The 71,469-nt window shown below is 54.1% G+C and overlaps 2 protein-coding genes across 4 annotated transcripts in view; both read left to right on the top strand.

Annotated features, from left to right (window-relative positions):
• The window catches only part of xrcc1 (X-ray repair complementing 1), a 79,323-nt gene extending 78,696 nt beyond the window's left edge, over positions 1-627 (top strand). For all 3 annotated transcript variants that reach the window (XM_086004018.1, XM_086004017.1, XM_086004016.1), the window contains exon 17: positions 1-627. This exon is cut by the window's left edge and continues 273 nt beyond it. The gene's annotated coding sequence lies outside the window, so the exon portion shown is untranslated.
• Positions 628-29,437: 28,810 nt separating this feature from the next.
• On the top strand, positions 29,438-63,307 carry LOC147110020 (D(2) dopamine receptor A-like). Its single transcript, XM_086004239.1, has 7 exons — positions 29,438-29,726; positions 33,314-33,423; positions 46,458-46,597; positions 52,714-52,904; positions 55,225-55,375; positions 57,020-57,322; positions 62,774-63,307. The coding sequence occupies exons 1-7, from the start codon at positions 29,463-29,465 to the stop codon at positions 62,968-62,970; spliced, it is 1,356 nt and encodes a 451-aa protein (XP_085860365.1). The 5' UTR covers positions 29,438-29,462; the 3' UTR covers positions 62,971-63,307.
• Positions 63,308-71,469: the final 8,162 nt, after the last annotated feature.

Genomic DNA, 71,469 nt, shown 5'->3' with positions numbered 1-71,469 from the left:
TGTGTGTTTTATAAATGAAACATTTTTCTGCTTTTTAAAAAAAGAACTCTCGAACTCTGCTCCGACACTTTCTCAATAAAGGCACTTCTCTCCTTCAGCGCCCTGAATAATCCTCCTGTACTCTCACTTCATCCCTGTCCGAGGCTGTGCCAGCATCACTCTGCCCGCGCGCGGACGGTGTGTCTTTCTCCTGTGTCTGATTTTATTAAACGCGAGGGGGCGGCAGGGAGGTTTCGCTGCGCCGAGTATCGGCGTCTGACCGCTCGTTCCCAATAAGGGATGCTCACTGTGCCGTCCGAGGCCCGTGTCGTTCGATCGCACGCCCGCCTGGACTTCTCGATCTTCATTCACACCCGCCACGCCGCTGCGCGCCAGACTGGCAGCTGTGAGCGTGTGTGCGACGAGGGGAGAAAGATAAACCCAACGCGCTTGAAGTACTTGCTGAGTGTAAAAATAGAGCGGGCGTACACCTGTGAAGGGGGTGTTCTGACCCTCGGCTGTAAAATACCACCCCCCCGCATTGCTCCCGATCTTGATTGAGGTCGTCTGCATCTGTACTTGTTAAGCTCTTTTTTTCATTTTTGTTGATTTCTATTTTGATGTAAATAAAAAGTTTTAAAAACTGGAGGGAAATTGTTGTGCCTTTCCACTCTGCCTCTCATTGTTCACCCTGCCTGTTCAGCATCACTGGGATTGTCGTTTTCAGGCGCGCCCCTCCGCGCTACGGCGAAGACCGCCCGTTCCCGCCTCCGTGACGGCGCCGCACTCGTCTCGTCCACTGCTGAATCCCTCATCCGTTACCTCCAGACCCGATTGTTCCAACGCGCTCCTGGCTGGCTGGCCTTCCCACCCTCTGTAAACTTGAGCTCCTCCAAAGCTCTGCTGCCCTCCCCGTGTCCTAAAGTCCCGTTCGCCTGTTACTCCTACATTGGCTCCCGGTCCAGCAACGTCACAATTTTAAAAATTCTCATCCTTGTTTTCAAATCCCTCCGCGGCCTCCTCTCTCCTCCCTATCTCTGTAACCTCCTCCAGCCCCCACAACCCTCCCTATCTCTGTAACCTCCTGCAGCCCCTACAACCCTCCCTATCTCTGTAACCTCCTGCAGCCCCTACAACCCTCCCTATCTCTGTAACCTCCTCCAACCCTCCCAGATCTCTGCGCTCCTCCAATTCTGGCCTCTTGTCCACCCCCCCTGATTTCCATCGCTCCACCATTGGCGGCCGTGCCTTCAACCGCCTGGGCCCCGAGCTCTGGAATTCCCTCCCTAAACCTCTCCGCCTCTCTCTCCTCCTTTTAAGACCCTCCTTAAAACCGACCTCTTTGACCGAGCTTTTGGTCGCCCGTCCTAATATCTCCTGATGTGGCTTGCTGTCAAATTTTATTTGATAATCGCTCCCGTGAAGCGCCCTGGGACGTTTTACTACGTTAAAGGCGCTATATAAATACAAGTTGTTGTGGATTCATGGAATGACGCAGTACAGAAGGAGGCCATTCGGCCCATCGTGCGTGTGCCGGCTCTTTGGTAGAGCTGTCCAATTAGACGCACTCTTCCCTCCCATCGCCCTGCAAATGTTTTCCCTTCATGACTGTACTTAACCGATTCTCTCGAATGTGTGATGAAATGAGGAATTAACTCGAAGACGGCCGCAAGAATCTCCGAGTTTCGAAAGCGCAGGTAACTGGAGGAGACCCATCAGTCCGGCCTCGGTCGAGGTTACATCACTTGGGTCCCTGATGAGCTCTCGAGTAAAGTTGCAGTTTATATTCGATGGTTTGCCTTTTCTGCCATTGTTGGATGGAGGGCAGGTTGTGGCAGATCCCTGTCTACTGCATTTGGAAAATATTGGAGAATTTACCGCACAGAAACTGGCCATTCAGCCCATCGACTCCGTGCCAGTGTTTGTGCTCCACACGAGCCTTCTCCCACCCCTCTTCATCTCACCCCGTCAACACCAGCCTCCTCCCACCCCTCTTCATCTCACCGCATCCACACCAGCCTCCTCCCACCCCTCTTCATCCCACCCCTCTTCATCTCACCCCGTCAACACCAGCCTCCTCCCACCCCTCTTCATCTCACCGCATCCACACCAGCCTCCTCCCACCCCTCTTCATCTCACCCCGTCAACACCAGCCTCCTCCCACCCCTCTTCATCTCACCCCGTCAACACCAGCCTCCTCCCACCCCTCTTCATCTCACCCCGCCAACACCAGCCTCCTCCCACCCTTCTTCATCTCATCCCGTCAACACCAGCCTCCTCCCACCCCTCTTCATCTCACCCCCATCAACACCAGCCTCCTCCCACCCCTCTTCATCTCATCCCGTCAACACCAGCCTCCTCCCACCCCTCTTCATCTCACCCCATCATCACCAGCCTCCTTCCACCCCTCTTCATCTCACCCCGTCAACACCAGCCTCCTCCCACCCCTCTTCATCTCACCCCCGTCAACACCAGCCTCCTCCCACCCCTCTTCATCTCACCCCGTCAACACCAGCCTCCTCCCACCCCCTCTTCATCTCACCCCCGTCAACACCAGCCTCCTCCCACCCCTCTTCATTTCACCCCATCAACACCAGCCTCCTCCCACCCCTCTTCATCTCACCCCGTCATCACCAGCCTCCTCCCACCCCTCTTCATCTCACCCCGTCAACACCAGCCTCCTCCCACCCCTCTTCATCTCACCCCCATCAACACCAGGCCTCCTCCCACCCCTCTTCATCTCACCCCGTCAACACCAGCCTCCTCCCACCCCTCTTCATCTCACCCCCATCAACACCAGGCTCCTCCCACCCCTCTTCATCTCACCCCGTCAACACCAGCCTCCTCCCACCCCTCTTCATCTCACCCCATCATCACCAGCCTCCTCCCACCCCTCTTCATCTCACCCCATCACCATATCCTTCTATTCCTTTCTCCCTCGTGTGTTTATCCAGCCTCCCCTTAAATGCATCTCTGCTCTTCGCCTCGACCACTCCCTGTGGTAGCCAGATCCACAAATACCGCTGTGCACGAATTGGCCAAACCTCGACCTGAGCAGCATCCCTCTTGACTCCAGATGTACGATGTCCACACGTTGGATCTCGATGTCACCACGGGGAGCTCGGCAGTGAGTACAGCAATCTGGGCAAGAGCTGACTGTCGTGAAGGACAAGATGTTCCCACACAAGGCAGAGAATGGACCCGACGCTTCAGCTAATTTCAAACTTGCATTTCTAGCGCACCTTTCACAATCTCGGAACATCCAAAGGTGCTTTACAGCCAATAAAGTAGTTTTGTGAAGTGTAGTCACTTGTCGGAAATGTGACCGCCAATTGTGCATAGTACTGCCCCTTCGACAGTGCGGCGCTCCCTCGGTACTGCCCCTCCGACAGTGCGGCGCTCCCTCGGTACTGCCCCTCCGACAGTGCGGCGCTCCCTCGGTACTGCCCCTCCGACAGTGCGGCGCTCCCTCAGTACTGCCCCTCCGACAGTGCGGCGCTCCCTCAGTACTGCCCCTCCGACAGTGCGGCGCTCCCTCAGTACCGCCCCTCCGACAGTGCGGTGCTCCCTCAGTACCGCCCCTCCGACAGTGCGGCGCTCCCTCAGTACTGCCCCTCCGACAGTGCGGCGCTCCCTCAGTACTGCCCCTCCGACAGTGCGGCGCTCCCTCAGTACTGCCCCTCCGACAGTGCGGCGCTCCCTCAGTACTCCCCCTCCGACAGTGCCGCGCTCCCTCAGTACCGCTCCTCGGACAGTGCGGCGCTCCCTCAGTACTGCCCCTCCGACAGTGCGGCGCTCCCTCAGTACTGCCCCTCCGACAGTGCGGCGCTCCCTCAGTACTGCCCCTCCGACAGTGTGGCGCTCCCTCAGTACTGCCCCTCTGACAGTGCGGTGCTCCCTCAGTACTGCCCCTCCGACAGTGCCGCGCTCCCTCAGTACCGCTCCCCCGACAGTGCGGCGCTCCCTCAGCACTGCCCCTCCGACAGTGCCGCGCTCCCTCAGTACCGCTCCTCCGACAGTGCCGCGCTCCCTCAGTACTGCCACTCCGACAGTGCCGCGCTCCCTCAGTACCGCTCCTCCGACAGTGCCGCGCTCCCTCAGTACCGTCCCCCCGACAGTGCGGCGCCCCCTCAGTACCAGATAAGACAGCAGCAAGAATCTCCACGCTCTTCCCCTCCCCCAGTCTTCCCCGAACGCGCGAAACCAATTTCAACGTGTGACCTTGTAATCGTGAAAACAATGATCGCTTCCCGTCTGGTGATAAATCCTAATCTTTGCAAACGGAGACAACTATCGAAAGAATGATTCCCAATTACCCGCTTATCTTTTAAATTGAGCATTTTACTTGTGTATAATCTTGTCAAGCGCTCGGTTATAATGTCGATACATGCTCCCGCACCGTGCCAGCTGCTAATGTTGCTTATTCATTTGGAGTTTAATTTCCCTGGCATATTACCTTTCTCTTTAATGCAGATGAGTGATGCAAGTTAATGCTCTGTGAAATGTTCCACCGTTTTTGAATCGCAATTTGATCATGCTGCAGTAACTGATGCGATTGAGCCCTGTCACTGCCTTGGCCCTGTACCAGGAGCGTGTGCCATGCGCAACTTAGGCAGGCTGGCCTTTTAAAAAAAAATCAACTTTCGCTCTTCGCAAGAAAGTGTTAGCGTCGCACTCAAGATAGCATCACAGAGAGTGGGGAGGGAGTCCAGTGCCGCTAAGGAGCGTCACCGGGGAACTCGCACCCAAAATGTGCTTGAAATTGTGCTAAAGTTAGGCTTCAAGCACCTGAATCAGGAAAAAATTGTAGGGATATGGGGGAAAGAGTAGAGGAGTGGGACTAAAGGTCAATCATCACAGCCCCAGCACATCGCTGCAGGAGTTCCTCAGGGTAGTGTCCTAGGCCCAACCATCTTCAGCTGCTTCATCAATGACCTTCCCCCCCCCCCAACATAAGGTCAGAAATGGGGATGTTTGCTGATGACTGCACAGTGTTCAACGCCATTCACAACTCCTCAGATAATTTAACAGTCCATGCACCCGTGCACCAAGACCTGGACGACATTCAGGCTTGAGCTGATAAGTGGCAGGTAACATTCGCGCCACAGAAACGCCAGGAAATGATTATCTCCAACAAGCGAGCGTCTAACCACAGCCCCTTGACATTACCATCGCCAAATCCCCCAACATCAACATCCCGGGGGTCACCATTGACCAGAAACTTAACTGGACCAGCCACATAAATACTGTGGCAACAAGAGCAGGTCAGAGGCTGGGTATTCTGCGGCGAGTGTCTCACCTGACTCCCCAAAGCCTTTCCACCATCTACAAGGCACAAGTCAGGAGTGTGATGGAATACTCTCCACTTGCCTGGATGAGTGCAGCTCCAACAACACTCAAGAAGCTCGACACCATCCAGGACAAAGCAGCCCGCTTGATTGGCACCCCATCCACCACCTTAAACATTCACTCCCTCCACCACCGGCGCACCGTGGCTGCAGTGTGTACCATCTACAAGATGCACTGCAGCAACTCGCCAAGGCTTCTTCGGCGGCACTTCCCAAACCCGCCACCTCTACCACCTAGAAGGACAAGGGCAGCAGGCGCATGGGAACACCACCACCTCCAAGTCACACACCATCCTGACTTGGAAATATATCGGCCGTTCCTTCATCGTCACTGGGTCAAAATCCTGGAACTCCCTCCCTAACAGCACTGTGGGAGCACCTTCACCACACGGACTGCAGCGGTTCAAGAAGGCGGCTCACCACCACCTTCTCAAGGGGCAATTAGGGATGGCCAATAAATGCTGGCCTTGCCAGCGACGCCCACGTCCCATAAAAAACTGGATCACTCTTCAAAAAAGCTGGCGCAGACTCGATGGGCCGAATGGCCTCCTCTGTGCTGTACTGCTCTGTGATTCTATGGCGCTATTGTATGAACAGCAGGGGGGAGTTCTCCCCAGTGTCCTGGGGCCAATATTTATCCCTCAACCAACATCACTAAAAACAGACGATCTCGGTCATTATCACATTGCTGTTTGTGGGAGCTTGCTGTGCGCAAATTGGCTGCCGCGTTTCCCACATTACAACAGTGACCACACTTCAAAAAAAGTACTTAATTGTCTGTGAAGCACTTTGAGACGTCCGGTGGTCATGAAAGGTGCTGGAGAAATGCAAGTCTTTCTCATTCTTCCACCAAAATGAATCACTTATATCATTAATTACTTATATCGGTGATGTTTGTGTGTGATCAATGGAATTGAAGGTGTTTCCCCTTGCAGGCGATACATCAGTGGAGAAGCTTTTATTAAACACGACCCTTAAATCATCCTATTCTTCTGTGTTCTTGCTCTGATAACTCACGTCGTAATTCTTCTCGGTGACACCTTTGTAACAAAACGTCAGACTGAAATATTTGATTGAGGTGAGAGCTGGAGACAGACTCTCGCTCGCTCCTGAATGCGATCGTTTGTACCCGTCAGAATGAGGAGCAGGAGTCGGCCATTCGGCCCCTCGAGCCTGCTCCGCCAATCAATGAGATCATGGCTGATCTTCGACCTCAACTCCCCATATCCCTTGATTCCCGGAGACAACGAAAATCTATCGATCTCTGTCTTGAATATACTCAACGACTGAGCCTCCACAGCCCTCTGGGGTAGAAAATTCCAAAGATTCACCACCCTCTGAGTGAAGAAATTCCTCCTCATCTCAGTCCTAAATGGCAGAGGCCTTATCCTGAGACTGTGACCCCTGGTTCTAGACTCTCCAGCCAGGGCAACACAGAAAAATAGGAGTAGGAGTCGGCCATTCAGCCCCTCGAGCCTGCTCCGCCATTCAATATGATCATGGCTGATCCTCTATCTCAATACCATATTCCCGCTCTCTCCCCATATCCCTTGATGCCTTTTGTGTCTAGAAATCTATCGATCTCCTTCTTAAATATATTGTGACTTGGCCTCCACAACCTTCTGTGGTAGATAATTCCACAGGTTCACCACCCTCTGAGTGAAGAAATTTCTCCTCATCTCAGTCCTAAATGTCCTACCCCGTATCCTGAGACTGTGACCCCTGGTTCTAGACCCCTCAGCCAGGGGAAACGACCTCCCTGCATCCAGTCTGTCTAGCCCAGTCAGAATTTTATATGTTTCAATGAGATCCTCTCTCATTCTTCTAAACTCTAGTGAATACAGGCCTAGTCGACCCAATCTCTCCTCATACGACAGTCCTGCCATCCCAGGAATCAGTCTGGTGAACCTTTACTGCACTCCCTCTATGGCAAGTATATCCTTTCTTAGGTAAGGAGACCAAAACTGCACACAGTACTCCAGGTGTGGTCTCACCAAGGCCCTGTACAACTATAGTAAGACATCCTTGTTCCTGTACTCAAATCCTCTTGCAATGAAGGCCAACATACCATTTGCTTTCCTAACTGCTTGCTGCACCTGCATGTTTGTTTTCAGTGACTGGTGTACAAGGACACCCAGGTCCCTCTGTACATCAACATTTCCCAATCTATCACCATTTAAATAATACTCTGCCTTTCTGTTTTTCCTACCGAAGTGGATAACTTCACATTTATCCACGTTATACTGCATCTCAGCATCTACCCTGTCAAGAATTTTATACGTTTCAAAGAGATCACCTCTCATTCTTCTAAACTCAAATGGAATATAGGCCCAATCTACTCAGCCGGGAGTTCTTTGTGAGCAGAACGATGTTTGTATGGTCCATGATCCCAAATGCATTGGCTGCCTTGACCTGTTCCATCAATTACAAGAGGCCCTGACATGAATCAGTCATTCATGAAAGACTGACTTATGAAATAATACTGAGCGGCCTGCGGGTGGCACTGTCCAGGGAGAGTATAAATACTCGGGCACGGGCCCAGCTTGTGCAGGATATTCTTAACAGGAACTAGTGAAGGACACAACTAGACCTCCATGATGTGAAATAGTTGATTAAAGCTTTGTTTAACGCTGAGACCAAGTGCCTAGTAGTTTTCTAACGTCAGGTACCATGGCCCAGACTTTGCTGAAACTGTAACCACATGGGAATGACGCTTGGCATTGCTAATACACAAATCGGCCGGCATCCTGCGCCGCAGTAGCGGTGCCCCGTGAGCAGCGGCTCGCCACCAGTTGCTGCCCGATTCGCGCGGCTCCGCCCTCAGCCTCGCCAAAACGGCCCCTTGCTCTCGAACTCCCCGTGAGTGGATAACTCCCACGTGCTTCTTAGAAATACTGCCATGGGTTCTTTTACATCCTCCTGAGAGAGCAGACGGGTTCTCGGATTAACGTCTCATCCGAAAGACGGCATCTCCGACAGTGCAGCGCTCTCTCAGTACTGATTCTCTGACAGTGCGGCGCTCTCTCAGTACCGCCCCTCCGACAGTGCGGCGCTCCCTCAGTACCGCCCCTCCGACAGTGCGGCGCTCCCTCAATACCGACCCTCCGACAGTGCGGCACTCCCTCGGTACTGCCCCTCCGACAGTGCGGCGCTCTCTTAGTACTGCCCCTCCGACAGTGCGGCGCTCCCTCAGTACTGCCCCTCCGACAGTGCGGCACTCCCTCAGTAACGCCCCTCTGACAGTGCGGCGCTCCCTCAGTACTGACCCTCCGACAGTGCGGCACTCCCTCAGTACTGCCCCTCCGACAGTGCGGCGCTCTCTTAGTACTGCCCCTCTGACAGTGCGGTGCTCCCTCAGTACTGCCCCTCTGACAGTGCAGCGCTCCCTCAGTACTGACCCTCCGACAGTGCGGCACTCCCTCAGTACTGCCCCTCCGACAGTGCGGCGCTCCCTCCGTACTGTCCCTCCGACAGTGCGGCGCTCTCTCAGTACTGCCCCTCCGACAGTGCGGCGCTCTCTCAGTACTGTCCCTCCGACAGTGCGGCGCTCCCTCAGTACTGCCCCTCCGACAGTGCGGCGCTCTCTCAGTACTGTCCCTCCGACAGTGCGGCGCTCTCTCAGTACTGTCCCTCCGACAGTGCGGCGCTCCCTCAGTACTGCCCCTGCGACAGTGCGGCGCTCCCTCAGTACTGCCCCTCCGACAGTGCGGCACTCCCTCAGTACTGCCCCTCCGACAGTGTGGCGCTCTCTCAGTACTGTCCCTCCGACAGTGCGGCGCTCCCTCAGTACTGCCCCTCCGACAGTGCGGCACTCCCTCAGTACTGCCCCTCCGACAGTGCGGCACTCCCTCAGCACTGCCCCTCCGACAGTGTGGCACTCTCTCAGTACTGTCCCTCCGACAGTGCGGCGCTCCCTCAGTACTGCCCCTCCGACAGTGCGGCACTCCCTCAGTACTGCCCCTCCGACAGTGCGGCGCTCCCTCAGTACCGACCCTCCGACAGTGCGGCACACCCTCAGTACTGTCCCTCCGACAGTGCGGCGCTCCCTCAGTACTGACCCTCCGACAGTGCGGCACTCCCTCAGTACTGCCCCTCCGACAGTGCGGCGCTCTCTAAGTGGGAGTGTCAGCCTGGATTTGGTGCTCAAGTATCTGAATGGGGACTCGGACCGCCAACTATGTGACTCAGAAACGAGAGTGCAACCCACTAAGCCACGGGGACACAGGAGGCCAACGAGCCCATTTTGCCAGCTCTTTGCTAGATCAATTTAAAACTACTGACACTGCCTCTGTCTCTCCCCGCTACCCAGTATCTTCCCTGAAAGAATGCGACTCCTCTGCCTCATCCACGCCAGCTCAGCCTTTAATTACTTCTGAGTGCTATCCAGCGCTATGTGTGCTTGCAGGGATATGGCGGTAGGATCAGGCTGCGCTCCCCAAGGTCGCATAGCATAGGTCACTCGAGGCTGAGACTTTTGTTTCTCCGTGTCTGTCGCCTTCCCGAGCTCTCCCTCGCTTTTAATCAGATTTAAGATCATTTGTGTTCAGAGTGACCTGGGTGTCCTTGTGCACGAATCACTGAAAGTTAACATGCAGGTACAGCAAGCAATTAGGAAAGCAAATGGTATATTGGCCTTTATTACAAGAGGATTTGAGTATATTCAAGAACGAGTTCGATAGATTTTTGGACTCCAGGCATATGGGGGTTGGGCAGGAAAGTCAAAGAGTCATAACGGCACAGAAGGAGGCCATTCTCCCATCCAGTCCGTGCCGGCTCTCTGTAGAGCAATCCAGTCAGACCCATTCCCCCCGCTCTATCCCCGTAGCCCTGCAAGTTTATTTCCCTCCAGTGCCTATCCAGCCTCCCCTTGAAAACACCAAGTGTCTCCGCTTCCACCACTTCCGTCGGCAGCGAGTTCCAGGTCCTCATCACTCGCTGCGTAAAAAAGTTTTCCCTCACATCCCCCCTGTATCTCTTGCCCAAAACCTTAAATCTGTGTCCCCTAGTCCTTGTACCATCAACTAGTGGGAACAGCCTTTCCCCGTCTAGCCAATCCAAACCCGTCATAATCTTGTACACCTCTATCAAATCACCCCTCAACCTCCTTTGCTCTAATGAAAACAAATCCAGCTTCTCCAACCTGTCCTTGTAGCTAAGATTCCCCATCCCCAGAACCATTCTGGTAAATCTCCTCTGCACCCTCTCAAGGGCCTTCACATCCTTCCTAAAGTGTGGTGACCAGAACTGGACGCAATACTCCAGTTGTGGCCTAACCAGCGCTTTATAAAGGTTCAGCATAACTTCTCTACTTTTGTACTCAATACCTCTATTTAAGAAGCCCAAGATCCCATATGCTTTGTTAATGATCAGCCGTGATCTCATTGAATGGCGGGGCAGGCTCGAGGGGCCGTATGGCCGACTCCTGCTCCTATTTCTTATGTTCTTAAAAGAACCAGAGGGGGAGATGAGGAGAATGTTTCTGCACAGCGAGTTGTTGTGATCTGGAACGCGCTGCCTGAAAGGGCGGTGGAAGCAGATTCAACAGTAACTTTCAAAAGGGGAATTGGATCAACACTTGTAAAGGAAAAATTGTGCAGGGCTCTGGGGAAAGAGCAGGGGGGAGTGGGGTAATTGGAGAGCACTAAGGAGAACAACCCCAGCTTCTCCAGTCTCTCCACATCACTGAAGTCCCTCATCCCTGGAACCATTCTGGCCAATCTCCCCTTAACCTTCTCTGCTCTAAGGAGAACAACCCCCAGCTTCTCCAGTCTCTCCACATCACTGAAGTCCCTCATCCCTGGAATCATTCTGGTCAATCTCCCCTTAACCTTCTCTGCTCTAAGGAGAACAACCCCAGCTTCTCCAGTCTCTCCACATCACTGAAGTCCCTCATTGCTGGAACCATTCCAGTAAACATCTTTTGTACCCTCGACAAAGCCTTCACTTCCTTCATAAAGTGTGCAGCGCCCAGAATTGAACCCATTGCTCCAGCTCGGGCCGAACCAGTGTTTTATAAAAAAGGTTTAGTCTAACTTCCTGACTTCTCTATTCTGTGCCTCTCTTTATAAAGCCCAGGATGCCCTATTGTTTATTAACTGCTGTCCTGCCGCCTTCAAAGATTTGTGCACAATCATCCCCAGGTGTCTCTGTTCATGCACCGCCCCACTCCCTTTAACCTCGTACTGCTTTTTTCTTATCTGTGTCTGATTCCATTCCTGCCAAGCGTCACGGAGCATTTTTACATTAAAGTCGCTACATAAACGCAAGTTGTAAAATCCCACAGAGACCGTTATGAAGCCTCCGCTCCCTCAGCCGTCAAGGGGTCTGAAATGACACACTTCCTTGGCGTAATGTGTAAAATATGTTAATGTCTCTAATGAGGCAGCCAGCTTCCCGAAAGACATATGTTTCAACAGTCAGATTAATTGAAAAAGCGGTCCTATTAACATCATTTCTCTCGCCAACTCTGACACTTGCAATTCTGGGTTCGAAGATTCCAATTACACCAACGATTAATTCTCCCAGAGGGTTTGTAGGTAGTTCTGGTCGGGAAAACCGAAGCCATTGTTTTCGGTCCCTGCCACGAACTCCGTTCCCTTGCTGCAGACTCCATCCCTCTCCCGAACATCTGTCCGAGGCTGAACCACATTGTTCACAACCTTGGTGTCATATTTGAGCCTGAAATGAGCTTCCGACCACATATCCGCAGCATAACTAAGACCGCCTACTTCCACCTCCGTAGCATCGCCCGTCTCCACCCCTGCCTCAGCTCATCCGCTGCTGAAACCCTCATCCATGCCTTTGTTACCTCCAGACTTGACTATTCCAACGCACTCCTGGCCGGCCTCCCACATTCCACCCTCCGTAAACTCGAGGTCATCCAAAACTCTGCTGCCCCGTGTCCTAACTCGCACCAAGTCCCGTTCACCCATCACCCCCTGTGCTCGCTGACCTACAACCTGGCAACGCCTCGATTTCAAAATTCTCATCCTTGTTTTCAAATCCCTCCATGGCCTCCTTGCCCCTCCCTATCTCTGTAACCTCCTCCAGCCCCTACAACCCTTCCTATCTCTGTAACCTCCTCCAGCCCCTACAACCCTCCCTTTCTCTGTAAACTCCTCCAGCCCCTACAACCCTCCCTATCTCTGTAACCTCCTCCAGCCCGCTACAACCCTCCCTATCTCTGTAACCTCCTCCAGCCCCTACAACACTCCCTAGCTCTGTAACCTCCTCCAGCCCCTACAACCCTCCCTATCTCTGTAACCTCCTCCAGCCCCCTACAACCCTCCCTATCTCTGTAACCTCCTCCAGCCCCCTACAACCCTCCCTATCTCTGTATCCTCCTCCAGCCCCCGACAACCCTCCCTATCTCTGTAACCTCCTCCAGCCCCAACAACCCTCCTTATCTCTGTAACCTCCTCCAGCCCCTACAACCTTCCCTATCTCTGTAACCTCAACCAGCCCCCTACAACCCTCCCTATCTCTGTAACCTCCTCCAGCCCCTACAACGCTCCCTATCTCTGTAACCTCCTCCAGCCCCTACAACACTCCCTATCTCTGTAACCTCCTCCAGCCCCTACGACCCTCCCTATCTCTGTCACCTCCTCCAGCCCCTACAACACTCCCTATCTCTTTAACCTCCTCCAGCCCCTACAACCCTCCCTATCTCTGTAACCTCCTCCAGCCCCTACAACCCTCCCTATCTCTGTAACCTCCTCCAGCCCCTACAACCCTCCCTATCTCTGTAACCTCCTCCAGCCCCTACAACCCTCCCTATCTCTGTAACCTCCTCCAGCCCCTACAACCCTCCCTATCTCTATAACCTCCTCCAGCCCTACAACCCTCCCTATCTCTGCAACCTCCTCCAGCCCCTACAACCCTCCCTATCTCTATAACCTCCTCCAGCCCTACAACCCTCCCTATCTCTGCAACCTCCTCCAGCCCCTACAACCCTCCCTATCACTGTAACCTCCTCCAGCCCCTACAACACTCCCTAGCTCTGTAACCTCCTCCAGCCCCTACAACCCTCCCTATCTCTGTAACCTCCTCCAGCCCCCTACAACCCTCCCTATCTCTGTATCCTCCTCCAGCCCCCTACAACCCTCCCTATCTCTGTAACCTCCTCCAGCCCCTACAACCCTCCTTATCTCTGTAACCTCCTCCAGCCCCTACAACCCTCCCTATCTCTGTAACCTCAACCAGCCGCCTACAACCCTCCCTATCTCTGTAACCTCCTCCAGCCCCTACAACGCTCCCTATCTCTGTAACCTCCTCCAGCCCCTACAACACTCCCTATCTCTGTAACCTCCTCCAGCCCCCTACAACCCTCCCTAACTCTGTAACCTCCTCCAGCCCCTACAACCCTCCCTATCTCTGTAACCTCCTCCAGCCCCTACAACCCTCCCTATCACTGTAACCTCCTCCAGCCCCTATAACCCTCCCTATCTCTGTAACCTCCTCCAGCCCCTACAACCCTCCCTATCACTGTAACCTCCTCCAGCCCCTACAACCCTCCCTATCTCTGTAACCTCCTCCAGCCTCTACAACCCTCCCTATCTCTGTAACCTCCTCCAGCCCCGACAACCCTCCCTATCTATATAACCTCCTCCAGCCCCGACAACCCTCCCTATCTCTGTAACCTCCTCCAACCCCCTACAACCCTCCTTATCTCTGTAACCTCCTCCAGCCCCTACAACCCTCCCTATCTCTGTAACCTCAACCAGCCGCCTACAACCCTCCCTATCTCTGTAACCTCCTCCAGCCCCTACAACGCTCCCTATCTCTGTAACCTCCTCCAGCCCCTACAACACTCCCTATCTCTGTAACCTCCTCCAGCCCCCTACAACCCTCCCTAACTCTGTAACCTCCTCCAGCCCCTACAACCCTCCCTATCTCTGTAACCTCCTCCAGCCCCTACAACCCTCCCTATCACTGTAACCTCCTCCAGCCCCTATAACCCTCCCTATCTCTGTAACCTCCTCCAGCCCCTACAACCCTCCCTATCACTGTAACCTCCTCCAGCCCCTACAACCCTCCCTATCTCTGTAACCTCCTCCAGCCTCTACAACCCTCCCTATCTCTGTAACCTCCTCCAGCCCCGACAACCCTCCCTATCTATATAACCTCCTCCAGCCCCGACAACCCTCCCTATCTCTGTAACCTCCTCCAACCCCCTACAACCCTCCCTATCTCTGTCACCTCCTCCAGCCCCTACAACACTCCCTATCTCTGTAACCTCCTCCAGCCCCTACAACCCTCCCTATCTCTGTAACCTCCTGCAGCCCCTACAACCCTCCCTATCTCTGTAACCTCCTTCAACCCCTACAACCCTCCCTATCTCTATAACCTCCTCCAGCCCCTACAACCCTCCCTATCTCTGTAACCTCCTCCAGCCCCTACGACCCTCCCTATCTCTGTCACCTCCTCCAGCCCCTACAACACTCCCTATCTCTTTAACCTCCTCCAGCCCCTACAACCCCCCATCTCTGTAACCTCCTCCAGCCCCTACAACCCTCCCTATCTCTGTAACCTCCTCCAGCCCCTACAACCCTCCCTATCTCTGTAACCTCCTCCAGCCCCTACAACCCTCCCTATCTCTGTAACCTCCTCCAGCCCCTACAACCCTCCCTATCTCTGTAACCTCCTCCAGCCCCTACAACCCTCCCTATCTCTATAACCTCCTCCAGCCCTACAACCCTCCCTATCTCTGCAACCTCCTCCAGCCCCTACAACCCTCCCTATCACTGTAACCTCCTCCAGCCCCTACAACCCTCCCTATCTCTGTAACCTCCTCCAGCCCCTACAACCCTCCCTATCTCTGTAACCTCCTCCAGCCCCTACAACCCTCCCTATCTCTGTAACCCTCTCCAGCCTCTGCAACTCTCCCTATCTCTGTAACCTCCTCCAGCCGCTACAACCCTCCCTATCTCTATAACCTCCTCCAGCCCTACAACCCCCCCTATCTCTGTAACCTCCTCCAGCCCCTACAACCCTCCCTATCTCTGTAACCTCCTCCAGCCCCTACAACCCTCCCTATCTCTGTAACCTCCTCCAGCCCCTACAACCCTCCCTATCTCTATAACCTCCTCCAGCCCTACAACCCTCCCTATCTCTGCAACCTCCTCCAGCCCCTACAATGCTCCCTATCACTGTAACCTCCTACAGCCCCTACAACCCTCCCTATCTCTGTAACCTCCTCCAGCCCCTACAACCCTCCCTATCTCTGTAACCTCCTCCAGCCCCTACAACCCTCCCTATCTCTGTAAACTCCTCCAGCCCCTACAACCCTCCCTATCTCTGTAACCTCCTCTAGCCCCTACAACCCTCCCTATCTCTGTAACCTCCTCGAGCCCCACAACCCTCCCAGATCTCTGCACTCCTCCAATTCTGGCCTCTTGCCCATCCCCCGATTTCCATCGCTCCACCATTGGCGGCCGTGCCTTCAGCCGCGTGGGCCCCGAGCTCTGGAATTCCCTCCCTAAACCTCTCCGCCTCTCTCTCCTCCTTTAAGACACTCCTTAAAACTAACCTCTTCAACCCAGCTTTTGGTCGCCTGTTCTAATATCTCCTGATGTGGCTCCGTGTCAAATTTTTTGTCTTAAGATACTCCTGTGAAGCGCCCTGGGACGTTTTACTACGTTAAAGGCGCTATATAAATACAAGTCGTCGTGTGAGAGGAGATTTCTCTTGTAGAACACAATATTTGGATAGCAGAGGAACCGCGAGGGGATCTCCTCGATAACTGGGCAGCCGCTGACTTGCTATTATTTTATTTGTTCGTTCTCGGGACGCGGGCGAGGCCAACGTTTATTGCCCACTCCCTCGCCACCCCTCGAGAAGGTAGTGTCGGGCCGCTGCCGCCTTCTTGAACCGCCGCCGTCCCCGTTCGGCAAAGGCGGTCCCCCGGCGCCGTTAGCGAGGGAGCTCCTGGGGATTTCGACCCAGCGACGGTGAAGGAACGGCCAAGTCTGAAGGACGGAGGATCAGAGGGACCTTGGAGTGCATGTCCACAGATCCCTGAAGGCAGCAGGACCGGTAGATAAGGTGGTTAAAAAGGCATATGGACAAGAAGGTAAGAGCCCATGGGATCCAGGGCAATTTGGCACATTGGATCCAAAATTGGATTAGTGGCAGGAGGCAGAGGGTGATGGTCGAAGGTTGTTTTTGTGACTGGAAGCCTGTGTCCACTGGTGTCCCACAGGGATCGGTGCTGGGTCCTTTGCTGTTTGTAGTGTACATTAATGATTTAGATATGAATGTAGGAGGTATGATCAGTAAGTTCGCAGATGACACAAAAATTGGTGGGGTGGTAAATAGCGAGGTGGGAAGCCTTTGGCTACAGGACGATTATAGATGGGTTGGTCAGATGGGCAGAACAGTGGCAAATGGAATTTAACCCTGAAAAGTGTGAGGTAATGCATTTTGGGAGGACTAACAAGGCAAGGGAATACACAATGAATGGTAGGATCCTAGGAAGGACAGAGGATCAGAGGGACCTTGGTGTGCATGTACATAGATCCCTGAAGGCAGCAGGACAGGTAGATAAGGTGGTTAAAAAGGCATATGGGATACTTGCCTTCATTAGCCGAGGCATAGAATATAAGAGCAGGGAGGTTATGATGGAGCTGTACAAAACGCTGGTTAGGCCACAGCTGGAGTACTGTGTCTTCTTCTTAGGCAGTCCCTCGGAACCGAGGATGACTTGCTTCCACATTAAAAATGAGATCTCAGGTGACTGATGAGTCCAATGCGGGACCTACAGTCTCGTGTCACAGGTGGGGCAGACGGTGGTTGAAGGGGCGGGTGGATGAGATGCTTGGGTTGACGTGTGCTGCTTGCGCTTGGCTTCCGCTTGCTCCCGGCGAAGAGACTCGAGGTGTTCGGCGCCTTCCCGGATGCTTCTCCTCCACTTTGTGCGGTCTTGGGGCCAGGGATTCCCAGGTGTCGGTGGGGATGTTGCACTTTTTCAAGGAGGCTTTGAGGGTGTCCTTGAAGCGTTTCCTCTGTCCACCTGGGGCTCTCTTGCCGTGTCGGAGCTCCGAGTAGAGCGCTTGTTTTGGGAGTCTCGTATCGGGCATGTGGACGATGTGACCTGTCCCATCGGAGCTGATCAAGCGTGGTCAAAGCTTCGACGCTGGGGATGTTGGCCTGAGCGAGAACACTGACGTTGGTGTGCCTATCCTGCCAATGGATAGACAATACTGTGTGCAGTTCTGGTCGCCACACTATAGGAAGGATGTGATTGCATTGGAGAGGGTGCAGAGGAGATTCACCAGGATGTTACCTGGGCTGGAGCGCTTCAGCTATGAAGAGAGACTGGACAGGCTGGGGTTGTTTTCCTTAGAGCAGAGAAGGCTGAGGGAGGATCTGATTGAGGTGTACAAAATTATGAGGGCATAGATAGGGTAGATGCAAAGGAACTTTTCCCCTTAGTAGAGGGGTCAATAACAAGGGGGCATAGATTCAAGGTAAGGGGCAGGAGGTTTAGAGGGGATTTGAGGAAAAACTTTTTCACCCAGAGGGTGGTTGGAATCTGGAACTCACTGCCTGAAAGGGTGGTAGAGGCAGGAACCCTCACAACATTCAAGAAGCATTTAGATGAGCACTTGAAATGCCATAGCATACAAGGCTACGGACCAAGTGCTGGAAAATGGGATTAGAATAGACAGGGCTTGATGGCCGGCGTGGACATGATGGGCCGAAGGGCCTCTTTCTGTGCTGTATAACTCTATGGGGGAGAAATTCAGTAACGCCCTATTTGGGGCGCAATTATCACCTTGACTCTGTATCAATTAATCGATTAGCGCCTGGCCCTAATTATTGCCTCCAACTGCAAACTTGGCTTCTATCGCCCCTGGAGGTGATTGGAGCGCTAAATCAGGCGCTACACACCTCTCTTAAGGCGCTAACGCCGAGGAGCGAGGCGCTACCTCAGAGCGCTGGCGAAGCTCATGTGATGTCAGTTAGCAATGGAACACAGACACACTGGGGCCGGCCAGTTCTTAAAGGGGAGGGTCGATCTTGCTCTCCATCCACACCCTGCTCATTGCAGCCTTGAATCTCGGCCTGGAGAGACCTGTACATCAATTCTACTGGAAAGAACAATGGAGAGGTCCAGGGAAAGAGCTCAGAGTGCAGCCCCGATAGTCTCTTCTAAATCGATACAAGGAAGGTCAAATCAAACTGAACCTGCAAAGTGCTGCTCAGTACCCAAAACTCCTTCACACAGCGTTGAATCTCTCCAGAAGTCTCTCTCTCTCTCTCTCTCTCTCTCAGAATGCGTGGTGCAAAAATGTCACCAACAAAAAGAGGCAGGAAGCGGTCACCTTTAAATAGCGCTCCCCCAGTCCCTTCCTGACGGCAAAACGTGCCCCTCAACCTGTCGTTGCTAGCGGCAGGCGGTAAGGCTGGGGGCGCCACTCAATATCCGGTCCGGGGCGCTCCCGGGGCGTTGCGCACTCGACTGATGTCACGATCTGCCGGCGCAGGAGATCGTGGCGGTCGTGTTTAGCGCCGCTGCAAAATGTCTGGTTAATTTCGCGAGCGGCGCAAACATCGCCGCGCCCGGGCGCTAGTCGCTTTGCTCCCCATTAGCGCCCTCTTAAGGCGCTAACGGGAGGCGCAAACAACGGAATTTTTCCCCCTATGACTCGGGACGGTGCGCGGCTTGAAGCGGGGAACTCGGAGGCGGTGGTGCTCCCTGTTCGGCAGTCAACCTCCTTTATCCTCTGGTCCACAGCATCACGTTTCGAGACACTTTGTAGTGGAACGGAGTTAATTGATACAGAGTCAAGGTGATCGGTCTTAACTGTGTACAGAGACTGGATTTTTGGTTTCTGTATCTTTCGAGCCCTCTGAGATACTGTTGAAAACCCTGTTCCTTTATCTTTATACACCATATTTTGACTGCCAACAAGGGTAAATGTCATGGATAAGACGGACTGACTTACCTATTCCCAAATCCTTTGAAGACAGTTGCAGTTGTTTATTCAAAAATTGCTTCCCTTCGGCAAGACTTCTTGACCGAACTGCCCCTAAACCCTTTTAAGAAAAAGCTTTACCAACTGTTATCTGCAGCTAATGGATTTGCTAGCCTTGTTTTATTACCATAAAACTAAAGTTACATTTTATTACTGACGTAATAAAGACTCACTACACACTTGGTTGTACATAAAGCAAAGCTTTAATCGACTTGTAACAAAACATGGAGGTCTAGTTAGTAGTCACTAGCTTCCTGTTTCCAGATTGTCTCTGGCCAAGGTGGGCCCACGCCCGAGTATTTATACTCCTTGGATGGCGCCCTCAGCTGGCCGTTCAGTAGTACTTCCTGAGTTACTTCTTGTAGAAGTTGCGATTTATGACAATTACCTTAAAACTAAAACCTCAACCATTCACGGCAAACTTCGTCACCAACACTTATTCCCTTACACAAGCACTTTACATCTCAGGAAACAAGCTTTTCTACGACACCTCAAAACCATCAGGAATGACGTATGAGGAGAGATTGGGTCGATTGGGCTTATATTCGCTGGAGTTTAGAAGAATGAGAGGGGATCTCATTGAAACTTATACAATTCTAACAGGACTAGACAGACTAGATGCTGGAAGGATGTTCCCGATGGTCGGGGAGTCCAGAACCAGGGGTCACAGTCTAAGGATAAGGGGTAAGCCATTTAGGACAGAGATGAGGAGGAATTTCTTCACCCAGAGAGTGGTGAACCTGTGGAATTCTCTACCACACAAGGCAGTGGAGGCCAATTCATTAAATATATTCAAGAAGGAGTTGGATATATTTCTTAAGGCTAAAGGGATCAAGGGATATGGGGAGAAAGCAGGGACAGGGTACTGAATTTGGATGATCAGCCATGATCTCATTGAATGGCAGAGCAGGCTCGAGGGGCCGAATGGCCTACTCCTGCTCCTATCTTCTATGTTTCTATCCTGTTCATATTGGAGAGCCTGTTAATCCAAGGTACAAAGAAGTTCGAAACGTTTAACTCTCACGATGTCCAACGTTCCCACGGGCCTGCTCGATCCAGTTCCACTCTCTCAACCAATCTGACAAGTAAGACCAAAGGGAAATTAGGGAGCGGAGCCTGCCCTGTTAGACTTCTTCCTGCAACTTTGGTTTTAACATTTTTTTACCCGTTTTTTTGTTGGCGGTGCGAGCTGGTGACGGCACAGCGAGGGCAAACAGGGCATCTGGTGATCAACAGGACAGTGTTTCTCCTTAATGAGACTAAAGGATTGAGAAATAAACAGAGGAGGGACTGAGAAGCAGGGTGAAGTGGAAAGAAAGAATGAAAGAAAGTCTCGCATTTCTCCAGCGCCTTTCACCACCTCAGGACGTCTCTAAACGCTTCACAGCCAATGAAGTATTTTTTGAAGTGTGGTCACTGTTGTAATGTAGGGAACGCGGCAGCCAATTTACGCACAGCAAGATCCCACAAACAGCAATGTGATAATGACCGGATAATCTGTTTTTAGTGATGTTGGTTGAGGGATAAATATTGGCCCAGACACCGGGGAGAACTCCCCCCTGCTCTTCTTCCAAATAGTGACCGTGGGATCTTTTACGTCCGCCTGAGAGGGCAGACGGGGCCTCGGTTTAACGTCTCATCTGAAAGACGGAGTGGGCGAATTAAAGTCAAATCAGGTACAGAAAGAGAATTAAAGAGAAGGAAAGATTGGATTAAGAGTGAGAGAGAATAAAGAGACAGAAAGGAAAAGTAAGAATTTGTTTTTTAAATTTGATATTTGTAAAATCTTCGACAATTCACGACCTGAAGAAATGAGACACCAGACTTTTAAATTGTGTGTCAGCTGTGGTTCAGTGGGTAGCACCCCTCGCCTCTGAGTCAGAAGGTTGTGGATTCAACTTCCACTCCAGGGACAGCTAGGCTGACACTCCCAGTGCAGTACTGGGGGAGCACCACACTGTCGGAGGGGCAGTACTGAGGGAGCACCACACCATCGGAGGGGCAGTACTGAGGGAGCACCACACCATCGGAGGGGCAGTACTGAGGGAGCACCGCACTGTCGGAGGTTCAGTACTGAGGGAGCACCGCACTGTCGGAGGGGCAGTACTGAGGGAGCACCGCACTGTCGGAGGGGCAGTACTGAGGGAGCACCGCACCGTCGGAGGGGCAGTACTGAGGGAGCACCGCACCATCGGAGGGACAGTACTGAGGGAGCACCGCACTGTCGGAGGGGCAGTACTGAGGGAGCACCGCACCATCGGAGGGACAGTACTGAGGGAGCGCCGCACTGTCGGAGGGGCAGTACTGAGGGAGCACCACACCATCGGAGGGGCAGTACTGAGGGAGCACCGCACCGTCGGAGGGGCAGTACTGAGGGAGCACCGCACCATCGGAGGGACAGTACTGAGGGAGCACCGCACTGTCGGAGGGGCAGTACTGAGGGAGCACCGCACCATCGGAGGGACAGTACTGAGGGAGCGCCGCACTGTCGGAGGGGCAGTACTGAGGGAGCACCGCACTGTCGGAGGGGCAGTACTGAGGGTGCACCGCACCATCGGAGGGGCAGTACTGAGGGAGCACCGCACCATCGGAGGGACAGTACCGAGGGTGCACCGCACCATCGGAGGGGCAGTACTGAGGGAGCGCCGCACTGTCGGAGGGTCAGTACTGAGGGAGTGCGGCACTGTCGGAGGGGCAGTACTGAGGGAGCGCCGCACTGTCGGAGGGTCAGTACTGAGGGAGTGCGGCACTGTCGGAGGGGCAGTACTGAGGGAGTGCCGCACTGTCGGAGGGTCATTACTAAGGGAGCGCCGCACTGTCGGAGGGGCAGTACTGAGGGAGTGCTGCACTGTTGGAGGGGCAGCACTGAGGGAGCGCTGCACTGTCGGATGTGCGGTCTTTCGGATGAGACGTTAAACCGAGGCCCTGTCTGCCCTCTCAGGTGGATGTAAAATATCTCATGGCCACTATTGGAAGAAGAGCAGGGGGGAGTTCTCCCTGGTGTCCTGGGGCCAATATTTATCCCTCAACCAACATCGCTAAAAAACAGACGATCTGGGTCATTATCACATTGCTGTTTGTGGGAGCTTGCTGTGCGCAAATTGGCCGCTGCGTTTCCTACATTACAACAGTGACCGCACTTCAAAAGAAGTACTTCATTGGCAGTGAGGCGCTTTGGGACGTCCTGAGGTGGTGAAAGGCACTGGAGAAATGGGAGTCCCTCTGTCGTTGTAGGAGCGGGAGGGGCTGGCTGAGTGTCCTTGGCTTTGCCCAGGGCCACAGTGACTGAGTGTTGAGCCCCTGGCTGATATTAACTGTGTTAGCACACACTGGGGAAACATGCTATATATAAATCCTTGAAGGGAAAACATTCGCAGGGCTACGGGGGAAAGAGCAGGGGGCTGGGGGGGCGTGGGGGAGAGCGGGGCTAATTGGAGAGCTCTTTCAAAAGAGGCACGGCGGGCCGAATGGCCTCCCCCTGTGCCGTATCGTTCGCTATTTCCAATAGAAAGCCGTGACGTTACAGGAAAACTTACGGATGAAACAAAAATAAATGGAAGGTGAAACCCACTCCCGTCCAGTTCTGGTCGAGAGACTTTTAATGGATTTAAAATTAGCTCTTCTTTGTTCGATTCTCCTTGTACATGTTTTTATAATAAATTCCTACTTGTTGCTAAGAGGCGATGGACGGAGATGCAAAAAACCAGAGGTGGGCTCCCTCACACTAACCCCCCCCCCGCCACACCTCTCCTCCAAGGATTACAGCAAATAGCTGGTTGAATTAATTCTCGGTCTTATATTTTTTTTCTCCTATTCGGTAGCTGATTTGGCATAAGCGAATACTGGGCTGGCAGAGAGAGGGGATGGTGTTGGGGAGAGGGAGTGCCTGCGTGTGTCTGAGAGAGAGAGAGAGAGAGAGAGAGAGAGTGCGGCTTTGATCAGACTTCAGTGCAGGCAGCAGAGACAGGTTGCAGCTTCGAGCGAGCAGCAAGCATCTCCCTGCTTGAGTGAGACGCTGAGCTGCGTGCCATCGGATATCGCGGCGGAGCAAGAGAGGAGACAGAACCCCCCCCCCCCCGCGAAGGCATGGACCCGATCTCAACAGGGAGCGGAGGTTAGTGAATCAATCGCGCGCGCCACAATGTTCAATGTCACACTGCCAGGTTGGGGCCAACAGGAGCGGTACACAGATCGCTAAAAGTAGCGACGCGGGTGAACGAGGCCATTACAAAAAGCAAACCAAGCACTAGAGGGGTAGAATTCAAAGGCAGATAAGTTGTGTTAAAATCGTATCGAACCTTGGTTAGACCACACTTGGAGCACTGTGCACAGTTCTGGTCTCCATATACCTTGGTTAGACCGCACTTGGAGCACCGTGCACAGTTCTGGTCTCCGTATACCTTGGTTAGACCACACTTGGAGCACTGTGCACAGTTCTGGTCTCCATATACCTTGGTTAGACCACACTTGGAGCACTGTGCACAGTTCTGGTCTCCGTATACCTTGGTTAGACCACACTTGGAGCACTCTGCACAGTTCTGGTCTCCCTATACCTTGGTTAGACCGCACTTGGAGCACCGTGCACAGTTCTGGTCTCCGTATACCTTGGTTAGACCACACTTGGAGCACTGTGCACAGTTCTGGTCTCCGTATACCTTGGTTAGACCACACTTGGAGCACTGTGCACAGTTCTGGTCTTCGTATACCTTGGTTAAACCACACTTGGAGCACTCTTAACAGTTCTGGTCTCCATATACCTTGGTTAGACCACACTTGGAGCACTGTGCACAGTTCTGGTTGCCGTATACCTTGGTTAGACCACACTTGGAGCACTGTGCACAGTTCTGGTCTCCATATACCTCGGTGAGACCACACTTGGAGCACTGTGCACAGTTCTGGTCTCCGTAAACCTTGGTCAGACCACACTTGAAGCACTGTGCACAGTTCTGGTCTCCGTATACCTTGGTTAGACCACACTTGGAGCACTGTGCACAGTTCTGGTCTCCATATACCTTGGTTGGACCACACTTGGAGCACTGTGCACAGTTCTGGTCTCCGTATACGTTGGTTAGACCACACTTGGAGCACTGTGCACAGTTCTGGTTTCCATATACCTCGGTTAGACCACACTTGGAGCACTGTGCACAGTTCTGGTCTCCATATACCTTGGTTAGACCACACTTGGAGCACTGTGCACAGTTCTGGTCTCTATATACCTTGGTTAGACCACACTTGGAGCACTGTGCACAGTTCTGGTCTCCATATACCTTGGTTAGACCGCACTTGGAGCACTGTGCACAGTTCTGGTCTCCATATACCTTGGTTAGACCGCACTTGGAGCACTGTGCACAGTTCTGGTCTCCATATACCTTGGTTAGACCACACTTGGAGCACTGTGCACAGTTCTGGTCTCTGTATACCTTGGTTAGACCACACTTGGAGCACTGTGCACAGTTCTGGTCTCCGTATACCTTGGTTAGACCACACTTGGAGCACTGTGCACAGTTCTGGTCTCTATATACCTTGGTTAGACCACACTTGGAGCACTGTGCACAGTTCTGGTCTCCATATACCTTGGTTAGACCGCACTTGGAGCACTGTGCACAGTTCTGGTCTCCATATACCTTGGTTAGACCACACTTGGAGCACTGTGCACAGTTCTGGTCTCTATATACCTTGGTTAGACCACACTTGGAGCACTGTGCACAGTTCTGGTCTCCATATACCTTGGTTAGACCGCACTTGGAGCAGTGTGCACAGTTCTGGTCTCCATATACCTTGGTTAGACCACACTTGGAACACTGTGCACAGTTCTGGTCTCTGTAAACCTTGGTCAGACCACACTTGAAGCACTGTGTACAGTTCTGGTCTCCATATACCACACTTGGAGCACTGTGCATAGTTCCGGTCTTCGTATACCTTGGTTAGACCACACTTGGAGCACTGTGCACAGTTCTGGTCTCTGTATACCTTGGTTAGACCGCACTTGGAGCACTGTGCACAGTTCTGGTCTCTGTATACCTTCGTCAGACCACACTTGGAGCACTGTGCACAGTTCCGGTCTTCGTATACCTTGGTTAGACCACACTTGGAGCACTGTGCACAGTTCTGGTCTCTGTATACCTTGGTCAGACCACACTTGGAGCACTGTGCACAGTTCTGGTCTCCATATACCACACTTGGAGCACTGTGCATAGTTCCGGTCTTCGTATACCTTGGTTAGACCACAGTTGGAGCACTGTGCACAGTTCTGGTCTCTGTATACCTTCGTCAGACCACACTTGGAGCACTGTGTACAGTTCTGGTCTCCATATACCTTGGTTAGACCACACTTGGAGCACTGTGCACAGTTCTGGTCTCCATATACGTTGGTTAGACCGCACTTGGAGCACCGTGCACAGTTCTGGTCTCCATATACGTTGGTTAGACCACTCTTGGAGCACTGTGCACTGTTCTGGTCTCCATATACGTTGGTTAGACCACACTTGGAGCACTGTGCACAGTTCTGGTCTCCATATACCTTGGTTAGACCACACTTGGAGCACTGTGCACAGTTCTGGTCTCCATATACCTTGGTTAGACCACACTTGGAGCACTGTGCACAGCTCTGGTCTCCATGTACCTTGGTTAGACCACACTTGGAGCACTGTGCACAGTTCTGGTCTCCATATACCTTGGTTAGACCACACTTGGAGCACTGTGCCCAGTTCTGGTCTCCATATTATAAAAAGAATATTGAGACACTGGAGAAGATGCAAAAAATATTTACTAGAATGTTACCAGAACTGAGAGGTTATAACTATCAGGAAAGATTGAACAGGCTGGGGCTCTTTTCTCTAGAAAAGAGAAGGCTGAGGGGTGACCTGATAGAGGTCTTTAAGATTATGAAGGGGTTCGATAGGGTAAACGTAGAGAGGATGTTTCCACCTGTGGGGGAGGCCAGAACTAGGGGCCATCACTATAAGACAGTCACTGATAAATCCAAATGGGAATTCAGGAGAAACTTCTTTACCCAGAGAGTGGTAAGAATGTGGAACTCGCTACCACAGGGAGTGGTTGAGGCGAAGAGCAGAGATACATTTAAGGGGAAGCTGGATAAACACACGAGGGAGAAAGGAATAGAAGGATATGGTGATGGGGTGAGATGAAGAGGGGTGGGAGGAGGCTGGTGTTGATGGGGTGAGATGAAGAGGGGTGGGAGGAGGCTGGTGTTGTTGGGGTGAGATGAAGAGGGGTGGGAGGAGGCTGGTTTTGATGGGGTGAGATAAAGAGGGGTGGGAGGAGGCTGGCGTTGATGGGGTGAGATGAAGAGGGGTGCGAGGAGGCTGGTGTTGAAGGGGTGAGATGAAGCGGGGTGGGAGGAGGCTGGTGTTGAAGGGGTGAGATGAAGTGGGGTGGGAGGAGGCTGGTGTTGACGGGGTGAGATGAAGAGGGGTGGGAGGAGGCTGGTGTTGACGGGGTGAGATAAAGAGGGGTGGGAGGAGGCTGGTGTTGATGGGGTGAGATGAAGAGGGGTGGGAGGAGGCTGGTGTTGATGGGGTGAGATGAAGAGGGGTGGGAGGAGGCTGGTGTTGATGGGGTGAGATGAAGAGGGGTGGGAGGAGGCTGGTGTTGATGGGGTGTGATGAAGAGGGGTGGGAGGAGGCTGGTGTGGATGGGGTGAGATGAAGAGGGGTGGGAGGAGGCTGGTGTTGATGGGGTGAGATGAAGAGGGGTGGGAGGAGGCTGGTGTTGATGGGGTGAGATGAAGAGGGGTGGGAGGAGGCTGGTGTTGGTGGGGTGAGATGAAGAGGGGTGGGAGGAGGCTGGTGTTGATGGGGTGAGATGAAGAGGGGTGCGAGGAGGCTGGTGTTGATGGGGTGAGATGAAGAGGGGTGGGAGGAGGCTGGTGTTGACGGGGTGAGATGAAGAGGGGTGGGAGGAGGCTGGTGTTGATGGGGTGAGATGAAGAGGGGTGGGAGGAGACTGGTGTTGATGGGGTGTGATGAAGAGGGGTGGGAGGATGCTGGTGTGGATGGGGTGAGATGAAGAGGGGTGGGAGGAGGCTGGTGTTGATGGGGTGAGATGAAGAGGGGTGGGAGGAGGCTGGTGTTGATAGGGTGAGATGAAGAGGGGTGTGAGGAGGCTGGTGTTGATGGGGTGAGATGAAGAGGGGTGGGAGGAGGCTGGTGTGGAGCAGAAACACCGGCACGGACCAGATGGGCCGAATAGCCTGTTTCTCTGTTGCACACTCGATGTAATTGTATGTAACAGGATCATTGGAGTTTGTCATGTTGTTATTTGCCTTGTCTCGGAAGTACTTTAACTTTTATCTCTTTACCCTTTTCTGATACTTCATTGTAATGTGAAATCAGACAATAAAATCCAGTGACAACCAGCCTTACTAACTTACTTCAAACCCAGGGATGAGGGACTTCAGTTATCTGGAGAGGCTGGGGTTGTTCTCCTTAGTGCAGAGAAATTTGAGAGGAGATTGACCAGAATGATCCCAGGGATGAGGGACTTCAGTGATGTGAAGAGACTGGAGAAGCTGGGGTTGTTCTCCTTAGAGCAGAGAAGGTTGAGAGGAGATTGACCAGAATCGTCCCAGGGATGAGGGACTTCAGTGTTGTGGAGAGACTGGAGAAGCTGGGGTTGTTCTCCTTAGAGCAGAGAAGGTTGAGAGGAGATTGACCAGAATGGTACCAGGGATGAGGGACTTCAGTAATGTGGAGAGACTGGAGAAGCTGGGGTTGTTCTCCTTAGAGCAGAGAAGGTTGAGAGGAGATTGACCAGAATGGTCCCAGGGATGAGGGACTTAAGTGATGTGGCGAGACTGGAGAAGCTGGGGTTATTCTCCTTAGAGCAGAGAAGGTTAAGGGGAGATTGACCAGAATGGTACCAGGGATGAGGGACTTCAGTAATGTGGAGAGACTGGAGAAGCTGGGGTTATTCTCCTTGGAGCAGAGAAGGTTAAGGGGAGATTGACCAGAATGGTCCCAGGGATGAGGGACTTCAGTGATGTGGAGAGACTGGAGAAGCTGGGGTTGTTCTCCTTAGAGCAGAGAAGGTTAAGGGGAGATTGACCAGAATGGTACCAGGGATGAGGGACTTCAGTGATGTGGAGAGACTGGAGAAGCTGGGATTGTTCTCCTTAGAGCAGAGAAGGTTAAGGGGAGATTGACCAGAATGGTCCCAGGGATGAGAGATTTCAGTGATGTGGAGAGACTGGAGAAGCTGGGGTTGTTCTCCTTAGAGCAGAGAAGGTTGAGAGGAGATTTGATCGAGGTGTTCAAAATCATGAGGGGTCTGGACAGAGTAGATAGAGAGAAACTGTTCCCATTGGCGGGAGGGTCGAGAACCAGAGGACACAGAATGGCCTCCTTCCGTGCTGTAACCATTCTATGATTCTATGAATAAGACCATGGCTGATCATCGACCTCAACTCCACTTTCCCGCCCGATCCCCATATCCCTCGATTCCCCTCGAGTCCAAAAATCTATCGATCTCAGCCTTGAATATACTCAACGACTGAGCCCCCACAGCCCTCTGGGGCAGAGAATTCTTTACTCTTCTTCCTTCCAAAATGTAACACCTCACACTTATCTGTGTTGAACATCATTTGCCAATTATATGCCCATTAATGTCCTCCTGTAACTTGTTGCAGTCCTCCTCAGTATTGACTATCTCCCCCAATATGGTGTCATCCGCAAATTTAGTAATTGTGTTTTTGATTCCAAAGTCTGGATCGTTAATGTAAATTCCATCAGTCGTCGCTCGATTGTCATCGACATCGGGAAGCCTGGGCTCGAACCCTCGCCGACACCGAGATGGCCGTAGTGACAGTCGGGACGTGACAGCTGGCCTTTACGCCCAAACTGGGGCTGGGAGAACAATCACACTGGGGCTCCCGAACAACTTCCGCTGACCCTGGACGGTATGGGTGTCAGATGGAGACAAAAATCTGACGTAGGGATGGGAGAATCAAGGGATATGGAGATCGGGCAGGAATGTGGAGATGAGGTGGATGATCAGCCATGATCTCATTGAATGGCGGAGCAGGCTCGAGGGGCCGAATGGCCGACTCCTGCTCCTATTTCTTATGTTCTTCTGATCTTTCCCCCTTCCTTCGGCAGGTTACTGAGAAGGCCGGAGGTGGGAGGCCAACGCCTCGAGCATGGTGACCCTCAACGACTCGCGAGCGAGGGGGCTGGCGCCGTGGAGCAACGGGACGGGCGAGCCCTGGGAGCGCCGCTACAATTACTGCGCCACGCTGCTTAGCCTGCTGATCTTCGTGGTGGTGTTCGGCAACGTGCTGGTGTGCATGGCCGTGTCTCGGGAGAAGGCCCTGCAGACCACCACCAACTACCTCATCGTCAGCCTGGCCGTGGCGGATCTGCTGGTGGCCACCTTGGTGATGCCCTGGGTGGTCTATCTGGAGGTACACCATTAGCTCGGGTCGCTGATCATCGGGCAGCACTGGGCTGGCAACGCCCGAGCACCACAATCCGACCTTGAAAGAAAGTCTTGCCTTTCTGCAGCGCCTTTCCCGACCTCTGGACGACCCAAAGCGCCTTATAAGAACATAACAAATAGGAGCATAGAGTCATAGAAACATAGAAGATAGGAGCAGGAGTAGGCCATTCGGCCCCTCGAGCCTGTTCCGCCATTTAATGAGATCATGGCTGATCATCCAAACTCAGTAGCCTGTCCCTGCCTTCTCCCCATATCCCTAAGAAGGCAAATGATATGTTGGCCTTCGTAGCGAGAGGGTTCGAGTACAGGAACAAGGATGTCTTGCTGCAGTTGTACAGGGCCTTGGTGAGACCACATCTTGAGTATTGTGTGCAGTTTTGGTCGCCTTATCTGAGGAAGGATGTTCTTGCCATGGAGGGAGTGCAGCGAAGATTCACCAGGCTGATACCTGGTATGGCAGGAATGACGTATGAGGAGAGATTGGGTCGATTGGGCTTATACTCGCTGGAGTTTAGAAGAATGAGAGGGGATCTCATTGAAACTTATGAAATTCTAACAGGACTAGACAGACTAAATGCAGGAAGGATGTTCCCGATGGTGGGGGAGTCCAGAACCAGGGGTCACAGTCTAAGGATAAGGGGTAAGCCATTTAGGACAGAGATGAGGAGGAATTTCTTCACCCAGAGAGTGGTGAACCTGTGGAATTCTCTACTACAGAAGGCAGTGGAGGCCAATTCATTAAATATATTCAAGAAGGAGTTAGATATATTTCTTAAGGCTAAAGGGATCAAGAGCTATGGGGAGAAAGCAGGGACAGGGTACTGAATTTGGATGATCAGCCATGATCTCATTGAATGGCGGAGCAGGCTCGAGGGGCCGAATGGCCTACTCCTGCTCCTATCTTCTATGTTTCTATCCCCTTATGGAGGCCTCGAGTGTAGACCAGGCGCTGTGGACACTCTGGGCTCGATTTTCATTGGGCCATGGGGGCGGGATTGGAGGCGTGTGGGGGTTTAATATTGCGAAATCAGGAGGCACGATCTCATCCCCCCCCCAACCCGCCTCCATTCCAGTTTCAAAGGAGGCGGGTTCCCGCCCTGCGCTGAGACCCGCCTCCCCAAGGCGGGAAGGGGATTAGTGCCAATTAACTGCCTGTTTACAGGTAGTTAACAGGCAGTTTTTAGCCTAATCCCTATTTTTATTCCTGAAGTGCGGGATTCCCGACAGCTCCAAACCACGCCAAGTTAGCGAGGCGGACCGTCGGGCTGAGGGGCTTGGAGGGGTCGAGATGTCCGGTGTTCAGGTGAGTGATGGGTGCATGAGTGCAGAGGTAAGTGTGTTTGGTGTGTGTAAAGTGTTTAAAGAAGTTTTACTTCCCTTTACAGCCTTCCTTCCTTCAGGTCTCGGGAGTCCCTCATCTCACCGGCACAGAAAGCAGAATGGCCGCCAGCTGTCAAAAGTTCCAGCATTCAGCTTTCTGTTCTGGGGAGATCTCTAAATCAGCCTGAGAGGAAGGAATTAACTTGGAGTACAGATTGTCAGTGTTTGACAGCTTCACAGAGCTGTCAAACGCTGATATTTCATCTGTCAAAAGCTCTTGACAGATGAAATGTCAATCTGTGACGTCACCTGTTGCCGGGTGGCCCTTAATTGGCCTGCTGAACCCGCTGGGCGGGCTCAACAAGGTCAATCAAGTCAAAATCGCGTGGGTTGGCCACAGCTCGATGGAGGCGGGACTAGAACCCCGAAAGCTGTAGTCCCGCCTCTTACACGCCTCCAGAATCAAAATCCAGCCCTCTGTGTCTCTGAATCACTGGGAGTCATCAGGTTGGTTGTGAGGCGTAGGCTGAATAGGGCTTTCTTAGCGGAGTCTTTGAGTGCTCCAGCGTTGATTTTCCTGCGGCATTGTTTCTGTTGCCGCCGCTGTTTTTTGGGCTACGCTGATGGAGATGACAGAGCGGATTAGGCACTGGTCTGTTCAATGCAAATGTTATTCCCCGTCTACTTCACCGCAAGGCGACGTGGGTACAAAGCGACCCGTGCGTCAAGCCGCTTGTGTAGAAGGCAACTGGTCCTCGGAGGCACCGCGAATAAAACCGCTGCTCCCGCTCCTCTGATTTTACCAAAGTGCCCGATCTCCGCTTTCAAAAATCCCAACTGTTCCTGACAGTAAGATGAAGGAAAGACTCCCATTTCTCCAGCGCCTTTCACCACCTCAGGACGTCCCAAAGCGCTTCACAGCCAATGAATTACTTTTTTTGAAGTGTGGTCACTGTTGTAATGTAGGAAACGCGGCAGCCAATTTGCGCACAGCAAGCTCCCGCAAACAGCAATGTGATAATGAACGGATCGTCTGTTTTTAGTGATGTTGGTTGAGGGATAAATATTGGCCCCAGGACTCCGGGGAGAACTCCCCCTTCCTGCTCTGCTTCGAAATAGTGGCCGTGGGATCTTTTACATCCACCTGAGAGGGCAGACGGGGCCTCGGTTTAACGTCTCATCTGAAAGACGGCACCTCTGACAGTTCAGCGCTCCCTCAGTACTGCCCCTCCGACAGTGCGGCGCTCCCTCAGTACTGCCCCTCCGACAGTGCGGCGCTCCCTCAGTACTGCCCCTCTGACAGTGCGGCGCTCCCTCAGTACTGCCCCTCTGACAGTGCGGCGCTCCCTCAGTACTGCCCCTCCGACAGTGCTGCGCTCCCTCAGTACTGCCTCTCCGACAGTGCTGCGCTCCCTCAGTACCACCACTCCGACAGTGCGGCACTCCCTCAGTACTGCCCCTCTGACAGTGCGGCGCTCCCTCAGTACTGCCCCTCTGACAGTGCGGCGCTCCCTCAGTACTGCCCCTCCGACAGTGCGGCGCTCCCTCAGTACTGCCCCTCCGACAGTGCGGCGCTCCCTCAGTACTGCCCCTCCGACAGTGCGGCACTCCCTCAGTACTGCCCCTCCGACAGTGCGGCGCTCCCTCAGTACCGCCCCTCCGACAGTGCGGCGCTCCCTCAGTACTGACCCTCCGACAGTGCGGCGCTCCCTCAGCACTGACCCTCCGACAGTGGAGCGCCGCACTGTTATAGAGGCAGGATTGAGGGAGCACTGCACTGTGTCGTGTTTCAGATGAGACGGTAAACCGAGGCCCCGTCTGCCCTCTCAGGTGGGCATAATATATCCCATGGCCACTATTCTGAAGAAGAGCAGGGGGAGTTCTCCCCGGTGTCCTGGGGCCAATGTTTATCCCTCAACCAACATCACTAAAAACAGATGATCTGGGTCATTATCACATTGCTGTTTGTGGGAGCTTGCTGTGCGCAAATTGGCTGCTGTGTTTCCTACATTACAACAGTGACCACACTTCAAAAAAAGTACTTCATTGGCTGTGAAGCGCTTTGGGACGTCCTGAGGTGGTGAAAGGCACTGGAGAAATGCGAGCTCTTTGATTTAACATTGAAAGGAACGTCAGTCAATGAGGAAGTGTGGGCAGGGCTGTAAGTGCATGGTGACGGTCTGAAGCTCTCTTTCCTGCTCCTGATGCTGTGATATTCTGCTCCCTTCGAAGGTGGTTGGCGAATGGCGCTTCAGTTGGATCCACTGTGACATCTTCGTGACCCTGGACGTGATGATGTGCACGGCAAGCATCCTCAACCTGTGTGCCATCAGCATCGACAGGTAAGGGCACAGAAAGAAGCCCATCAGATCCGTGCCAGTGTTTATGTTCCACACCAGCCCCCTCCCACCCCTCTTCATCCCACCCGATCAGCACCAGCCTCCTCCCACCCCTCTTCATCTCACCCCATCAGCACCAGCCCCCTCCCACCCCTCTTCATCTCACCCCATCAACACCAGCCTCCTCCCACCCCTCTTCATCTCACCCCATCCACACCAGCCTCCTCCCACCCCTCTCCATCTCACCCCATCAGCACCAGCCTCCTCCCACCCCTCTTCATCTCACCCCATCAACACCAGTCTCCTCCCACCCCTCTTCATCTCACCCCGTCAACACCAGCCTCCTCCCACCCCTCTTCATCTCACCCCATCAACACCAGTCTCCTCCCACCCCTCTTCACCTCCCCCCATCAACACCAGCCTCCTCCCACCCCTCTTCATCTCACCCCATCAACACCAGCCTCCTCCCACCCCTCTTCATCTCACCCCATCAGCACCAGCCTCCTCCCACCCCTCTTCATCTCACCCCATCAACACCAGCCTCCTCCCACCCCTCTTCATCTCACCCCATCAACACCAGCCCCCTCCCACCCCTCTTCATCTCACCCCATCAACACCAGCCTCCTCCCACCCCTCTTCATCTCACCCCATCAACACCAGCCTCCTTCCACCCCTCTTCATCTCACCCCATCCACACCAGCCTCCTCCCACCCCTCTTCATCTCACCCCATCCACACCAGCCTCCTCCCACCCCTCTTCATCTCACCCCATCCACACCAGCCTCCTCCCGCCCCTCTTCATCTCACCCCGTCAACACCAGCCTCCTCCCACCCCTCTTCATCTCACCCCATCAACACCAGCCTCCTCCCACCCTTCTTCATCTCACCCCATCAACACCAGCCTCCTCCCAACACTCTTCATCTCACCCCATCCACACCAGCCTCCTCCCACCCCTCTTCATCTCACCCCATCAACACCAGCTTCCTCCCACCCCTCTTCATCTCACCCCGTCAACACCAGCCTCCTCCCACCCCTCTTCATCTCACCCCATCAACACCAGCCTCCTCCCACCCCTCTTCATCTCACCCCGTCAACACCAGCCTCCTCCCACCCCTCTTCATCTCACCCCATCAACACCAGCCTCCTCCCACCCCTCTTCATCTCACCCCGTCAACACCAGCCTCCTCCCACCCCTCTTCATCTCACCCCGTCAACATCAGCCTCCTCCCACCCCTCTTCATCTCACCCCGTCAACACCAGCCTCCTCCCACCCCTCTTCATCTCACCCCATCAACACGAGCCCCCTCCCACCCCTCTTCATCTCACCCCATCAACACCAGCCTCCTCCCACCCCTCTTCATCTCACCCCATCAACACGAGCCCCCTCCCACCCCTCTTCATCTCACCCCATCAACACCAGCCTCCTCCCACCCGTCTTCATTTCACCCCATCAGCACCAGCCTCCTCCCACCCCTCTTCATCTCACCCCATCCACACCAGCCTCCTCCCACCCCTCTTCATCTCACCCCATCAACACCAGCCTCCTCCCACCCCTCTTCATCTCACCCCATCAACACCAGCCTCCTCCCACCCCTCTTCATCTCACCCCATCAACACCAGCCTCCTCCCACCCCTCTTCATCTCACCCCATCAACACCAGCCTCCTTCCACCCCTCTTCATCTCACCCCATCCACACCAGCCTCCTCCCTCCCCTCTTCATCTCACCCCATCCACACCAGCCTCCTCCCACCCCTCTTCATCTCACCCCATCCACACCAGCCTCCTCCCGCCCCTCTTCATCTCACCCCGTCAACACCAGCCTCCTCCCACCCCACTTCATCTCACCCCATCAACACCAGCCTCCTCCCACCCTTCTTCATCTCACCCCATCAACACCAGCCTCCTCCCAACCCTCTTCATCTCACCCCATCCACACCAGCCTCCTCCCGCCCCTCTTCATCTCACCCCATCAACGCCAGCCTGCTCCCACCCCTCTTCATCTCACCCCATCCACACCAGCCTCCTCCCACCCCTCTTCATCTCACCCCATCAACACCAGCTTCCTCCCACCCCTCTTCATCTCACCCCATCAACACCAGCCTCCTCCCACCCCTCTTCATCTCACCCCGTCAACACCAGCCTCCTCCCACCCCTCTTCATCTCACCCCATCAACACCAGCCTCCTCCCACCCCTCTTCATCTCACCCCATCAACACCAGCCTCCTCCCACCCCTCTTCATCTCACCCCGTCAACACCAGCCTCCTCCCAACCCTCTTCATCTCACCTCATCAACACCAGCCTCCTCCCACCCCTCTTCATCTCACCCCATCAACACCAGCCTCCTCCCACCCCTCTTCATCTCACCCCATCAACACCAGCCTCATCCCACCCCTCTTCACCTCACCCCATCCACACCAGCCTCCTCCCACCCCTCTTCATCTCACCCCGTCAACACCAGCCTCCTCCCACCCCTCTTCATCTCACCCCATTAACACGAGCCCCCTCCCACCCCTCTTCATCTCACCCCATCAACACCAGCCTCCGCCCACCCCTCTTCATCTCACCCCATCAACACCAGCCTCCTCCCACCCCTCTTCATCTCACCCCATCAACACGAGCCCCCGCCCACCCCTCTTCATCTCACCCCATCAGCACCAGCCTCCTCCCACCCCTCTTCATCTCACCCCATCCACACCAGCCTCCTCCCACCCCTCTTCATCTCACCCCATCAACACCAGCCTCCTCCCACCCCTCTTCATCTCACCCCATCAACACCAGCCTCCTCCCACCCCTCTTCATCTCACCCCATCAACACCAGCCTCCTCCCACACCTCTTCATCTCACCCCATCAACACCAGCCTCCTTCCACCCCTCTTCATCTCACCCCATCCACACCAGCCTCCTCCCACCCCTCTTCATCTCACCCCATCCACACCAGCCTCCTCCCACCCCTCTTCATCTCACCCCATCCACACCAGCCTCCTCCCGCCCCTCTTCATCTCACCCCGTCAACACCAGCCTCCTCCCACCCCTCTTCATCTCACCCCATCAACACCAGCCTCCTCCCACCCTTCTTCATCTCACCCCATCAACACCAGCCTCCTCCCAACCCTCTTCATCTCACCCCATCCACACCAGCCACCTCCCGCCCCTCTTTATCTCACCCCATCAACACCAGCCTGCTCCCACCCCTCTTCATCTCACCCCATCCACACCAGCCTCCTCCCACCCCTCTTCATCTCACCCCATCAACACCAGCCTCCTCCCACCCCTCTTCATCTCACCCCGTCCACACCAGCCTCCTCCCACCCCTCTTCATCTCACCCCGTCAACACCAGCCTCCTCCCACCCCTCTTCATCTCACCCCATCAACACCAGCCTCCTTCCACCCCTCTTCATCTCACCCCATCCACACCAGCCTCCTCCCACCCCTCTTCATCTCACCCCATCCACACCAGCCTCCTCCCACCCCTCTTCATCTCACCCCATCCACACCAGCCTCCTCCCGCCCCTCTTCATCTCACCCCATCAACACCAGCCTCCTCCCACCCCTCTTCATCTCACCCCATCAACACCAGCCTCCTCCCACCCTTCTTCATCTCACCCCATCAACACCAGCCTCCTCCCAACCCTCTTCATCTCACCCCATCCACACCAGCCACCTCCCGCCCCTCTTTATCTCACCCCATCAACACCAGCCTGCTCCCACCCCTCTTCATCTCACCCCATCCACACCAGCCTCCTCCCACCCCTCTTCATCTCACCCCATCAACACCAGCCTCCTCCCACCCCTCTTCATCTCACCCCATCCACACCAGCCTCCTCCCACCCCTCTTCATCTCACCCCGTCAACACCAGCCTCCTCCCACCCCTCTTCATCTCACCCCATCAACACCAGCCTCCTTCCACCCCTCTTCATCTCACCCCATCCACACCAGCCTCCTCCCACCCCTCTTCATCTCACCCCATCCACACCAGCCTCCTCCCACCCCTCTTCATCTCACCCCATCCACACCAGCCTCCTCCCGCCCCTCTTCATCTCACCCCATCAACACCAGCCTCCTCCCACCCCTCTTCATCTCACCCCATCAACACCAGCCTCCTCCCACCCTTCTTCATCTCACCCCATCAACACCAGCCTCCTCCCAACCCTCTTCATCTCACCCCATCCACACCAGCCTCCTCCCGCCCCTCTTCATCTCACCCCATCAACACCAGCCTGCTCCCACCCCTCTTCATCTCACCCCATCCACACCAGCCTCCTCCCACCCCTCTTCATCTCACCCCATCAACACCAGCTTCCTCCCACCCCTCTTCTTCTCACCCCATCAACACCAGCCTCCTCCCACCCCTCTTCATCTCACCCCGTCAACACCAGCCTCCTCCCACCCCTCTTCATCTCACCCCGTCAACACCAGCCTCCTCCCACCCCTCTTCATCTCACCCCGTCAACACCAGCCTCCTCCCACCCCTCTTCATCTCACCCCGTCAACACCAGCCTCCTCCCACCCCTCTTCATCTCACCCCATCAACACCAGCCTCCTCCCACCCCTCTTCATCTCACCCCGTCAACACCAGCCTCCTCCCACCCCTCTTCATCTCACCTCATCAACACCAGCCTCCTCCCACCCCTCTTCATCTCACCCCATCAACACCAGCCTCCTCCCACCCCTCTTCATCTCACCCCATCAACACCAGCCTCCTCCCACCCCTCTTCATCTCACCCCATCCTCACCAGCCTCCTCCCACCCCTCTTCTTCTCACCCCGTCAACACCAGCCTCCTCCCACCCCTCTTCATCTCACCCCATTAACACGAGCCCCCTCCCACCCCTCTTCATCTCACCCCATCAACACCAGCCTCCGCCCACCCCTCTTCATCTCACCCCATCAACACCAACCTCCTCCCACCCCTCTTCATCTCACCCCATCAACACCAGCCTCCTCCCACCCCTCTTCATCTCACCCCGTCAACACCAGCCTCCTCCCACCCCTCTTCATCTCACCTCATCAACACCAGCCTCCTCCCACCCCTGTTCATCTCACCCCATCAACACCAGCCTCCTCCCACCCCTCTTCATCTCACCCCATCAACACCAGCCTCCTCCCACCCCTCTTCATCTCACCCCATCCACACCAGCCTCCTCCCACCCCTCTTCATCTCACCCCGTCAACACCAGCCTCCTCCCACCCCTCTTCATCTCACCCCATCAACACCAGCCTCCTTCCACCCCTCTTCATCTCACCCCATCCACACCAGACTCCTCCCACCCCTCTTCATCTCACCCGATCCACACCAGCCTCCTCCCACCCCTCTTCATCTCACCCCATCCACACCAGCCTCCTCCCGCCCCTCTTCATCTCACCCCATCAACACCAGCCTCCTCCCACCCCTCTTCATCTCACCCCATCAACATCAGCCTCCTCCCACCCTTCTTCATCTCACCCCATCAACACCAGCCTCCTCCCAACCCTCTTCATCTCACCCCATCCACACCAGCCTCCTCCCGCCCCTCTTCATCTCACCCCATCAACACCAGCCTGCTCCCACCCCTCTTCATCTCACCCCATCCACACCAGCCTCCTCCCACCCCTCTTCATCTCACCCCATCAACACCAGCTTCCTCCCACCCCTCTTCATCTCACCGCATCAACAGCAGCCTCCTCCCACCCCTCTTCATCTCACCCCGTCAACACCAGCCTCCGCCCACCCCTCTTCATCTCACCCCGTCAACACCAGCCTCCTCCCACCGCTCTTCATCTCACCCCATCAACACCAGCCTCCTCCCACCCCTCTTCATCTCACCCCGTCAACACCAGCCTCCTCCCACCCCTCTTCATCTCATCCCATCAACACCAGCCTCCTCCCACCCCTCTTCATCTCACCCCGTCAACACCAGCCTCCTCCCACCCCTCTTCATCTCACCTCATCAACACCAGCCTCCTCCCACCCCTCTTCATCTCACCCCATCAACACCAGCCTCCTCCCACCCCTCTTCATCTCACCCCATCAACACCAGCCTCCTCCCACCCCTCTTCATCTCACCACATCCACACCAGCCTCCTCCCACCCCTCTTCATCTCACCCCGTCAACACCAGCCTCCTCCCACCCCTCTTCATCTCACCCCATTAACACGAGCCCCCTCCCACCACTCTTCATCTCACCCCATCAACACCAGCCTCCGCCCACCCCTCTTCATCTCCCCCCATCAACACCAGCCTCCTCCCACCCCTCTTCATCTCACCCCATCAACACGAGCCCCCGCCCACCCCTCTTCATCTCACCCCATCAACACCAGCCTCCTCCCACCCCTCTTCATCTCACCCCATCAGCACCAGCCTGCTCCCACCCCTCATCATCTCACCCCATCCGCACCAGCCTCCTCCCACCCCTCTTCATCTCACCCCATCAACACCAGCCTCCTCCCACCCCTCTTCATCTCACCCCATCAACACCAGCCTCCTCCCACCCCTCTTCATCTCACCCCATCAACACCAGCCTCCTCCCACCCCTCTTCATCTCACCCCATCAACACGAGCCCCCGCCCACCCCTCTTCATCTCACCCCATTAACACCAGCCTCCTCCCACCCCTCTTCATCTCACCCCATCAGCACCAGCCTCCTCCCACCCCTCTTCATCTCACCCCATCCACACCAGCCTCCTCCCACCCCTCTTCATCTCACCCCATCAACACCAGCCTCCTCCCACCCCTCTTCATCTCACCCCATCAACACCAGCCTCCTCCCACCCCTCTTCATCTCACCCCATCAACACCAGCCTCCTCCCACCCCTCTTCATCTCACCCCATCAACACCAGCCTCCTTCCACCCCTCTTCATCTCACCCCATCCACACCAGCCTCCTCCCACCCCTCTTCATCTCACCCCATCCACACCAGCCTCCTCCCACCCCTCTTCATCTCACCCCATCCACACCAGCCTCCTCCCGCCCCTCTTCATCTCACCCCGTCAACACCAGCCTCCTCCCACCCCTCTTCATCTCACCCCATCAACACCAGCCTCCTCCCACCCTTCTTCATCTCACCCCATCAACACCAGCCTCCTCCCAACCCTCTTCATCTCACCCCATCCACACCAGCCTCCTCCCGCCCCTCTTCATCTCACCCCATCAACACCAGCCTGCTCCCACCCCTCTTCATCTCACCCCGTCAACACCAGCCTCCTCCCACCCCTCTTCATCTCACCCCGTCAACACCAGCCTCCTCCCACCCCTCTTCATCTCACCCCATCAACACCAGCCTCCTCCCACCCCTCTTCATCTCACCCCGTCAACACCAGCCTCCTCCCACCCCTCTTCATCTCACCCCATCAACACCAGCCTCCTCCCACCCCTCTTCATCTCACCCCGTCAACACCAGCCTCCTCCCACCCCTCTTCATCTCACCTCATCAACACCAGCCTCCTCCCACCCCTCTTCATCTCACCCCATCAACACCAGCCTCCTCCCACCCCTCTTCATCTCACCCCATCAACACCAGCCTCCTCCCACCCCTCTTCATCTCACCCCATCCACACCAGCCTCCTCCCACCCCTCTTCATCTCACCCCGTCAACACCAGCCTCCTCCCACCCCTCTTCATCTCACCCCATCAACACCAGCCTCCTTCCACCCCTCTTCATCTCACCCCATCCACACCAGCCTCCTCCCACCCCTCTTCATCTCACCCCATCCACACCAGCCTCCTCCCACCCCTCTTCATCTCACCCCATCCACACCAGCCTCCTCCCGCCCCTCTTCATCTCACCCCGTCAACACCAGCCTCCTCCCACCCCTCTTCATCTCACCCCATCAACACCAGCCTCCTCCCACCCTTCTTCATCTCACCCCATCAACACCAGCCTCCTCCCAACTCTCTTCATCTCACCCCATCCACACCAGCCTCCTCCCGCCCCTCTTCATCTCACCCCATCAACACCAGCCTGCTCCCACCCCTCTTCATCTCACCCCATCCACACCAGCCTCCTCCCACCCCTCTTCATCTCACCCCATCAACACCAGCTTCCTCCCACCCCTCTTCATCTCACCCCATCAACACCAGCCTCCTCCCACCCCTCTTCATCTCACCCCGTCAACACCAGCCTCCTCCCACCCCTCTTCATCTCACCCCGTCAACACCAGCCTCCTCCCACCCCTCTTCATCTCACCCCATCAACACCAGCCTCCTCCCACCCCTCTTCATCTCACCCCGTCAACACCAGCCTCCTCCCACCCCTCTTCATCTCACCCCATCAACACCAGCCTCCTCCCACCCCTCTTCATCTCACCCCGTCAACACCAGCCTCCTCCCACCCCTCTTCATCTCACCTCCTCAACACCAGCCTCCTCCCACCCCTCTTCATCTCACCCCATCAACACCAGCCTCCTCCCACCCCTCTTCATCTCACCCCATCAACACCAGCCTCCTCCCACCCCTCTTCATCTCACCCCATCCACACCAGCCTCCTCCCACCCCTCTTCATCTCACCCCGTCAACACCAGCCTCCTCCCACCCCTCTTCATCTCACCCCATTAACACGAGCCCCCTCCCACCCCTCTTCATCTCACCCCATCAACACCAGCCTCCGCCCACCCCTCTTCATCTCACCCCATCAACACCAGCCTCCTCCCACCCCTCTTCATCTCACCCCATCAACACGAGCCCCCGCCCACCCCTCTTCATCTCACCCCATCAACACCAGCCTCCTCCCACCCCTCTTCATCTCACCCCATCAGCACCAGCCTCCTCCCACCCCTCTTCATCTCACCCCATCCGCACCAGCCTCCTCCCACCCCTCTTCATCTCACCCCATCAACACCAGCCTCCTCCCACCCCTCTTCATCTCACCCCATCAACACCAGCCTCCTCCCACCCCTCTTCATCTCACCCCATCAACGCCAGCCTCCTCCCACCCCTCTTCATCTCACCCCATCAACACCAGCCTCCTCCCACCCCTCTTCATCTCACCCCATCCACACCAGCCTCCTCCCACCCCTCTTCATCTCACCCCGTCAACACCAGCCTCCTCCCACCCCTCTTCATCTCACCCCATTAACACGAGCCCCCTCCCACCCCTCTTCATCTCACCCCATCAACACCAGCCTCCGCCCACCCCTCTTCATCTCACCCCATCAACACCAGCCTCCTCCCACCCCTCTTCATCTCACCCCATCAGCACCAGCCTCCTCCCACCCCTCTTCATCTCACCCCATCCACACCAGCCTCCTCCCACCCCTCTTCATCTCACCCCATCAACACCAGCCTCCTCCCACCCCTCTTCATCTCACCCCATCAACACCAGCCTCCTCCCACCCCTCTTCATCTCACCCCATCAACACCAGCCTCCTCCCACCCCTCTTCATCTCACCCCATCAACTTATCCTTCTATTCCTTTCTCCCTCGTGTGTTTATCTAGTTTCCCCCAAAATGTATCTCTGCTCTTCTCCTCAACCACTCCCTGTGGCAGCGAGTTCCCCATTCTCACCACTCTCTGGGGAAAGAAGATTCTCCTGAATTCCCTTTATGATTTATTAGTGACTGTTGACATGAATCAATCATTCATGAAAGAAAGACTTATGAAATAATACTGAGTGGCCTACGGGTGGCGCTGTCCAGGGAGAGTATAAATACTCGGGCACGGGCGCAGCTTGCGCGGGACATTCCTAACAGGAACTAGTGAAGGACAGAACTAGACCTCCATGTTGTAAAACAGTTGATTAAAGCTTTGTTTAACGCTTAGACCAAGTGCCTAGTAGTATTCTTACATCAACTATCTTATATTGATGGCCCCTAGTTCTGGTCTCGCCTCACAAGCAGAAACATCTTCTCTACGTCTACCCTATCGAACCCTTCATAATCTTGATGACCTCCATCGGTCAACCCTCAGCCTTCTCCTTTCCAGAGAAAGGAGCCCCAGACTGTTCAGCCGTTCCTGACGGTGATAAGCTCTCAGTTCTGGTAATGTAGGAAACGCAGCAGCCAAATTGCGCACAGCAAGCTCCCACAAGCATCAATGTGACAACGACTCGGATAATCTGTTTTGGTGATGTTGGTTGAGGGATAAATATTGGCCCCACGAAACCGGGGGGGAACTCCCCCCTCTGCTCGCCTTCGAAATAGCAGGCCACCCTGGTGCAGGAGGCTTTGGTGTGGCCCCTCACCTTCCTCTTGCACCTCCCCGCCCCCCGCCCCCTGAGTGTGATTGTGGCGATGCCACGCTTACGATCAGACCTTTCCACCATCTACAAGACACAAGTCAGGAGTGTGATGGAATACTCTCCACTTGCCTGGATGAGTGCAGCTCCAACAACACTCAAGAAGCTCGACACCATCCAGGACAAAGCAGCCCGCTTGATCGGCACCCCATCCACCACCTTAAACATTCACTCCCTCCACCACCGGCGCACCGTGGCTGCAGTGTGTACCATCTACAAGATGCACTGCAGCAACTCGCCAAGGCTTCTTCGGCAGCACCTCCCAAACCCGCCACCTCTTCCACCTAGAAGGACAAGGGCAGCAGGCGCACGGGAACACCACCACCTCCAAGTTCCCCTCCAAGTCACACACACCATCCTGACTTGGAAATATATCGGCCGTTCCTTCATCGTCGCTGGGTCAAAATCCTGGAACTCCCTCCCTAACAGCACTGTGGGAGCACCTTCACCACACGGACTGCAGCGGTTCAAGAAGGCAGCTCACCACCACCTTCTCAAGGGGCAACTAGGGATGGGTAATAAATGCCGGCCTCGCCAGCGACGCCCACATCCCATGACCGAATTTAAAAAAAAGACCAATATCTGCCACCCATTAAGAAGCTGCTCTTCAGGGTTAGTTAGAATGGGTATCCCACCTGCCAGCGATAGGGCTATGCCCCTGCAGGTTGCACCATTGTCCAGTGGCGTCGGAAGAACGATGGAAGTAGAGCAAGATTGAGGCCTAATGGGATTGCTGTCACAGAAAGAGTGGGATGGTGGTGGGGAGATGAATAATCTCCTTCCATGCTCTAAGTGCCCATGAAGGCCGGGAGAGGGGGATTAACTCTCTCCGACTGGTGGAAACCGGGCGGTAACGGACTTAAAGTACCAGCGACGTGTTGGCATGGGCGCCGGAGGTGCCCACCTGAATCAGGCGGCATGAGGCGCGCACATGGGGCTCCCCACGGTGTACAGAGGACCCCCGTACCTTTTTAGGTGGAGCTTCAGTTGGGTTACATAAGACTACGGGTGTCTCGGGGCTGTTTCCCCCTGGCTGGGGAGTCTAGAACCAGGGCTCACAGTCTCAGAATAAGGGGTCGGCCATTTAGGACTGAGATGAGGAGGAATTTCTTCACTCAGAGGGCGGTGAATCTTTGGAATTCTCTACCCCAGAGGGCTGTGGAGGCTCAGTCGTTGAGTATATTCAAGACAGAGATCGATAGATTTTTGGATATTAAGGGAATCAAGGGATATGGGGATCGGGCAGGAGAGTGGAGATGAGGTCGAAGATCAGCCACGATCTTATTGAATGGCGCAGCAGGCTCGAGGGGCCGAATGGCCGACTCTTGCTCCTAATTCTTATGTTGTGGAGAGAAGTTAAGCTGAACCTTTATAAAAGGCTGGTTAGGCCACAACTGGAGTATTGTGTCCAGTTCTGGTCACCACACTTTAGGAAGGATGTGAAGGCCCTTGAGAGGGTGCAGAGGAGATTTACCAGAATGGTTCCGGGGATGGGGAGATCTTGGCTACAAGGACAGGTTGGAGAGGCTGGATTTGTTTTCATTAGAGCAAAGGAGGTTGAGGGGTGATTTGATCGAGGTGTACAAGATCATGACGGGTTTGGATAGGCTAGACGGGGAAAGGCTGTTCCCACTAGTTGATGGTACAAGGACTAGGGGACACAGATTTAAGGGGGATGTGAGTGCAAACTATTTTACGCAGCGAGTGGTGAGGACCTGGAACTTGCTGCCGACGGAAGTGGTGGAAGCGGAGACACTCAGGCCTAGAAATTCAGTGGCCTGCGCCACCCGTTAACGCCCTAAGAGGGCACTTAGTGGGTTTTGCGCCACTGGCCACGCCTCCCGCTATATTTAGCGGGACGCTAATGGCGGCGCTAGCCGTTAGCACTGCGCCGCTACCGATGACATCATCGGTGTGCGCAGCGACCCGCTACCGCCCCGATCGCGAAATGTAGTTGCGCCCCCTGCTTTAACGCCGGTCGCAATTTGCGACCGGTTCAGGGGGGCCTACCTGCGGCGGTAGAGGCGCCGAGGTGCGGGGCGGCCATTTTTGTTGCTGGCCGCCTGCCAGCACCTCTCCGCGCCGCCGTCCCCGACCTCCTGAGCCCCCCCCCCCCCCCCTGCGGAGTGCCGGCTGTGTCCCAAGAGCCCGGCACTTCTCCTCGGTGCCGGTCTCTTTTGCCGGCACTCGTGCTCTTCGAGCGCGCTGCAGCAGGCCCCTCCCCTTTAAGAAGGGGAGGAAGGCCTGCAGTACTGCAGCGCGCCGTGCCGCAGCGCTGCGATTTTCAGTTGCAGCGCCCCAAGAGGGATGCGGGGCGCCTCGAGTAGCGCTGCGCTTCCGTCTGGGGCGCTGAAACTGAATTTGCGGCGGGCGGCCGCGACTCCTTCCGGGGCGGTACTTCCGGCGCCCTGGCGAGGCTGGCGTCCCAAACGGGGCGCCAGTGAATTTCTACGCCTCAATGTTTTCAAGGGGAGGCTGGATGGGCACTTGAGTGAAATAAACTTGCAGGGCTACGGGGATAGAGCAGGGGAATGGGACTGTCTGGATTGCTCTACAGAGAGCCGGCACAGACTCAATGGGCCAAATGGCCTCCTTCTGTGCCATTATGACTCTATGACTATGACCCGATGACTCCTATGTTCTGAGATGGTTGACCTCTTCCGCAACTTCCATAGGCAGCCGGGCCACGGGCACATCTGGGCAGGAGAAGGCCGTTCGGCCCATTGACCATACTTGCCTTGGCACTACCTCATCACCTTGATTCGAGTCTGGACCGCGCGGTCACTCCTCCGCCGCACTGACCTCTTTCTTGTGCCCCTCGCAGGTACACGGCGGTTGCCATGCCAATGCTGTACAACACTCGCTACAGCTCCAAGCGCAGGGTGACGGGGATGATCACCATGGTGTGGGTGCTGTCCTTCGCCATATCCTGCCCGCTGCTCTTCGGGTTAAACAACAACCCCGGTAAGCTGCCTAACGGTGGGGAAGGGGTCCTCATGGTGGTACCGGGGATGGGCGACTTCAGTCACGTGGAAAGACTGGAGAAGCTGGGGTTGTTCTCCTTAGAGCAGTGAAGGTTAAGAGGAGATTGACCAGAATGGTCCCAGGGATGAGTGACTTCAGTGACGTGGATAGACTGGAGAAGCTGGGGTTGTTCTCCTTAGAGCAGAGAAGGTTAAGGGGTGATTGACCAGAATGGCCCCAGGGATGAGGGACTTCAGTGATGTGGAGAGACTGGAGAAGCTGGGGTTGTTCTCCTTAGAGCAGAGAAGGTTAAGGGGAGATTGACCAGAATGGTCCCAGGGATGAGGGACTTCAGTGATGTGGAGAGACTGGAGAAGCTGGGGTTGTTCTCCTTAGAGCAGAGAAGGTTAAGGGGAGATTGACCAGAATGGTCCCAGGGATGAGGGACTTCAGTGATGTGGAGAGACTGGAGAAGCTGGGGTTGTTCTCCTTAGAGCAGAGAAGGTTAAGGGGAGATTTAATAGAAGTGTTCAAAGGAACAGGAGGAGGCCATTCAACCCCTCTAGCCTGATCCACCATGGCTGATCTGTGACCTAACTCCATCTACCCGCCTTTGGCCCATATCCCTTAATACATTTGGTTGACAAAAATCCATCAATCCCTGATTTAAAATTAACAATTGATCTAGCGCCAGTTGCCATTTGTAGAAGAGAGTTCCAAGCTTCTACCACCCTTTGTGTGTAGAAGTGTTTCCTAACTTCACTCCTGAAATATTGGACAACGCCTCCTAGTCCTACAACCCCTAACCAGTGGAAATAGTTTCTCTCTATCTAACCTGTCTGTTCCCAATTAATATTTTGAAAACTTCGATCAGATCATCCCTTAACCGTCTAAATTCTGGGGAATACAACCCTAGTTTCTGTAATCTCTCCTCGTAACTTAACCCTCGGAGTCCGGGTACCATTCTGTCTCATGAAAAAGAAGGCACCTCCGACAGTGCGGTGCTCCCTCAGTACTGCCCCTCCGACAGTGCAGCGCTCCCTCAGTACTGCCGCTCCGACAGTGCGGCGCTCCCTCAGTACTGCCGCTCCGACAGTGCGGCGCTCCCTCAGTACTGCCCCTCCGACAGTGCAGCGTTCCCTCAGTACTGCCCCTCCGACAGTGCGGCGCTCCCTCAGTACTGCCCCTCCGACAGTGCGGCCCTCCCTCAGTACTGCCCCTCCGACAGTGCGGTGCTCCCTCAGTACTGCCCCTCCGACAGTGCGGCGCTCCCTCAGTACTGCCCCTCCGACAGTGCGGCGCTCCCTCAGTACTGCCCCTCCGACAGTGCGGCCCTCCCTCAGTACTGCCCCTCCGACAGTGCGGTGCTCCCTCAGTACTGCCCCTCCGACAGTGCGGCGCTCCCTCAGTACTGCCCCTCCGACAGTGCGGCGCTCCCTCAGTACTGCCCCTCCGACAGTGCGGTGCTCCCTCAGTACTGCCCCTCCGACAGTGCGGTGCTCCCTCAGTACTGACCCTCCGACAGTGCGGTGCTCCCTCAGTACTGCCCCTCCGACAGTGCGGCGCTCCCTCAGTACTGCCCCTCCGACAGTGCGGCTCTCCCTCAGTACTGCCCCTCCGACAGTGCGGCGCTCCCTCAGTACTGCCTCTCCGACAGTGCGGCGCTCCCTCAGTACTGCCCCTCCGACAGTGCGGCGCGCTCTCAGTACTGCCCCTCCGACAGTGCGGTGCTCCCTCAGTACTGCCCCTCTGACAGTGTGGCGCTCCCTCAGTACTGCCCCTCCGACAGTGCGGCGCTCCCTCAGTACTGCCCCTCCGACAGTGCGGCGCTCCCTCAGTACTGCCCCTCCGACAGTGCGGCGCTCCCTCAGTACTGCCCCTCCGACAGTGCGGTGCTCCCTCAGTACTGCCCCTCCGACAGTGCGGCGCTCCCTCAGTACTGACCCTCCGACAGTGCGGCGCTCCCTCAGTACTGCCCCTCCGACAGTGCGGTGCTCCCTCAGTACTGCCTCTCTGACAGTGCGGCGCTCCCTCAGTACCGCCCCTCCGACAGTGCGGCGCTCCCTCAGTACTGCCTCTCTGACAGTGCGGCGCTCCCTCAGTACCGCCCCTCCGACAGTGCGGCGCTCCCTCAGTACTGCCCCTCCGACAGTGCGCGCTCCCTCAGTACTGCCCCTCCGACAGTGCAGCGCTCCCTCAGTACTGCCGCTCCGACAGTGCGGCGCTCCCTCAGTACTGCCCCTCCGACAGTGCGGCGCTCCCTCAGTACTGCCCCTCCGACAGTGCAGCGTTCCCTCAGTACTGCCGCTCCGACAGTGCGGCGCTCCCTCAGTACTGCCCCTCCGACAGTGCGGCCCTCCCTCAGTACTGCCCCTCCGACAGTGCGGTGCTCCCTCAGTACTGCCCCTCCGACAGTGCGGCGCTCCCTCAGTACTGCCCCTCCGACAGTGCGGCGCTCCCTCAGTACTGCCCCTCCGACAGTGCGGTGCTCCCTCAGTACTGCCCCTCCGACAGTGCGGTGCTCCCTCAGTACTGACCCTCCGACAGTGCGGTGCTCCCTCAGTACTGCCCCTCCGACAGTGCGGCGCTCCCTCAGTACTGCCCCTCCGACAGTGCGGCTCTCCCTCAGTACTGCCCCTCCGACAGTGCGGCGCTCCCTCAGTACTGCCTCTCCGACAGTGCGGCGCTCCCTCAGTACTGCCCCTCCGACAGTGCGGCGCGCTCTCAGTACTGCCCCTCCGACAGTGCGGTGCTCCCTCAGTACTGCCCCTCTGACAGTGTGGCGCTCCCTCAGTACTGCCCCTCCGACAGTGCGGCGCTCCCTCAGTACTGCCCCTCCGACAGTGCGGCGCTCCCTCAGTACTGCCCCTCCGACAGTGCGGCGCTCCCTCAGTACTGCCCCTCCGACAGTGCGGCGCTCCCTCATTACTGACCCTCCGACAGTGCGGCGCTCCCTCAGTACTGCCCCTCCGACAGTGCGGTGCTCCCTCAGTACTGCCTCTCTGACAGTGCGGCGCTCCCTCAGTACCGCCCCTCCGACAGTGCGGCACTCCCTCAGTACTGCCTCTCTGACAGTGCGGCGCTCCCTCAGTACCGCCCCTCCGACAGTGCGGCGCTCCCTCAGTACTGCCCCTCCGACAGTGCGCGCTCCCTCAGTACTGCCCCTCCGACAGTGCGGCGCTCCCTCAGTACTGCCCCTCCGACAGTGCAGCGCTCCCTCAGTACCTCCCCCCATCAACACCAGCCTCCTCCCACCCCTCTTCATCTCCCCCCATCAACACCAGCCTCCTCCCACCCCTCTTCATCTCACCCTATCACCAGCCTCCTCCCACCCCTCTTCATCTCACCCCATCAACACCAGCCTCCTCCCACCCCTCTTCATCTCACCCCATCAACACCAGCCTCCTCCCACCCCGCTTCATCTCACCCCATCAACACCAGCCTCCTCCCACCGCTCTTCATCTCAACCCATGAACACCAGCCTCCTCCCACCCCTCTTCATCTCACCCCATCAACACCGGCCTCCTCCCACCCCTCTTCATCTCACCCCATCAGCGCCAGCCTCCTCCCACCCCTCTTCATCTCACCTCATGAACACCAGCCTCCTTCCACCCCTCTTCATCTCACCCCATCAACACCAGCCTCCTCCCACCCCTCTTCATCTCACCCCATCACCATATCCTATTCCTTTCTCCCTCGTGTGTTTATCCAGCTTCCCCTTAAATGTATCTCTGCTCTTCGCCTCAACCACCCCCTGTGGTAGTGAGTTCCACATTCTCACTACTCTCTGGCGAAAGAAGTTTCTCCTGAATTCCCTATTGGATTTATTAATGAGTATCTTACATAGAAACATAGAAGATAGGAGCAGGAGTCGGCCATTCGGCCCCTCGAGCCTGTTCCGCCATTTAATGAGATCATGGCTGATCATCCAAATTCAGTACCCTGTCCCTGCTTTCTCCCCATATCCCTTGATCCCTTTAGCCTCAAGAAATATATCCAACTCCTTCTTGAATATATTTAATGAATTGGCCTCTACTGCCTTCTGTGGTAGAAAATTCCACAGGTTCACCACTCTCTGGGTAAAGAAATTCCTCCTCATCTCAGTCCTAAATGGCCTACCCCTTATCCTTAGACTGTGACCCCTGGTTCTGGACTCCCCCGCCATTGGGAACATCCTTCCTGCATCCAGTCTGCCTAGTCCTGTTAGAACATTATAAGTTTCAATGAGATTCCCTCTCATTCTTCCAAACTCCAGCGAGTATAAGCCCAATCGAACCAATCTCTCCTCATACGTCATTCCTGCCATCCCAGGTATCAGTCTGGTGAATCTTCGCTGCACTCCCTCCATGGCGAGAACATCCTTCCTCAGATAAGGCGACCAAAACTGCACATCTTATATTGATGGCCCCTAGTTCTGGTCTCCCCCACAAGTGGAAACATCTTCTCTACGTTTACCCTATCGAATCCCCTCATAATTTTAAAGACCTCCATCAGGTCACCCCTCAGCCTTCGCTTTTCGAGAGTAAAGAGCCCCAGCCTGTTCAATCTTTCCTGATAGTTATAACCTCTCAGTTCTGGTATCATCCTTGTAAATCTTTTTTGTACCTTCTCCAGTGCCTCTATATCCTTTTTATAATATGGAGACCAGAACTGTGCACAGTGCTCCAAGTGTGGTCTAACCAAGGTGTACAGGGACCAGAACTGTGCACAGTGCTCCAAGTGTGGTCTAACCAAGGTATACAGGGACCAGAACTGTGCACAGTGCTCCAAGTGTGGTCTAACCAAGGTATACAGGGACCAGAACTGTGCACAGTGCTCCAAGTGTGGTCTAACCAAGGTATACGGAGACCAGAACTGTACAGAGTGCTCCAAGTGTGGTCTAACCAAGGTATATGGAGACCAGAACTGTGAACAGTGCTCCAAGTGTGGTCTAACCAAGGTATACAGGGACCAGAACTGTGCACAGTGCTCCAAGTGTGGTCTAACCAGGGTATACGAAGACCAGAACTGTGCACAGTGCTCCAAGTGTGGTCTAACCAAGGTATATGGAGACCAGAACTGTGCACAGTGCTCCAAGTGTGGTCTAACCAAGGTATATGGCGACCAGAACTGTGCACAGTGCTCCAAGTGTGGTCTAACCAAGGTGTATGGAGACCAGAACTGTGCACAGTGCTCCAAGTGTGGTCTAACCAAGGTATACGGAGACCAGAACTGTGCACAGTGCTCCCAAATGTGGTCTAACCAAGGTATACGGAGATCAGAACTGTGCACAGTGCTCCAAGTGTGGTCTAACCGAGGTATATGGAGACCAGAACTGTGCACAGTGCTCCAAGTGTGGTCTAACCAAGGTATACAGGGACCAGAACTGTGCACAGTGCTCCAAGTGTGGTCTAACCAGGGTATACGAAGACCAGAACTGTGCACAGTGCTCCAAGTGTGGTCTAACCAAGGTATATGGAGACCAGAACTGTGCACAGTGCTCCAAGTGTGGTCTAACCAAGGTATATGGCGACCAGAACTGTGCACAGTGCTCCAAGTGTGGTCTAACCAAGGTGTATGGAGACCAGAACTGTGCACAGTGCTCCAAGTGTGGTCTAACCAAGGTATACGGAGACCAGAACTGTGCACAGTGCTCCCAAATGTGGTCTAACCAAGGTATACGGAAACCAGAACTGTGCACAGTGCTCCAAGTGTGGTCTAACCAAGGTATACGGAGACCAGAACTGTGCACGGTGCTCCAAGTGTGGTCTAACCAAGGTATATGGAGACCAGAACTGTGCACAGTGCTCCAAGTGTGGTCTAACCAAGGTATGTGGAGACCAGAACAGTGCACAGTGCTCCAAGTGTGGTCTAACCAAGGTATATGGAGACCAGAACTGTGCACGGTGCTCCAAGTGTGGTCTAACCAAGGTATGTGGAGACCAGAACAGTGCACAGTGCTCCAAGTGTGGTCTAACCAAGGTATGTGGAGACCAGAACTGTGCACGGTGCTCCAAGTGTGGTCTAACCAAGGTATACAAAGACCAGAATCTTTTTTGTACCTTCTCCAGTGCCTCGATATCTTTTTTGTAATAAGGAGACCAGAAAACGGTTCTGTCTCGTTGCAGATCCAAGAGATGAGACAATCTGTGCCATTGTGAATCCCTCTTTCGTGGTCTATTCCTCCATTGTCTCCTTCTACGTTCCTTTCATTGTTACGCTGTTGGTTTACGTCCAGATCTACGTGGTACTGAGGCGAAGAAGGAAGCGGGTGGCGACAAAGAGGAACAGCATCGCCTTGGAACAGGACACCCTGGCCCCCATAAAGGTTGGACAAGAAAAAGTACAATGACTGAAATGAGGCAAAGCTGCTCGCTGTATTGGCCCTGGTCAGAAGGTCGTGGGTTCAAGTCCCACTCCAGAGACTTGAGCACAACAATCTAGGCTGACAATCCCAGCGCAGTGCTGAGGGAGTGCCGCACTGTCGGAGGGGCAGTACTGAGGGAGCGCCGCACTGTCGGAGGGGCAGTACTGAGGGAGTGCAGCACTGTCGGAGGGGCAGTACTGAGGGAGTGCCGCACTGTCGGAGGGGCAGTACTGAGGGAGTGCAGCACTGTCGGAGGGGCAGTACTGAGGGATCGCCGCACTGTCGGAGGGGCAGTACTGAGGGAGCGCCGCACTGTCAGAGGGGCAGTACTGAGGGAGCGGCGCACTGTCGGAGGGGCAGTACTGAGGGAGTGCAGCACTGTCGGAGGGGCAGTACTGAGGGAGCGCCGCACTGTCGGAGGGGCAGTACTGAGGGAGTGCCGCACTGTCGGAGGGGCAGTACGGAGGGAGTGCCGCACTGTCGGAGGGGCAGTACTGAGGGAGTGCCGCACTGTCGGAGGGGCAGTACTGAGGGAGTGCCGCACTGTCGGAGGGGCAGTACTGAGGGAGCGCCGCACTGTTGGTGGGGCAGTACTGAGGGAGTGCCGCACTGTCGGAGGGGCAGTACTGAGGGAGCGCCGCACTGTCGGAGGGGCAGTGCTGAGGGAGCGCCGCACTGTCGGAGGGGCAGTACTGAGGGAGTGTCGCACTGTCGGAGGGGCAGTACTGAGGGAGCGCCGCACTGTCGGAGGGGCAGTGCTGAGGGAGCGCCGCACTGTCGGAGGAGCAGTGCTGAGGGAGCGCCGCACTGTCGGAGGTGCCGTCTTTCGGATGAGACCTTAAACCGAGGCCCCGTCTGCCCTCTCAGGTGGATGTAAAAGATCCCATGGAACTATTTCGAAGAAGAGTGGGGGGGGGAGTTCTCCCCGGTGTCCTGGATCCAATATTTATCCCTCAATCAACATTACTATGTTGTGATCTGCTCATTAGCACATTGCTGTTTGTGGGAGCTTGCTGTGTGCAAAATTGGCTGCCACGTTTTTTACGTTACAACATTGAGCACACTTCAAAAGTACCAACCCATGCTGTACCTGCCCTGGGAGCGTTTGATGGGACAGTGTAGAGGGAGCTTTACTCTGTATCTAACCCGTGCTGTACCTGCCCTGGGAGTGTTTGATGGGACAGTGTAGAGGGAGCTTTACTCCGTATCTAACCCGTGCTGTACCTGCCCTGGGAGTGTTTGATGGGGCAGTGTAGAGGGAGCTTTACTCTGTATCTAACCGCGTGCTGTACCTGCCCTGGGAGTGTTTGATGGGACAGTGTAGAGGGAGCTTTACTCTGTATCTAACCCGTGCTGTACCTGCTCTGGGAGTGTTTGATGGGACAGTGTAGAGGGAGCTTTACTCTGTATCTAACCCTGTGCTGTACCTGCCCTGGGAGTGTTTGACGGAACAGTGTAGAGGGAGCTTTACTCTGTATCTAACCCGTGCTGTACCCGCCCTGGGAGTGTTTGATGGGACAGTGTAGAGGGAGCTTTACTCTGTATCTAATCCCGTGCTGTACCTGCCGTGGGAGTGTTTGACGGGGCAGTGTAGAGGGAGCTTTACTCTGTATCTAACCCGTGCTGTACCTGCCCTGGGAGTGTTTGATGGGACAGTGTAGAGGGAGCTTTACTCTGTATCTAACCCCGTGCTGTACCTGCTCTGGGAGTGTTTGATGGGACAGTGTAGAGGGAGCTTTACTCTGTATCTAACCCGTGCTGTACCTGCCCTGGGAGTGTTTGATGGGACAGTGTAGAGGGACCTTTACTCTGTATCTAACCCGTGCTGTACCTGCCCTGGGAGTGTTTGACGGGACAGTGTAGAGGGAGCTTTACTCTGTATCTAACCCCGTGCTGTACCTGCCCTGGGAGTGTTTGATGGGACAGTGTAGAGGGAGCTTTACTCTGTATCTAACCCGTGCTGTACCTGCCCTGGGAGTGTTTGATGGGACAGTGTAGAGGGAGCTTTACTCTGTATCTAACCCGTGCTGTACGTGCCCTGAGAGTGTTTGATGGGACATTGTCTTGCTTTTACGCTGTGCAATGTTAATGTACACTTGTCACAGTCAGATGCAATTTTGAAATCTGCAATTTTTGAAGGATTTATTGCCCTAATTAATGGACATATCACTGAATTAAAATTGTGAATTTTCTGTACGAACCTGTGAATATTTGTACCCATTTTAGTGCCAAGTGTATTTGGAGGTCTTTCATTCCTTGTTTCCTTGTTTATCTATTTCAGAATAAGTGCACACATCCCGAAGATGTGAAACTTTGTACGTTCGTGGTCAAAGCAAGTGGGAGCACGAGTGCCAACAAGAAGAAAGTGGTGAGGACTGATTTCATTTGGAGACATCAAAATCCTCAGAGCAAACAAGCACATTCCCAGTTCAGTTAGAATGGTCCAACTTCACACTCGTCACTAGCATTGTACAGAATCCCAATGGTCCCAAACTCCTTCCCATTCACTCCCACTGTACACAATCCCAATGGACCAAACCCCTTCCCATTCACTCCCACTGTACACAATCCCAATAGACCCAAACCCCTTCCCATTCACTCCCACTGTACACAATCCCAATAGACCCAAACCCCTAAGGGAAATTAGGGATAGCATAAGATCCAAGGAGAGGACATATAAATTGGGTAGAAAAAGCAATAATCCTGAGGATTGGGAGCAGTTTAGGAGTCAACAAAGGAGGACAAAGGGATTAATTAAGAAAGGGAAAATAGAATATGAGAGTAAGCTAACAGGGAACATAAAAACTGACTGTAAAAGCTTTTATAGATATGTGAAGAGAAAAAGATTGGTGAAGTCAAGCGTAGGTCCCTTACAGTCAGAATCAGGGGAATTTATAATGGGAAACAAGGAAATGGCAGACCAACTAAATACCTACTTTGGTTCTGTCTTCACAAAGGAGGACACAAATAACCTCCCAGAGATGCCGGGGAACATAGGGTCTGATGAAAGGGAGGAACTGAAAGAAATCAGTATTTGTAGGGAAATGGTGTTAGGAAAATTGATGGGACTGAAGGCCAATAAATCCCCAGGGCCTGATGGTCTGCATCCCAGGGTACTTAAGGAAGTGGCCCTAGAGATAGTAGATGCATTGCTGATCATCTTCCAGAACTCGATAGACTCTGGAACGGTACCCATGGATTGGAGGGTAGCTAATGTTACCCCACTATTCAAAAAAGGTGGTAGAGAAAAAGCGGGGAATTATAGACCGGTAAGCCTGACATCGGTAGTGGGGAAAATGCTAGAGTCTATTATAAAAGATGTAATAGCAGAGCACTTGGAAAGCAGTGACAGGATCGGACAAAGTCAACATGGATTTACAAAAGGTAAATCATGCTTGACTAATCTACTGGAATTTTTTGAGGATGTAACTGGTAAAATAGATAAGGGAGAACCAGTGGATGTGGTGTATTTGGACTTTCAGAAGGCTTTTGATAAGGTCTCACATAAGAGATTAGCGTGCAAAATTAAGGCACATGGGATTGGGGGCAAGGTATTGACTTGGATAGAGAACTGGTTGGCGGACAGAAAGCAAAGAGTTGGAATAAACGGGTCGTTTTCCGAGTGGCAGGCAGTGACTAGTGGGGTACCGCAAGGATCGCTCCTCGGACAATCCCAATGGACCCAAACACCTTCCCATTCACTCCCACTGTACACAATCCCAATGGACCCAACCTCTTCCCATTCACTCCCACTGTACACAATCCCAATGGACCAAACCCCTTCCCATTCACTCCCACCATACAGAATCCCAATGGACCCAAACCCCTTCCCATTCACTCCCATTGTACACAATCCCAATGGATCAAACCCCTTCCATTCTAGGAACAGATTAAGCCACACCATGTACAGTGCAGGCTTGGAGGAAATGATCCTCTCTCGTTCCACGCCTTTCTTGGGCTCTCCTGTAATTCCTGTGCATTCTGTTGTGAGCTACTGGTGTCGCTCTCACCCCTTTTCCCTCTTTCTTAGACCCTGGTGCGAGAGGCGATGGTCTGCTCCGAGGAATCCGACAGAGTGCGCTACGTGGGGCCGCACGAGAGGTCGAGGTCCAAAGGAACTGCGCTGGGCCACCAGCTGGGGACCCCTGCGGCCTCCTGCCTCACGCCCAGCAACTCTAAGGCCCCTTCCCCCATCGAGGTACCCATGGACCCAGAGCTGAATGACGGCCAAACGAGGTTCTTCAGGAGGACTGACCTGGCCTTTGAGGCGCAGCGGGTGTCCGACGAGAAGCAGGCATCCTCCTTCAAGTCGGCGACCAAAGGGAGGCTCTCCCAGCAGAAGGAGAAGAAAGCGACGCAGATGTTGGCGATCGTCTTGGGTGAGTAGGGAAGCCGTCGAGAGGGGAAGAGCTGCCAGCGTTCAGTCGCAGTGTGGGACTGAACGCAGCAGGAGTTCCTCAGGGCAGCGCCCCGGGCCCAACCATCTTCAGCTACTTCGACAATGATTGACGTAAGAAAACTACTCGGCACTTGGTCTGAGTATTAAACAAAGCTTTAATCAACTGTTTTACAACATGGAGGTCCAGTTCTGTCCTTCACTGGTTCCTGTTGAAGAATGTCCTGCACAAGCTGGGCACATGCCCGAGTATTTATACTCTCCCTGGACAGTGCCAACAACAGGCCGCCCACTATTATTACATAAGGCATTTTCACATGAATGGCAAGATTCATGTCAATGACCGTCCCTCCATCGTAAGGTCAGGAGTGAGGATGTTCGCTGATGGTTGCACAGAGTTCAGCTCCATTCACAGTTCCTCAGGTAATGAAGCAGTCCAGGCCCGCTGAAAAGAAAGAGTGACTTGCATTTCCACAGCTCGTTTCACAACCTCAGGACGTCCCAAAGCATGTTACAGCCAATGAAGTACCTTTGGAAGTGTGGTCACTGTTGTAATGTAGGAAACGCAGCAGACAATTTGCGCACAGCGCAATTTGTCCCACTCCAGAGACTTGAGCACAAAAATCTAGGCTGACAGTGAGGGAGCGCCGCACTGTCGGAGGGGCAGTACTGAGGGAGCGCCGCACAGTCGGAGGGGCAGTACTGAGGGAGCGCCGCACAGTCGGAGGGGCAGTACTGAGGGAGCGCCGCACTGTCAGAGGGGCAGTACTGAGGGAGCGCTGCACTGTCGGAGGGGCAGTACTGAGGGAGCGCTGTACTGTCGGAGGGGCAGTACTGAGGGAGCGCCGCACTGTTGGAGGGGCAGTACTGAGGGAGCGCTGTACTGTCAGAGGGGCAGTGCTGAGGGAGTGCTGCACTGTCGGAGGGGCAGTACTGAGGGAGCGCTGCACTGTCAGAGGGGCAGTGCTGATGGAGTGCTGCACTGTCAGAGGGGCAGTGCTGAGGGAGCGCTGCACTGTGGGAGGGGCAGTACTGAGTGAGTGCTGCACTGTTGGAGGGGCAGTACTGAGGGAGCGCTGCACTGTCAGAGGGGCAGTGCTGAGGGAGCGCTGCACTGTCGGAGGGGCAGTACTGAGGGAGCGCCGCAGTGTCAGAGGGGAAGTACTGAGGGAGCGCCGCACTGTCGGAGGGGCAGTACTGAGGGAGCGCCGCACTGTCAGAGGGGCAGTACTGAGGGAGCGCCGCACTGTCGGAGGGACAGTACTGAGGGAGCGCCGCACTGTCGGAGGGTCAGTACTGAGGGAGCGCAGCACTGTCGTAGGGTCAGTACTGAGGGAGCGCTGTACTGTCGGAGGGGCAGTACTGAGGGAGCGCCGCACTGTTGGAGGGGCAGTACTGAGGGAGCGCTGTACTGTCAGAGGGGCAGTGCTGAGGGAGTGCTGCACTGTCGGAGGGGCAGTACTGAGGGAGCGCTGCACTGTCAGAGGGGCAGTGCTGATGGAGTGCTGCACTGTCAGAGGGGCAGTGCTGAGGGAGCGCTGCACTGTGGGAGGGGCAGTACTGAGTGAGTGCTGCACTGTTGGAGGGGCAGTACTGAGGGAGCGCTGCACTGTCAGAGGGGCAGTGCTGAGGGAGCGCTGCACTGTCGGAGGGGCAGTACTGAGGGAGCGCCGCAGTGTCAGAGGGGAAGTACTGAGGGAGCGCCGCACTGTCGGAGGGGCAGTACTGAGGGAGCGCCGCACTGTCAGAGGGGCAGTACTGAGGGAGCGCCGCACTGTCGGAGGGACAGTACTGAGGGAGCGCCGCACTGTCGGAGGGTCAGTACTGAGGGAGCGCAGCACTGTCGTAGGGTCAGTACTGAGGGAGCGCCGCACTGTCGGAGGGGCAGTACTGAGGGAGCGCCGCACTGTCGGAGGGGCAGTACTGAGGGAGCGCCGCACTGTCGGAGGGTCAGTACTGAGGGAGCGCCGCACTGTCGGAGGGGCAGTACTGAGGGAGCGTCGCACTGTCGGAGGGGCAGTACTGAGGGAGCGTCGCACTGTCTGAGGGGCAGTACTGAGGGAGCGCCGCACTGTCGGAGGGGCAGTACTGAGGGAGCGCCGCACTGTCGGAGGGGCAGTACTGAGGGAGCGCCGCACTGTCGGAGATAGTGACGTTATACCGAGACCCCGTCTGCCCTCTCAGGTGGACATAAAAATCCCATGGGCACTATTTCGAAGAAGAGCAGGGGGAGTTCTCCCCGGTGTCCTGGGACCAATATTTATCCCTCAACCAACATAATTAAAACAGATGATGTGGTCATTATCACATTGCTGTTTGTGGGAGCTTGCTGTGCGCAAATTGGCTGCCGCGTTTCCTACATTACAACAGTGACCACACTTCAGAAAGTACTTCATTGTCTGTGAAGTGCTTGGGGACGTCTGGAGATGGTGAAAGGCGCTGGAGAGATGCGAATCTTTCTTTCATTTTTTGTTCTGCTTTTCTAACTGTTGAAATGAATGGATGGAAGATCACGGGCTTGGGGTGTGAACTGTCCCATTACCTGCTACCAGCTTGCGGCAGGAAGGCTGAAGTGGAATTGCAATAATCCAGAGTGGCATGTTGCCCCTTGCAATAGCCCAGCAATTTAGAAACATAGAAGATAGGAGTAGGAGTAGGCCATTCGGCCCCTCGAGCCTGCTCCGCCATTCAATGCGATCATGGCTCATCATCCAAACTCAGTACCCTGTCCCTGCTTTCTCCCCATATCCCTTGATCCCTTTAGCCTCAAGAAATATAGAACAATGTGATACACTTCAGGCTGTCTTGATCTAGATCTCTAGCTTAGACTGCACAATGCGATAATCTAGAACCGTACACCATACTGTTGTACCATAATGATCTAGAATAGCGGGCTGCACAATGATCTAGAACAGCTTTTTTTTATTCGTTCCTGGGATGTGGGCGTCGCTGGCAAGGCCGGCATTTATTGCCCATCCCTAATTGCCCCTTGAGAAGGTGGTGGTGAGCCGCCTTCTTGAACCGCTGCAGTCCGTGTGGTGAAGGTGCTCCCACAGTGCTGTTAGGGAGGGAGTTCCAGGATTTTGACCCAGCGACGATGAATGAACAGCCGATATATTTCCAAGTCAGGATAGTGTGTGACTTGGAGGGGAACTTGGAGGTGGTGGTGTTCCCGTGCGCCTGCTGCCCTTGTCCTTCTAGGTGGAAGAGGTCGCGGGTTTGGGAGGTACTGCCGAAGAAGCCTTGGCGAGTTGCTGCAGTGCATCTTGTAGATGGTACACACTGCAGCCACGGTGCGCCGGTGGTGGAGGGAGTGAATGTTTAAGGTGGTGGATGGGGTGCCAATCAAGCGGGCTGCTTTGTCCTAAGGAATAGGCCAAGTTACACAGCGACACAGCGATCTAGAAGAAGAGGTTAAGTTCCACGGTGTCGCAATGATCAAAAATTGCATTTCCTACTGATGACGGCAGATATTGAGTTTGCGCATCACAGATGCAACGTTAACTTTAGCAAAGAACTTAACAACCGCAAGCAATTAATGAGTGGCCAGTTGCCACTATTTACAATCTACATTAATGACTTGGATGAAGGGACCGAGTGTAATGTAGCCAAGTTTGCAGATGATACAAAGATGGGTGGGAAAGCAAGTTGTGCAGAGGACACAAAGGGCTGGATTTTCATTGGGCCGTCGAGGCGGGATTGGAGGCGTGTGGGGGGTTAAAATCCTGAAATCGGGGGTCCCGATCTCAACCAGCCCCCAACCCGCCTCCATGCCAGTTTCAAAGGAGGCGGATACCCGCCCCGCGCTGGGACCCGCCTCCCCGAGGCGGGAAGGGAATTTGTGCCAATTAACTGCCTGTTTACAGGTAGTTAACAGGCAGTTTTTAGCCTAATCCCTATTTTTATTGCTGAAGTGCGGGATTCCCGACGGCTCCAAACCACGCCAAGTTAGCGAGGCGGACCGTCGGGCTGAAGGGCTCGGAAGGGTCGAGATGTCCGGTGTTCAGGTGAGTGATGGGTGCATGAGTGCAGAGGTAAGTGTGTTTGGTGTGTGTAAAGTGTTTAAAGAAGTTTTACTTACCTTTACAGCCTTCCTTCCTTCAGGTCTCGGGAGTCCCTCATCTCACCGGCACAGAAAGCAGAATGGCCGCCAGCTGTCAAAAGTTCCAGCATTCAGCTTTCTGTTCCGGGGAGATCTTTAAATCATCCTGCTGCTATTTCTTCTGTCAAAAGCTCTTGACAGATGAAATGTCAATCTGTGACGTCACCTGTTGCCGAGTGGCCCTTAATTGGCCTGCTGAACCCGCTGGGCGGGCTTAACAAGGTCAATCAGGGGAAAATCGCGTGGGTTGGCCACAACTCGATGGAGGCGGGACTATAACCCCGAAAGTTGTAGTCCCGCCTCCTACCCGACTCCTCAATGAAAATCCAGCCCAAAGAACCTGCAAAGGGATATAGACAGGCTAAGTGAGTGGGCAAACATTTGGCAGATGGAGTATAATGTGGGAAAGTGCGAGGTTATCCACTTTGGCTGGAAAAATAAAATAGCAAATTATTATTTAAATGGCGAGAGATTACAAAATGCTACAGTTCAGAGGGGCCTGGGGGTCCTTGTGCATGAAACACAAAAGGTTAGCATGCAGGTACAACAAGTAATCAAAAAGGCAAATGGAATGTTGGCCTTTATTTCAAGGAGGTTGGAGTATAAAAACAGGGAAGTCCTGCTACAACTGTACAGGGCATTGGTGAGACCACACCTGGAGTACTGCGTACAGTTTTGTCTCCTTATTTAAGGAGGGATATACTTGCATTGGAGGCAGTTCAGAGAAGGTTCACGAGGTTGATTCCAGAGATGAGGGGGTTGACTTATGAGGAAAGGTTGAGCAGGTTGAGCCTATACTCATTGGAGTTTAGAAGAATGAGAGGGGATCTTATCGAAACATATAAGATACCGAGGGGTTCGACAAGGTAGATGCAGAGAGGATGTTTCCCCTCGTGGGGAAATCTAGAACTCGGGGCACAGTTTCAGAATAAAGGGTCGCCCTTTTAGAACTGAGATGAGGAGGAATTTCTTCTCTGAGGGTCGTAAATCTGTGGAATTCTCTGCCCCAGAGAGCTGTGGAGGCTGGGTCATTAAATACATTTAAGGTGGAGATAGACAGATTTTTGCAAGATAAGGGAGTGAAGGGTTATGGGGAGCGGGCGGGGAAGTGGCTTTGAGCCCAAGATCAGCCATGATCTTATTGCATGGCGGAGCAGGCTCGATGGGCCAAGTGGCCTATTCCTGCTCCTATTTCTTATGTTCTTATGTTCCTATGCCACGTGGTTGAGGACCTTCGAACGGGGCGAGAGGACCACCTAGTCGCTGGGCTTTCCGGCTCGCGGGCGGCCCGGATTGTGCTGACCCACTCTCCTCTTTTCTCTCTGATTCCAGGGGTCTTCATCATCTGCTGGCTGCCGTTCTTCATCATCCACATCCTGAACGTCCACTGCCAGCGGTGCTACATCCCGCCCGCCCTCTACAGCGCCTGCACCTGGCTGGGCTACGTCAACAGCGCCGTCAACCCCATCATCTACACCACCTTCAACGTGGAGTTCCGCAAGGCCTTCCTGAAAATCTTGCACTGCTAGGCGTGCGACGGCTGCGGCTTGTCCGCCCCCCACCCAAAGAGCGGCCCTCGCGTGCAGACCGAGGTGCCAAGTGGACCCGATTGTGACTGCCGCAGATCTCCGCCGCAGCGGGGCGGGAGAAAAAAAATAAAACTCGGACTTGTCAGAATCCCGGATCACGGATATCTCGTCTCTTCTGCCTACGCGGCACCGTGACAGGGAAGCCGGAAGGACATAGAAACATAGACGATAGGAGCAGGAGTAGGCCATTCGGCCCCTCGAGCCTGCTCCGCCATTCAATGCGATCATGGCTGATCATCCAAACTCAGTACCCTGTCCCTGCCTTCTCCCCATATCCCTTGATCCCTTTAGCCTTAAGAAATATATCTAACTCCTTCTTGAATATATTTAATGAATTGGCCTCAACTGCCTTCTGTGGTAGAGAATTCCACAGGTTCACCACTCTCTGGGTGAAGAAATTCCTCCTCATTTCTGTCCTAAATGGCTTACCCCTTATCCTTAGACTGTGACCCCTGGTTCTGGACTCCCCAACCGTCGGGAACATCCTTCCTGCATCTAGTCCGACCAGCCCTGTCAGAATTTTATAAGTTTCAATGAGATCCCCTCTCATTCTTCTAAACTCCAGCGAGTATAAGCCCAATCGACCCAATCTCTGCTCATACGTCATTCCTGCCAACCCAGGTATCAGCCTGGTGAATCTTCGCTGCACTCCCTCCATGGCAAGAACATCCTTCCTCAGATAAGGCGACCAAAACTGCACACCTTTGACATAAGAAAACTACTAGGCACTTGGTCTAAGCGTTAAACAAAGCTTTAATCAACTGTTTTACAACATGGAGGTCTAGTTGTGTCCTGCACAAGCTGGGCCCGTGCCCGAGTATTTATACTCTCCCTGGACAGCGCCACCCGTAGGCCGCTCAGTATTATTTCGTAAGTCTTTCTTTCATGAATGACTGATTCATGTCAACCTTCGCGCCCAAGGTGGAAGGGGGAAACCTGGGCACAGCACACTGGCTCGTTTCAGGAACGTGGCCCAAAGGCCGCGGGTTGACCTCGACTTTGCGTAGTTTGGATACAAAGCCACCGCGTGACGCCCAGCACTGGACCGCACGCCCCCGCCATCGCCACGTCCCCTGACTTTAGCTATTGTGTTCCTTAGTAACGTTCGCACTTCCCGGCGTGCAATTTATAAATCTGGTGTCATCAGAATAAAATACAGCTCTTGATCATTGTGACACCGCGTGGTTTCATCTATGGGTCATGATAGGGCGGTGGATCTTCTTAGGCAGTCCCTCAGGAACCGACGATGACTTGCTTCCACATTAAAAATGAGTTCTCAGGTGACTGATTAGTCCAATGTGGGACCTACAGTCTCTGTCACAGGTGGGGCAGACAGTGGTTGAAGGGGCGGGTGGGTGGGGTGCTTGGGTTGACGTGTGCTCCTTGCGCTGCCTGCGCTTGGCTTCCGCTTGCTCCCGGTGAAGAGACTCCAGGTGTTCGGCGCCTTCCCGGATGCTTCTCCTCCACTTTGTGTGGTCTTGGGGCCAGGGATTCCCAGGTGTCGGTGGGGATGTTACTTTGAGGGTGTCCTTGAAGCGTTTCGTCTGCACACCTGGGGCTCTCTTGCCGTGTCGGAGCTCCGAGTAGAGCGCTTGCTTTGGGAGTCTCGTATCGGGCATGCGGACAATGTGACGCGTCCATCGGAGCTGATCGAGCATGGTCAGAGCTTCGATGATGGGGATGTTGGCCTGAGCGAGAACACTGACGTTGGTGCACCTATCCTGCCAATGGATTTGCAGGATCTTGCGGAGGCAGCGTTGGTGCTGGATACAGATTCAATAGCAGCCTTCAAAAGGGAATTGGATAAATACTTGAAGGAGAAAAGAATTGCAAGGGGGACATGGGGAAGGAACGGGGCTGACTGGATTGATCTTCGAAAGAGCGGGCGTGGACTCGATGGGCCGAATGGCCTCTTTCTGTGTTGTACTAGTCTATGATTCTACATGTAGGTGAGCAGAGAGACCTTGGCACTCATATACACCAATCATTAAAGGTGGCAGGGCAGGTTGATAAGGTGGTTAAAAAAGTACACTTTTTTCTTAATTAGTTCATGGGATCTGGGCGTCGCTGGCAAGGCCGGCACCTATTGCCCATCCACGAGAAGGTGGTGGTGAGCCGCCTTCTTGAACCGCAGAGAGCGGTTAAGAGTTAACCACATTGCTGTGGGTCTGGAGTCACATGTAGACCAGGCCGGGTATGGGCAACAGATTTCCTTCATATAGAAACATTGAAGATAGGAGCAGGAGTAGGCCATTCGGCCCCTCGAGCCTGCTCCGCCATTCAATGCAATCATGGCTGATCATCCAAATTCAGTACCCTGTCCCTGCTTTCTCCCCATATCCCTTCATCCCTTGAGCCTTAAGAAATATATCTAACTCCTTCTTGAATATATTTAATGAATTGGCCTCTACGGCCTTCTGTGGTAGAGAATTCCACAGGTTCACCACTCTCTGGGTGAAGAAATTCCTCCTCATCTCAGTCCTAAATGGCTTACCCCTTATCCTTAGACTGTGACCCTGGTTCTGGACTCGCCCGCCATCGGGAACATCCTTCCTGCATCTAGTCTGTCTAGTTCTGTTAGAATTTTATAAGTTTCAATGAGATCCCCTCTCATTCTTCTAAACTCCAGCGAATATAAGCCCAATAAACCCAATCTCTCCTCATACGCCATTCCTGCCATCCCAGGTATCAGTCTGGTGAATCTTCGCTGCACTCTCCATGGCAAGAACATCCTTCCTCAGATAAGGCGACCAAAACTGCACACAATACTCAAGGTGTGGTCTCACCAAGGCCCTGTATAATTGCAGCAAGACATCCTTGCTCCTGTACTCGAATCCTCTCGCTATGAAGGCCAACATACCATTTGCCTTCTGATGCGCTATCAATTACTCATAAAAGACTGAGAGTTAGAAGAGTAACTAAAGGCTTTTATTAACAACAGAATGGAGGTCTGCCTCGAGTGGTCGACCGGTCCAGGATACCAAGGGCTGGGGAGCAGTCACCTTTATACTAGGACCTGTGGGAGGAGTCAGCCGAGGCATGTCCAGGCATGTACACAGTGGAATACAAACAGGACAAACAGGAATACAAACAGTGGTTTACCACACCTTCTTAACCGCCTGCTGCACCTGCATGCTTACCTTCAGCGACTGGTGCACAAGGACACCCAGGTCTCGTTGCATTTCCCCTTCTCCCAATCTATTGCCGTTCAGATAATAATTTGCCTCCCTGTTTTTGCCACCAAAGTGGATACCCTCGCATTTATCCACATTATACTGCACCTGCCGTGCATCTGCCCAATCACCCAACCTGTCCAAATCATACTGGAGTTTCTTGGCATTCTCCTCACAGCACACACGCCCACCCAGCTTTGTGTCGTCTGCAAACTTGGCGATATTACATCTAGTTCCCTTGTCTAGATCATTAATATATATTGTGAATAGCTGAGGTCCAAGGACCGATCCCTGCGGTACCCCACTAGTCACTGCCTGCCACTCGGAAAAAGCCGTTTATTCCAACTCTTTGCTTCTTGTCTGCCAACCAGTTCTCTATCCAAGTCAGTACCTTACCCCAATCCCATGTGCCTTAACTTTACACGCTAATCTCTTATGCGGGACCTTATCGAAAGCCTTCTGAAAGTCCAAATGCACCACATCCACTGGTTCTCCCTTATCTATTCTACCAGTTACATCCTCAAAAAATTCCAGGGATGAGGGACTTCAGTTACGAGGAGAGGTTGGAAACGTTGGGACTGTTCTCCTTGGAACAGAGAAGATGAAGAGGTGACCTAATAGAGTTTTTCAAGATACTGAGAGGTTGGGATAGAGGAGAGGGAGAAAGACTGTTCGCTCTGGTGAGTGGGTCAATAACCAGAGGTCATAGGTTCAATATCATTGGCAAACGATCTCGAGGGGAGATGAGGAGATCTTTTTTCACTCCGAGAGTTGTCGGGGCTCTGGAACGCTCGACCTGAAAATGTGGTAGGAGCTGATTCCATCGATAATTTTAAGAGGGAGTTGGACGGGTACTGGAGGATGAGGAGCTCACAGGGTCACGGACAAAAAGCGGGGGTTCTGGGACCGAGCAGGACTGATTTTTCAAAGAGCCGGCACAGGCATGAATCGGGCCGAATGGCCTCCTTCTCCGCTGTACGTTTCTACCGTTCTATGTAGGTAAGTCATGTCTCCATCTGACACCCATACCGTCCAGGGTCAGCGGAGGTTCGGGAGCCCCAGTATTGATTGTTCTCCCGGCCCCAGTTTGGGCGTAAAGGCCAGCTGTCACGTCCCGACTGCCAGTACAGCCGTCTCGGTGTCGGCGAGGGTTCGAGCCCAGGATTCCCGCTGTCGATGACAATCGAGCGACAACTGATGGAATTTACATTACTGATCCAGACTTTGGAACCAAATACACAATTTCTAAATTTGCGGATGACACCAAATTAGGGAGGGATAGTCAATACTGAGGAGGACTGCAACAAGTTACAAGAAGACATGAATAAACTTGCAGAATGGGCATATAATTGGCAAATGAAGTTCAACACAGATAAAAGTGAGGTATTACATTTTGGTAGGAAGAATAGTAAATAATTCCAAAGATTCACCACCCTCTGAGTGAAGAAATTCATCCTCATCTCAGTCCTCAATGGCCGAGCCCGGATCCTGAGATTATGCCCCCCTAGTTCTAGACACTCCAGCCCAGGGGAAACAACCTCTCAGCATCTACCCTGTCAATCCCCCTCAGAATCTTGTAGGTTTCAATGAGACCACCCCTCATTCTTCTAAACTCCAGAGAGTATCGGCCCATTCTACACAATCTCTCCTCATAGGACAGTCCTCTCATCCCAGGAATCAATCTAGTGAACCTTCGCTGCACCGCCTCCAAGGCAAGTATGTCCTTCCTCAGATAAGGAGACCAGAACTGTGCACAGTACTCCGGGTGTGGTCTCACCAAGGCCCTGTACAATTGTAGCAAGACTTCCTCACTCTTATACTCCAACCCCCTTGCAATAAAGGCCAGCATACCATTAGCCTTCCTTATTGCTTGCTGTACCTGCATGCCAGCTTTCTGTGTTTCTTGCACAAGGACACCCAAATCTCTCTGAACACCAACATTTGAAAGTTTCTCCCCATTTAAAAAATATTGTGTTTTTCTATTCTTCCTACCAAAGTGAATAACCTCACATTTCCCCATATTATACTCCATCTGCCACCTTACTGCCCACTCACTCAGTCTATCGATATCCCTTTACAGACTCTGTGGGCTGGATGTTGTGAATGGAGGCGAGTTGGAGGCGGGACTGCTGCTTGTCACGTCAATGTTCCGCCTCCATCCTCGCCTGATCATTCAGAGGGATTTTGATGAGACTTTGTGGTGAGGACTCATCAAACCTTTCAACTTTGTAAATTTCACATGGCTGTAAGATCGGAGGATCCAACAGCCATTGTGTGAAATTGACAAGGAGAATATCGTCTCTCCCCATCCAGTGCGGCTAAAGGCTGTAGAAAGAAAACAAGGTAAGTGCACACCTTTTTAAACTTATCACTCACCTTGTATACTCTCCACTCCACACTTGCACCCATCACTCACCTCTACACCTTACTTCCAGGTGCCTCCGACCGCCGCAGACCTCCTTCACGTCTCCTCCAACCCGGTGGGGTTCTCCGAGGTGGGGAAGCCTTCACCTGTGATGGTAAAATGGCCCTAATCCCTTTTTTCTACCTGTTAACAGGCAGTTAAAAGGATTAAATGCCTTTCCCGCCTCCAGGAGACGGGACCGAAAGCAGCACATCTTCCCACCTCCTGGCAAAAGGGCACGGAGGCGGGATGGGGGCGGGTTTGCCACCCGCCCCCACTTTCTCCGAGTTTTCCGGCTGTCCCACCTCCATGCCCGCCTCCTCAGAGCTTGGAAAATCCAGCCCTTTGTGTTCTCCTCACAGCTTACTGTCCCACCTAGCTTTGTATCGTCAACAAACTTGGATACGTTGCACTCGATCCCTTCATCTAGGTCATTAATATAGATTGTAAATAGCTGAGGCCCCAACACTGATCTTTGCGGCACCCCACTAGTTACAGCCTGCCAACCCGAAAAAGACCCGTTTATCCCGACTCTCTGTTTTATGTCCATTAACCAGCGACGAGGAATCTCATAGCCACCGTCAATGAGAAGTTCAATAAAGCAAGTGCAACCACTCTGTCTCCTTAGAAACATAGAAGGTAGGAGCAGGAGTAGGCCATTCGGCCCCTCGAGCCTGCTCCGCCATTCAATGAGATCATGGTTGATCATCCAAACTGACTACCCTGTTCCTGCCTTCTCCCCATACCCCTAGATCCCTTTAGCCTTAAGAAATATATCTAACTCCTTCTTGAATATATTTAATGATTTGGCCTCTACTGCCTTCTGTGGTAGAGAATTCCACAGGTTCACCACTCTCTGGGGGAAGAAATTCCTCCTCATTTCTGTCCTAAATGGCTTACCCCTTATCCTTAGACTGTGACCCCTGGTTCTGGACTCCCCGACCATCGGGAACATCCTTCCTGCATCTAGTCTGTCCAGTCCTGTCAGAATTTTATAAGTTTCAATGAGATCCCCTCTCATTCTTCTAAACTCCAGCAAGTATAAGCCCAATCGACCCAATCTTTCCTCATACGTCATTCCTGCCATCCCAGGTATCAGCCTGGTGAATCTTCGCTGCACTCCCTCCATGGCAAGAACATCCTTCCTCAGATAAGGCGACCAAAACTGCACACAATACTCAAGGTGTGGTCTCACCAACGCCCTGTACAACTGCAGCAAGACATCCTTGTTCCTGTACTCAAACCCTCTCGCTACGAAGGCCAACATACCATTTGCCTTCTTAACCGCCTGCTGCACCTGCATGCTTACCTTCAGCGACTGGTGCACAAGGACACCCAGGTCTGGTTGCACTTCCCCTTCTCCCAACCTATTGCCATTCAGATAATAATCTGCCTTCCTGTTTTTGCCACCAAAGTAGATAACTTCACATTTATCCACGTTATATTGCATCTGCCTTATTTCTCCCACGTGCAGTGAGACACCCAACCAGACCACCACATTCGGCATGAGTGCTCAATTTGAACGGAGTCATACAGATCCGGAAGCTTGAGGGGAAGTTATGATGCAGCTACACAAAGCCCTGGTTAGACCACACCTGGAGTACTGGGAGCAGTTCTGGGCACCACACCTTAGGAAGGATATACTGGCCTTGGAGGGAGAGCAGCGTAGGTTTACCAGAATCACACCCGGACTCCAAGGGTTAAATTACGAGGAGAGATTACACAAACTATTCCCTAGAATTTAGAAGGTCGAGGGGTGATCTGATCGAAGTTTTCAGGATATTAAGGGGAACTGATGGGGTCGATAGAGAGAAACTATTTCCGCTGGTTGGGGAGTCTAGGACTAGGGGGCAGAGTCTAAAAATTAGAGCCAGACCTTTCAGGAGTGAAGTTAGGAAACACTTCGACACACAAAGGGTGGTAGAAGTTTGGAGGCAGATTCAATCATGGCTTTCACAAGGGAGTTGGATAAGTACCTGAAGGAAAGAAATTTGCAGGGCTACGGGGAAAGGGCGGAGGAGTAGGACTAGCTGAAGTGCTCTTGCAGAGAGCCGGCACGGGCTCGAGGGGCCGAATGGCCTCCTTCTGTGCTGTAACCATTCTATGATTCTATGAACTCTCTTCCACAAACTGCAGTTGATGCTAGATCAATTGTTAAGACCACTCGGCTCCCGACCTCATTACAGCCTTGGTCCAAACATGGACAAAGGAGCTGAATTCCAGAGGTGAGGTGAGAGTGACTGCCCTTGACATCAAGGCAGCATTTGACCGAGTGTGACATCAAGGAGCCCTAGTGAAACTGAAGTCAGTGGGAATCAGGGGGAAAAGGCTCCACTGGCTGGAGTCATACCTAGCACAAAGGAAGATGGTTGTGGTGGTTGAAGGTCAATCATCACAGCCCCAGGATATCACTGCAGGAGTTCCTCAGGGTAGTGTCCTAGGTCCAACCATCTTCAGCTGCTTCATCAATGACCTTCCCTCCAACATAAGGTCAGAAATGGGGATGTTCGCTGATGACTGCACAGTGTTCAGCGCCATTCGCAACTCCTCAGATAATGAAGCAGTCCATGCCCGCATGCAACAAGACCTGGACGACGTTCAGGCTTGGGCTGATAAGTGGCAGGTAATATTCACGCCACACAAGTGCTAGGCAATGACTATCTCCAACAAGCAAGCGTCTAACCACCTCCCCTTGACATTCAACGGCATTACCATCGCCGAATCCCCCACCATCAATATCCTGGGGGTCACCATTGACCAGAAACTTAACTGGACCAGCCACATAAATACTGTGGCAACAAGAGCAGGTCAGAGGCTGGGTATTCTGTGGCGAGTGTCTCACCTCCTGACTCCCCAAAGCCT

Source organism: Somniosus microcephalus, chromosome 12 (genome assembly GCF_052327205.1).
Source record: "Somniosus microcephalus isolate GS21.2 chromosome 12, FLI_Smic_1.0, whole genome shotgun sequence".
NCBI lineage: Eukaryota > Metazoa > Chordata > Chondrichthyes > Squaliformes > Somniosidae > Somniosus > Somniosus microcephalus.
Note: the sequence above shows the minus strand (reverse complement) of the source record. Positions and strands in the feature narration are given on the sequence as shown.

Coding starts and splice junctions, on each gene's coding strand:
- LOC147110020 (XM_086004239.1), top strand. CDS start 29,463: ATGGTGACCCTCAACGACTCGCGAGCGAGGGGGCTGGCGCCGTGGAGC. Junction 52,905..55,224: donor ACACCCTGGCCCCCATAAAG/GTTGGACAAGAA, acceptor TATCTATTTCAG/AATAAGTGCACACATCCCGA. Junction 55,376..57,019: donor ACAAGCACATTCCCAGTTCA/GTTAGAATGGTC, acceptor AATCCGACAGAG/TGCGCTACGTGGGGCCGCAC.